Below are 70,570 nucleotides of genomic sequence, written 5' to 3' on the forward strand. Positions count from 1 at the left end.
AGTCTCTCTCTTTATTTCTCTCTCCATCTCTTTCTCTTTATCTTTCTCTCGTTATATCTCTCTCTCTTTATCTCTCTCTCTGACCAGGGGATAAGAGAGCAGGAAGCATCCAGATAATCTGGGATCACACATGCACAGCTGACAAGCTCCAGACCTCCTGCACGCTCCGACAGGCGCATGCACCCAGCCCAGCCCACCTCCAGCACTCCCCTTCCCAGAGGGCCATGCTGGTGGACTACGGCCCGGTTCAGGGAGTTTGCTAATCTGTCAGGGAACGTAGGAGCACTCTGCAGTCACAGATAGGCCCTGACGTACGGGGCTAGCATGCTAACCTGCTGCAGAGAGGAAACCCCGTCACCAGAACTCTGATGTGAAACACGGGTTTGAGGGTTGACACACGTCTAGGGCCACCCTGAGGGAAGCTGAGAGTTTGGGCCTGATTCCAAACGCCTTCCCTCTCTTCTATTCCCATGAGCCCTTAATAACCACCAAGCACTGGCATCCTGGCAACGGTCTTCCGACCTGGAAGAGGTTATGAAAGGGGAGAGGGGCTCCCCAGTTGGCCCAGCAGGGCTGGGAATGGGCCCTGACCTCTGTGAGCAGCACAGCCAGCATGTCTTGTCTCTGGAAGCGGATGGCCAGGTGCACCAGGGTGAAGCCGTCGTCGAACGCAGACGGCCGGTTCAGCAGACGCACCTCGTCTGACTTGAGCTGCCGGGCGATGTCGCCTCCGGACGACTTGTACGCCTCCACCGCTGCCAGGTCGCCCTCCACCACACCTGAGAGGGAGAGAGACATAGAAAAGAGACAGAGAGAGAGAGAGACAGAGACAGAGACAGAGACAGAGAGAGAGAGAGAGAGAGAAAGAGAGGGAGACAAAGAGAGAGAGAGAGAGAGAGACAAAGAGAGAGAGAGAGAAAGAGAGAGACAAAGAGAGAGACAGAGAGAGAGACAGAGAGAGACAGAGAAGAGATAGTGAGATAGAAAAGTGAGATAGAAAAGAGACAGAGAGAAGAGATGGATTGAGAAGAGATAATGAAACACATAAGAAAACACTACACCTGATTTGATCCATTACAGAATTAACCCCTACTCACATACATTTTCACTACATCTAGGCCAAGGTCAATGACAAGGGCACATGGTGTCTCATGTACTATACTGTTGGCTGTTTGCTAGAATCAAACATCAGACTGACTTTTGCCAAAGCTGGTCGTGTTTGGGAAATGAAACAAGTGAAACATTGCAGGGTGATGAACGTGGTGCGGAGAGTGAAGGTGGGACAGCAGAGCAAGAAAACTACTACGGGGTTCACAACATTCTGTTGATATTTCTGGAATTTCCCACGCAGGCATTACACAACATTGCACCCTGCTGAGATACTGTTCTATTAAGGACCGCACACAACGCCTAGTAACAGCCTCTGATCCAGGCACAGGGGGGTTCAGACCTAGGGAGAGGAAGGAGGGAACACCAGGAGAGGGACTGGGAGGACTGGACCGTGCCATGCAGAGCTGTCCAGTGATTGGTGAGGAGAGGAAGGTGGGAGGAGCTACATGGTGGGATCTCCACCATTTGACACAACAGCCAATCAAAGTGGGCGTGCCTTACTCTCAACTCTGTCCTCATGGTCTCCTCCAGAAACTAATGCTATCTAAACATCGCAGCGGAAATATATTTGTGGACATAGGCAGGGTGAAATGGGAGTGGAGGGGTTGTGTGTGTGTGTGTGTATGTGCAAATTACCAAAAGATTTGAATAAGAGACACAGTGCTTCCCCCCCCCCCCAACACAAATCATTCCCTACATACACCTTCAGGCAATGATTAACCATTAGTTATTATGAGGGACACCAAAGGTCAAGTTAAGTGGTCCCTTGCCGTCTCTCTCTCCCTCCTCGATGGACAACATTCACCCAATGGAGAGAGTAAAAGAGCACTATTTTGTGAGGAAGCCAGGTCCCCCCCCCCCACAGCAGCAGTGACTGATCGTCAGCAGGGGAAGCAGGAAGCCACACCCTCCTATCGTCTGTCAGGGATGAACCTGCTGCCGGGACACATATGGAGGCAGCAACCTCGCCAACCTCCCGCCTCGGCCAGGGAGCAGGCACTGTGGAGCAGGCGCTGTGGAGCAGGCGCTGTGGAGCAGGCGCTGTGGAGCAGGCGCTGTGGAGCAGGCGCTGTGGAGCAGGCGCTGTGGAGCAGGCGCTGTGGAGCAGGCGCTGTGGAGCAGGCGCTGTGGAGCAGGCGCTGTGGAGCAGGCGCTGTGGAGCAGGCGCTGTGGAGCAGGCGCTGTGGAGCAGGCGCTGTGGAGCAGGCGCTGTGGAGCAGGCGCTGTGGAGCAGGCGCTGTGGAGCAGGCGCTGTGGAGCAGGCACTGTGGAGCAGGCACTGTGGAGCTGCGTCACAGGAGATCCCAGTGTTTTGACACATTTCCAGCTGGCGATGCCGACTGTTCACAGGCTGCAGCCACACCAGCCCCAATCTGGGACAACAACACAAGCATAAGGAGGACACTACTCCAGAAACGAGAGGGCAAAACGCCAGTCATCAAGTGAACTTGATAACCAACCTGAGATGGCCTCTAAAATATAAATTGGATTGGGAATGAGGCATGCGCTGGAGAACAGAATAACGCAGAGGGGATCAATTGTAGAGGGATGTTAGATAACACTAACACACTGTTCAATGACAGTCATTCCAAGGCTTGAGAGATAACTATTGTGGTGCAAAGCCTACTCTCTCAGGTTTAACATGGGATTGAAAGGGTAGCCGGGTTCAAAAGAAGAGTTTTTGTTAGTAAACATGCACATGAAGCACATGTAACCTGACAACAGCTGAGCGTACATAACAGGACCTGCAGACTGCACCGTGAAGGTCAGATACTCCAGATTCAATCCAAGCACTTGTTTATTTTTGACTTGTGCGGAGCCAGTAGGTTATTTTTAGTGCTTGTGGTCCTTCAAGCAGCCGGGGCAGGCTGAGTCCTGCTGGGCCTACCGTTCACTAGCTCAGGGTCTGTCCTGGCTGTGCTAGCGTGCGAAGGAAAACAAAGACAGCCAAACAAGCTACAATTCCACACAGGAGGAGGTCTTAACCGCTCTAAAAGGAGAGGAGATAATCCAAGTGTGTGTCCTTTGCATTGGCGCTGCAGGAAATAGGTTGAATCAAGTCGCCAGAGGAGGGAGGCAGAACCAGAGGGAACCCTAGAGGGATGGAATCCTACAGGGAACCCTGAATGTCACCCAGACTAGGTCCGGCGTCTAGAGAGACGCTCGCTCTAACCACAGAGAAAGCACGTTCTCTGCTGCTGATGAATCATTTTGAGAGGCACACACACACACACACACACACACACACACACACACACACACACACACACACACACACACACACACACACACACACACACACACACACACACACACACACACACACACACACACACACACACACACACACACACACACACACACACACACACACACACACACACACACACACACACACACACACGAGCGGGGGAGAGCCGGCTCTATTGCTCAGCCTGCTAGACCGTCCGTGACAGGGCTGGTGGGGATTCTGCTCAGCCCAGCACACCAGACTGATCTGTCAGGGGAGGAAGAGCCGGCAGGAGGAGGAGGAAGGGGGGGGACCAGAGGAGGGAGTCCGTAGGAGGGTGAGTGGCGTAGGAGGAAAAGTGTGGAGAGAGAGAGGAGGTGGACAGCAGGGGAGGGAGGCAGGGGAAGTAAACAGACAGATGTAAAAAGAGACCAGAGGCATGAAGCTAGGCAGAAGCTCCCCACTGTTCAACCCACTCCTCTTCCTCCTCCTCTTCCAACCCTGCTGAACTACATAACGCAGTAGGCGGCTGTACCAGCACACTGCTTGATATATTAGGAGGAGGTTTAATGTTTGGATTTGTCTTGGCCACATGCAGTTGTACTATGACAACCATCTCCACAAGCAACCAAATCAGAGGAGCATCCTCACCTGCACAGGCGTTGAGAAACAGCCAGTCAGTCCTCCTCATCCTGTTCTTGATCTGCTTCAGCTTTTTAAAGTCCACCTCCAGGTCTTCCTGGCTCCCGCCCGCCCCCTGCGCCAGCTCGATCCTCTGGAAGTCCATCTTGACCTCCGCGTCCCTCCTCGACGTCAGAGGAGACCTTCTCTGGCCGCCGCTGCAGCCCACCACCACCCCCCCTCCGAGCCCCCCGCTTCCCCCCCCGACCACCCCCCCCCTGCGGTTGTCCCTGTCCTGCTCGTTGAGTATGGAGGGGGGGGGCTGACTCTCGGGGTCCGTGGCCAGTTCGATTGGCTCCGCCAGGCCGTTGGGCGGCCTGGGGTGGTCACACACCACGCACTTGAGTGTTTTGGGCCAGTTCTCGTACGTACAGGCAGCACAGGTCCAGTGCTGGGCGTGAGTGTTGAGCCGGTTGCGGTCATTGTACTCCTCGCAGGGGTCCGTGGGCGAGGAGGGGGCGGCGGGCCGGCACCCTGTGCCTGAGGTCTGGGGTGATTCTGTGGGGCTGCGGGGCTGCAGGGGGCGCCCCTGGTGGAGGTGGTGCTGCTGCTGCCCTGGCTGGCGTTGACACGAGCACTGGGTGCAGCGGATGGCTCGGGGCCAGTTCAGGTAGGTGCACATGTGGCAAGACCACTTGCTGGGTGTCTCCGGGGCGTCTGAGATGCGGACCCGGGGACGGGCGCTAGAGTCTGGGCAGATGAGGAGGCTGGAGCCCCCCTGGGGAGGGCTGTTGCTCTGGCTCAGACTCGGAGGGTCCCACTGCTGGAGCCCGGCGTCCAGGCTGGGGATGTTTTTGAAAGGCTCCTCCGTGATGATGGTGCTCCTGCTGGGCCTCTGGGCACGGCACATGGTACACTTGATAGCTGAGGGCCAGTTCTCGTACGTGCAGTAGTCACAGGCCCACTTGGCGCCCAGCTCAGTCATGGTCGCTCTGCTCCACCGCGGGGGGAGGCAGCTGCTCGGAGGCACTCAGGTCGACAGGCAGGCTCTGGGAGATCACACAGGCAAGCAGGATGCTGGAGGGACACACAGGTCAACACGGTCAGGTGGTGTCTTTCAAACTGCCCACACACAGACAAATATATAGGCCTAGCCTACATGCAACCATTATCTATAGTACACTGACATGTACAGGAGTGAATCATATTTTGTCATGAAAAAGGGGTGACCAAGGCAGGGGAGCGTTTTTTCTTCTAGTTCACATTTAAATTCTAAAAGCAAAAAGACATACCAGGCTGAAGGAAAAACAAGTCTTTCACATGATTACAACTTCAGAGGATCCACATAGCGCTCTAGCATTACACAGCTGGGCAAAGTAGGGCGAGCAGGCCAGAACAAGGCAAATTTGCAAATGCGGGTTGAACTTGATTTGGTAAAATTGAGGATCTCCTCTGCTTCAGAGTGAAACCCTTAAGGTGCAAAGCGCTGCCAGCACATCCGACTTTTTAAAATAGTTTTCATGTCTACATACATGCATGAAGTGTAAACAGTTCCGGAGACGTCCTGCAAAAGTGCCCTCACTTCAAATCTGTCCTGAAGTTCAAGTAGCCAGACACAAAGGTGGACAAAAACAACCATGCCTCGCACAAACTTGACTAAAGAACTAACAGTTCCTGTAAAGTTGCACGCCATTGCAGACTGCAATTAGATACGCCAACGGAAACAGTGTATGGGCGTAATTATTAACAATAACAAAATGCCTGAGAAATGATTTCTAAAAACCAAACCTGTATGTCAGCGGCTTAGCTGCAACTTCATATATGATCACAAGAAAAAGTAGTGACTGCTACATTTTACATCAGCAAAACGCATAGCAGTTCTATTTTACCTGCCATCTTGATCCAGATAAAATGTCTAAACGTCTGTTTTACCAAATGTGTTAAACAAAGGTTAATCAATCAGTCGGTTAAAGTCTTTAGTCGGGCGAAAAATCCAACTAAAAAGCTAGCTTGCTATCTGACTTTCTTTGACGACCCAGGACAATGCGTATACTGTAAACGAGCTTCCTTGCAACGTCGTTTTAATCTAGGTGGAGGTTTTTTGTTGTGTTGCTTACTTTCAATCAGAAAGCTGGATAAGGCCTACGGAATACATACGTATTTCAGCACTTTCAGCTAGTGTGCTAACTCTAGTCAACTATTACCAACTACCACATGCATGCTGAGAGCTAGTTAGTGCCGTGGTTGTCTACCAACTGGGCAAAGGCGTCACTAGCTTGTAGGTAGCTAGGGTGCAACTAGCCAAACCTCCCAGTGTGGAAACCATAGATATGCTGGAAACTAGTGGTGCAGGATAGTCTGAATTAATTTCCCAACCGACTACGCTTACAAATAATAAAGTTTGTCGACCGAGTAATCTTGCAAAATTCAAACATTCCCGTAATACCTGATTTGCGTGGCGGCTATTAACACCTAGCTAGCCAAACAGTTTTATCAAGCCAGGCAACAATGTCAATGAATGCAAGCTAACTACAGTACCCTCCGCCAGCTTGTACATTCGCTACTGTTACGTTAGCTAGCTAATGCACATGAATTAAATCTAAATAACACACAAGTCTCACTACAAGAAAACTCCCCCCCCTTTTTTCAATCTGTAATGTTTGTAGTCTTATGTATGTTTCAGACAATGGAAACCATTTGCAGGGTGGCGTAAGTACAAAAGTGCTGTACCTTTTCCTGTGTTTACACTCCTCTTCAAGGCGATACCACAACAAACCGAGCTTCACAGTCCTAACAAGACTCCGGCTTCCCCAGTCTAATCCCACACCGTGTGTCCCGCGGCCAACAAGTTTATTTACCTAGAAGCCGCATATTTAGGTTTTTGCGCCCCGTTCGTTCGGAGCGTCGATATCCACATACTAAAAAAACGGACTCCCGTCCCTCTGCCGTCTGTTTAGGGCTTTAAATAATTTTAATCCCCATTTCCAACCGCCGATGAGACGGTCTTTAATGGCGACGTAGAGAAAAAAATACAGAGGCAGGACGATTTACCACCTGGATATGCCGAACAGGCTGATTGGTCTAGCGCCTCTGTATTCCTCAAACTGACCTATAAGATTGTACTTCTTTATTTTGCGAATCTTTATAAAGTACGTTGTCAAATGTCTGTCTCAAATTTCTGAATGCTACAATATCCTAATTCATTGAATCGTCTTTATTAAATTGCAGCCACACTATAATTATTAGTATTATATTATCATATTTCGCTCATCTTTCTCGCTCGCTAGTAATGGGAGCTAAAATGGTGATGTCATCGTTTGAGAAATACTGCAGCATGCTGTACTGATAAAAATGATTGTTTTCATGGATCTCTTCATACAATTATGGCAGTTCAGATAAGAGGGCCCCTAAACTAGTGTTGTTAATAACCTGAACCGTGGTATAATAATTTGACCCTCATATTTTAAAGTAAATATATTATGTGGATGCTACTACTGCATATTGTGAGAGGCTGGACTGTTTATTTGTTTACATCGCAGCCCCTCCTACCGCCAAATGACGTATTACTGCACAACCATACTAGGTTACCTCGATTTATCGCCTTTGAAACAAACCCTTTGACGTTGTGGGTAGTGGTTTCAAGCACAGATTGCACATATCGGTATAATATCGTGTATTATTATGTACTATTATTTATATATTTTAAATAATGCGTGATTCTGCACATTTTGCTAAATGTATCACCAGTGTCAATGTTTTGGATAACGGTCTTAAAAATAAAAAAAATCTGTAGGTTAAACAATCGCACAAAGCCTACAGACTATTATTGTGCACAGTTTGGTGTCCTAACATTTACACATTTAATTTTCTCCCAGTTAGGTTGGATTCCTGGGCATGCACACAGCAAGGTGTGTGACACTCAAATGCATCATGTTCAGTCATAAGTATTTTGACTTCTTTATTTGTTCATTACTTAAATAACGGTTTCCCACTAAAACCAGCTATTTAAACATAAGGTTCTTGGTTTACATTGAGTACAAATTACACAGCACCACCACCAGAGCATGTTTCTTTATCATCCCCCAGTTTATAGGATCATAAATCGTAAATTGTCGCCCAACAAGATTGGTTATCTATCATGTCCAACCCATTAGACATATATAGTAAACTGAGGTGGGAAGTGTGATTAAACTGTGCTTCAGGGAGGCAGGATAGGAAGTCAGGTCGCAGGTGTCGCCTGCCAGCTTTCTACTTGTGTCGAGAGGCAGATGAATATTACCAGGTGAGAGTTCTCTCAAGTTACTTCATCCAATAGTCACTGTATCCTCTCTTCTAAAACACCCCACAGGGGGCCCAGTCCACCCCACAGGGGGCCCCAGTCCACCCCTCCTCACCAGCCACATCCTCCCTAACTGAGATGCTCATAAATAAGTGCTATGTTTGCAACCCCCCCCCCACACACACACTCTCTACTGTACATTCAATATTGATTAAGTAACCCTAACACTTATTTCAGTGCTCCAAAAGAAGAGCCTATTGATTTCACACACAACTTTGTCATTATTAACATTTTGTGATGAATAATTTGAATAACATTTTAAGTACCAGTCCTCAAATGATTAAGGGACATGATGCGACCAATAAAGACAATGAAAGCTAAATGATCGCAGGACAGAAACTGTGATTGGCTGTGGGGAAAAGGAAGTACTTAAGAGCTTCCTTCCAAGCTGATAGTCAAATCCAAACAGTAAAATGATCAGACTTCCAAACAAACTGATGAGTATAAAATGCTTAGTGTCTTCTAGTTTCAATATGCACATCTATCCACATAGATGCAACTGTCTCCTGCTATCTGCACCCAGTCACTCTCACAAAGCCTGCACGGGATCACTTCTTACATTTCACTGGCCCCTATCTACACGAATGGTCGCACATCCCCTTCTAAGACAGCGTAGCGGCCAGGCCTTACCATGCAAGAGGCTCCTTCAATAACAACTGCAAATGATGACAGGGTTTAAAGTTTACAACTGTAGAAGAGAGAGAGCCAGGAGATGTGCGGAGGTGTAGAGGGAGGGTGAGCGATCTAGGAACAACCAGAGAAGTAGATGCAAAGAGCTGGGTCACATTGTGGGATGATCATAGATGGTGACTAATCCCAGTCGGCGGCCTAATTACAACCCTAGCAGTCTGTTGTGTTTTGTTTGCAGTCATGGTGGGGCATACACTGTGGCTACGTGAATGGAAGGCACTGGGTACTGAACAGAAGAGCTGTTATCACAACATTTAGGTCCTCACACAAACATTCTAATCAGCTCTGAGTACATTTAGTTTGTAATAGGGTTTGACCACAGAGGAAGGCAGATGGCTCTTTGCAATGTTTCCAGCAAAACACTCACACACACTCACACACACTCACACACACTCACACACACTCACACACACTCACACACACTCACACACACTCACACACACTCACACACACTCACACACACTCACACTCACACACACTCACACACACTCACACAGATACGCACACGCACACGCACACACAGACGCACACACACACACACACTCACACAGACACACACCCTAGACATCACAGGGCCGTGAAAGGACAAAAACTCTACCATCACAATCTGATACCATGTCTGCCATACAATTCTCACCCTCCAGTGTGCCATTTGTGGTTTCCCCTTAAAGCATTTGCAAAGACAAAAGAAACGTGATGTTTATACGTGGAGGGACACACAAACACACACCTCAGGAAGAGAGTGGCACGCAATGCAGAACCCAGTCACCTTAAGACGCTATGACCCTGTTATCCTCTGGTAGTTATCAGTCAGTAGTCATGGAGACAACGTTTACATGCTAAGAAGAGAGGTGGAAAAAGCAGACAAGTGTGCAGACGGATGTACAGTTTCTTATTTAGTGGTAGCTTTCAGAGAGGCAGCAGCAGTTAAGGGATCTTTAGCATCTGGTTAGTAAAACTCCAGTAAGGTTTGTTTGCCCTGTGAACCCTGTTACAACGCAAAACAAGCTGATTAAGCTCTGTTCGGGTGGTCAAGGTAGCACAACATGACAGCATTGGTTAAGCACAACAAAGAAATCTGCTAAAGTTGTTAAGTGCAGCAAAGCGCATACAATTTCAGTGTAATTCAAGAACAATGAGGCATTGACATCTATGTCAATGAAGTGACATTAATTATTGTTACTTTAACAAAAGAGGATTATAGTAAGCACCCATTATAGTGGCCACGTGAAATTTTCGTTTGTAATCTATATTTTTTGTGATCTAAATAGGCAACCGCTCAAGTCATAAAATACAAACTATTGATTGTTTAAGGAAAGGAAAACCTAACATTTGAAAGGCCAAACAGCGAGTCAGAACCTTGCAGACTGAATAAACCATTTTACACATAAATCTATTTTCTTTGTAATAATCAAATTGCAAAACAAAACAAAACAAAAGATTACCATTCCCCTGTCTCACTAAAATGAATAGTTTGAAGGCCACAGAGCATTTTTCCCTTTGCTTTTCTTAAATAAATTGTTTAAAAAAAGGCAAAAATAGTGCAAGAGGTAATGGTATAAGTGGATGCTCAGAGTTGGAGATGCAGTGAGTGTGCAGCGTGATCCAGAGAGAGTTCTGTCTGCAGGGACAAGGGTGGCCCACTAGTCAGTAGAAATTCGGTGACGTCCTCCCTTGCTTGCTGAAACATTCACATCCACTAGGGCAACCCCTCCGTTCCAGGACAAAAAGGTCCCAACTCCCCCCCCCCCCCCCCCCCATCAGACAGACAGTTGGGACTGCACAGGCTGGAAACTTCCCCCTCAAGGTGGCGATCAAACTGGGACAAACAAATGAACCAAACGGAACCCCACCTGTGCATGCCTTTTGTTTTCAGGGCTGGTGCTTCCTTTCATATATATATATATTTATATATATAAAGATGTCTATTGTTGATACCCAGCTCTCCTGTTGAGTCCTGTGTGTCACCCACAGCACCACCCTGTGGCTTTGCATCTATGAGGTCTGTGAGCTGGGGGCGTGGCCGTCCGGGCTGGGGGCGAGGCCGTCCGGGCCGGGGGCGTGGCCGTCCGGGCTGAGGGCAGCGGGGCGACCCTGCACCAACACGCCTGTAGGAACCGGCGCCTCGCTCACCAGGTTCTCGTACTCGCTACTGTCCTCATCCTCTTCGTCCTCATCCTCTTCATCTTCCTGCCCTGCAGCTTGTCTGTCCAGAGAGTCGGAGCTGGAACCGTCTCCGTTGCCCAGGTAAGGGGTGCTGGGGCTGGGACCAGGGCTGGGGCCTACGCTCAGGCCCATGCCCATGGCCAGACCCAGGGGTCCGGGGGTGGGGTGCCCTGGGGAGCCCACAGCCTGGGGCCTGGGCAGCAGCGCAGCACTGGTGGGAGAGGAGGAAGGCAGCAGCAGCGAGTTGACCTGGGAGGAGAGGTCTGTGTAGGCAGGAGGGTTGCTGGAGGTACCAGGTCTCTCTGGGGCAGAGGGCGTGTGGAAGGCCACCCGGGAGAGGAGGGGTGTGTCTGGGGGCTCCGTGTTCTCCTCCGGGCCCGGACGGGCCTCCGCGTTCTGGGCCTCCTGGATTCCTAAAGGGCAAACGGGGAACATTTTAAAACTGGGACTGCATTTATAAAGCGCATTTTAACATCACACCCAAAGCTTTATGCATTTGCGTCTCATTCACACACCAGCAGGGCTGGCACTGGCCTGCCCACCAGGAGCACCTTGAGGCTCAGTGTCCTGCTCAGGGACACTTCAACACATGCCACAGCCGCCCCACGAAACACGGGGTTCCACAGTTCCAAACAGCTGAGGTGAGACTGAACACGGTGTTTGTTACACTTCCTTACTTCTCTCTTCCTCTGCCGTCTTTCTTTTCCTGAGAGCGATTTGTTGTTTGAGTTTGTTCACTTCCTCCTGGCATTTCTCCTTCACACGTTCACTCTGTTCAACCTCTGCACACACAGCCTAGAAACATGAGAACATTCAAATTAAAATAAATTTCTTTTGGGGGGAGCAGCCATCTTTCCCTCAAAAACAACATTCTACAGTATGTAGAGCTATATCTATACTTCCATTATTTTACCTTATGTAAAAAAACACAATGTGAAAGACATACGATCTCACCTGCACTTTATCTTGTAGTGCACTGTAGACCTGGAATATTGTTCTGATATCCTTCATTACACCGTCCTTGTCAAAGAATTCAGCTCTGCAAATCAGATGAAGGTGTGAAGTAAGTTTCAGAGCACATGAACAAAGACAACCACAAGCCGTGACTCACTCATGCTCTTATCCTGCACCATGGCAACAGAGTGGCGGAGAGAGCTGAACTGTTGTCAAGGCAGCATATTCGGTTTCCCCAGCGGGCCTCTGACCACACTGAGCTCCGTCAGTGTCTGCTGTATTAGCAGAGAGCAGTGAGCTCAGCAGGACTTCCTGGAGAGGATGAATCCCTCAGTTTGAGGACTATCCCACAGCACACAGCGCTAAGCCCCGGTGAGAGTGACACCCAATACCTTCAGATAGACACACTTAGAGACTTGCATGCACATGCATAGAGATAGTCTTCTGACCTATCACAGGGAGAGTAGTGACTGTGTGGGATCATTGACAGTATTCATCGATCTCTGAGCATTTGAGGGAGCCCTAAAATGTATATTCATTAGAAGACATACCCCCCACATTTCACCAGAAAACGATGTAAAGGAGCAGGATGATGCTAAAATAACATTTCCTAAAGAAAGTCTCCACCCCTTCACCACCCCCTCTCCTGAAAGAGTCCCTTAACCATGCTCTGTGATGACCCTGTAGGAGCCCCTTACCCATGCTCTGTGATGACCCTGTAGGAGCCCCTTACCCATGCTCTGTGATGACCCTGTAGGAGACCCTTACCCATGCTCTTTGATGACCTTGGCATAGTTGAGTGAGGTGTTGGGCACAGAGGAGACTTTGTACTCCTGCTGGCTGGTGTTGCCCAGGTTGGGGATGCTGAGAGTCACCTTTTGGTTGTACCTGCTGGATGGGAACTCAAGGTTAGCCTAGCCTAGCATCTCATAGACTGAGCACTGGAAGTGCACATTTAGCAGTTAGCGTGTACGTAGCGTTGCCTGTATCCTCTCCTTGGGAGAATCAGCACAAATTATTTGTGTTACTGCATTAAGGTGTCCTCTGTGTGTGAGGCAGGGGTGTGTGAGGCAGGGGTGTGTGAGGCAGGGGTGTGTGAGGCAGGGTGTGTCCCACCCATTTCAGTCTGCAGATTTCAAACAGCAGATCCCCCCACCACCACCCCCAATAACAGCTACATCCCCAGTTATATAAAAAAGAAAAACTGTCACACCCATACTTAAAAACAAACCTACCCCTTATGTACTGCACACGTGAGATTCTACACCTTTATTTATGGAGAAAAAACAAAACAAATGTACCTGCTGTTGGGCCTGAACAGGACGTACTCCAGGGCGTGTGTGGAGCAGTTGGCTGTGGAGATGAAGCTGAAGAGGAGGAAGACGAGGTCCGGCACGCCGAGGAGCCGGGTCAGCTGCTTGTGGAGGATCTGTTCCCTGAACGACATCTGCAGCTGCGTGTTCTTCCTGAACCGGTACCAGCCCATGACATTCTGTTCCAGAACAGGAAGTCGTGGTTAAAAGGTTACCGGGCGAAGAGCGTCGTTAAGGAACCCCCATGTTCTACTTTGGAAGAGAATACTTACTTTTCGTCTACCTTTGAGTATTCTATTGAGACTTTCCTCGTTGACTTTGCCCGCGAAGTCATAAAAGCTGGAGAGAAATGCAATCAAGTGTGTGTGAGAACAAAGCCACATGGCACTCGTGTTTGTGATCTTAACTAGCCTGAGCTAGAGAGATTTAGACCTCATACTTAGTGGTGGGAGAGAGCCATCTACTGTTCAATGACAATACAAACAATCATTTGTTTTAGATGCAAGGCATCTGGTAACAAACCACATATCAATCTCATTTTATAGATGGGGATGTCAATGGACAAATAATTAATGAGTATTTTTACAATATTAAGCCTGTTAGCACTGACTAATGTCTGGGCTGTGTCAAAAAGGTGACAAGAACTAAAACCAACCTAAATAGTTGTGCACAAGGTTCATGATTATGGATTTCTGTGAAGGAAAGAGAACATTTGGTATCAATATCACAGCTTTCCCTGCGGACCAATTATAGCTGCTGTGACATAACGACACCTGTCCGTCTAGTTTGACAGAATTACAAAGACATTTAGTAAGCGAAAATCTACCACAAAAGGCTGATTGATGGAGGTCTTACCTACGACTTGGAGAAGCTCTGCACTGCTGATCTGTGTGTCACTAATATTAACAGTTTCCTCTTGTCTGACTTCACCTAAAAGGAAGCCCTCCTGCAAAAAGATAAAACAGAAACATTCAAATTAATTTAACTAAACAGGCTTGAGTAATGTTGACATGATGCACATAATGTTTGTTGTAAGATCAAGTAACACGTTTCAGGATATAATAAGTCTTGAACTTCTCGACAATGTACTAGAAAAAGATCGGGTCATATGACCAATGTACAAGGACACAGGTGCCTGCTTTGGTATGCAAAGAATGCGGAAAAGCACTGCAAGCCAGCCAACGTTATCAAAAACACCTTCAAATAAATCCGTGCACAACTACTGTACTGTATACCTAACAGCTAGCTTTAGCTGGCTAATAATACACTGGCAGCACCATTCGACTCACTTTTCTGAAAATAATTCGCTAATTGACAAAACTATGTGCTTGTCTACCTAAGTAGCTCGGTAGAAAATGCTAACTAGTTCGCTAACAGAGCCCCAGTTTGACAGGTTTTTAAATCCCTGTTGAGGATAGCTTGCTAGCAGTACTGTACAGTAGCAGCACTGGCAGGGTAATCGAATGCCCAGCCACCAGCCAACTTGGTGGTTAAAATCAACTGACCTCGATGACACAGCGCCGACACTACCTACTAAACAAAAGGCTCAGTATTCATACGAACTATGGGTAGCTAGCTAGCAAATAGTTTTGTTAAAAGATCATACAACAGCGAGCTTGCTTTACCAAAATGTTAGCTATATTATCACGGAAGTCAGTTGACAGCTATTTGAGCTAACTTAGCGCTAGGCTAGCTAATAGCAACAGGAAGACAGTGAGATCCCTCAACTGAATATCTGCCAAAGACACCACTGTAATCACAAGTGTGCTCACTATCTCGTTACTAAGTACACGCATTTTTGGTACTTACGTGATCTGAGTTGCTGTTAGCACTGTGATAACACACAGAGCTAAAAGTATAACCCGAAATGGATGCCGCCATGATGGAAACATCACCATCTACAGTCTCCCAGTACCCCCTGCGGTCGTCAACGTCAAACTACTGAGCGTCATGCACACGCTGAAGTTCCGGTAGGAGCAAGATGAACAGAAACGCATTTTGAAGTGTACAACATTGACTGCATGCGAATACTCTATATTTATCAGAAGTATGGAGTCCGAAGATTTTAAACCCTCAAAGCTGGGAACAAAGGAATAGTGAGTGTGCTAGCCAAATTCTACTTTGATAACAAGTTCGATCTGGACTACTCAAGCAGAATAGCTGGTTGTGTAGCGTAGCCTATACTGAAAATAATGCTGTGCTTGAAGAAAACAGATGGAAAAAAAACATTTATCCAATGTGGTGTCGCGTCCCGTTTTATTCCAGCTGGGATGATGCATATGAAAGAGAGTTGCAGACGTTCAAAGACATTGGAGACGTGGGTGAGATATGGTAAAGATCATAGATAAGGGATTTTATATGGAAGCCAATCAGTGACATCATATTCTGAATTTTAAGACGTTAAATACTTAATATTGATATTTAAACACCACCGAATTTGTTGGTTTTTAGTGCACCTCTTTAAAACTGAAATATTAATTTAAATAACTGTAAAATATATCATCAAAAAATGTAAGGTTCGGAAATTCCGGTTGCTCAAATTGAACAGTAAAATTGGGTTCCAACATTCATATTCAAACTTCACTTTTAAAGAGATGAATTCAAAACCACAAATTCGGTGGTGTTTGAATTTCAATAGTAAGTATTCAATGCCATTTTTTTATTCAAAATATTATATTACTGATTTGCCTCCACAATTTTACTGCACCATTCTTGCCATGATTGACACATTTTGTCCTCTGTCAGGTTTGGTGAAGAAAGCATGACCCGTGTTCTTCGGTGGATAGACAGGGAAAATATACCAGAAAATGCGGCCATTCTTGATATTGGCACAGGGAATGGTATCCTTTTAGTTGAATTGGTAGGAATAATAAATGAAACACTTAATGTAATGTTGTTGTGTAACTAGGCAAAATACGTGCTATTAAAATGTACTTTACTTATAGGTTACAAACGATTACACTTTGTAACACTGAAACTGTAGCGATAGGACTTTTACTAGTTTATTTTTACGAGTACTGATAAAGATGTTGCTTCTACTAATACACCACCAACATGATACATTTGTTTTTCTTTTTTCTAGGCAAAACAGGGATTCACAAATCTCACCGGAATCGATTATTCCACAGCTTCAGTAGAACTTGCCAAGCGAGTACTGCAGACTCAAGATATCAATAATGTGACCATTAAGGTTGGTCTTTGTCACTTGTTAAGTGTTTTTGGTTAGGATGTAGTTTACTGGTATTATAGTAAAATAAATACCATACAGTACAACACTTAGGTCTACATAAGTGCACTGATCAATTATAGTAAAACTGTAAAACCTGCAACTTGGTGATTTGAAAGCGAAGCCGGCCAATGTAGTTTTTGAATCGGGGCAGACTGAGACTGTGGAGGAAGGTAACAGGTGGTGGCACTATTGGGCTGTGCAATGTTGAACGGTCTTCCAAAGAATTATGTTTAAAAGACCATGTTTTACGCATGCTTCATAAAAGCTTTAGTCACGGCCACCAAGTATTTATTCTGAATTGGAAATTATGATTGGAATCATGTATGGTATGACACAATACAAACTACTATAACATTTCATAACTTAACATTGCGTAAAATAGTGTACTGTAATGCTGAACGAATAAATGTAGGCTACATGTGCACAGCTTTAATCAAAACATTTCCACAGTAGTTATATGCATCCACATCAACGCTACCCTGCTCCATCCCAGTGTATATGCTAGTGCTTTCAATTGCTTGGAACCCAAGACCACAGACAAACACTGCCATTCATGGTGAGGTCTACATGAAGTCCCTCAGACAAACTAGCCTTCAGCTAACAAGCAGGTATCGTGTGTAGCTCGGGGCTCTCGCCAGGAGAGGAAACTCCATGTATAGCCGGTAAGGCAGAGGGGAAGCACAGGGGGATTAAAGGGAATGAAAGTCTGCCTGCCATGTGGATATCACCACCTTATGCCCAAGCGAGCTGACAGGATTTAACACATCTGCAGAAAAAGTAGAATATTATACTATTTCTGTGGATGAATTCCAAGGCTTTTCTCTCCCGTCCGCACGAATATTCACACATGTAAACATGCTACCTGTAAAACTTCTTCATAGAGGTGCGCGCTGTTCTCTGGCAGAGTGCTTGCTGTTGAAGTAAATATTGACCCAAGTGTAGATTCAGGGGATGTGTGTGTGTGTGTGTGTATCAGATGTTAAACTGGCATCATGGTTCATACTACCAAAGACACAAGAAAACTGTGTTTAAAGAAGGGAGAGAGAGACTCACAGACAGAGAGAGAGAGAGAGAGAGAGAGAGAGAGAGAGAGAGAGAGAGAGAGAGAGAGAGAGAGAGAGAGAGAGAGAGAGAGAGAGAGAGAGAGAGAGAGAGAGAGAGAGAGAGAGAGAGAGAGAGAGAGAGAGAGAGAGAGAGAGAAAGAGACAGGCTTTTGGTGTGAGAGAGAAGCCTTGGCCACATCTGAATGGTTTCCTACTAACATTCAGTCTGAGGATTCATCTCTGTTCAGAGGGAGCCAATCCCACACTCTTTCATCATTTTGGCAAACCGTTTTCCACTTTCTGACAGCTCACCCTCCAACTGGAGAATGTGACACTGAGTTCAGTGTTATTGCATGGGAAAACTCAATCAGAAATCCTGGATCATACACCATATGCATATGCTGCACATTTTCAGTCGTTTTCTTATCTGATCCCTCATGTCACTCCCCATGACGAACCTGCACTTCATTGGTGGCTGTTTGTTTTGCTCTTCTAGTCAGAAGTGGATAAATTAAGCAATAAGCCCCAAGAGGCCGTGATTTACGCTGATTTTAGAACAGGTAAGGGGAGTTGTTAGGCACGACGCGAAGCGGAGTGCCGAAAACCCCCTTACCTTTTCTAAAATCAGCGTAAACCACGGACTTGTGGGGCTTATTGCTTTTCTAAAACTGTTACTACAAATATTTGATATGGTTTCATCAATAAAAACAATTAGAAACAAAATAGTTTAATAATAAACCGTAATTCTTCCGCTACTGCAAAGTATAGTTCCTACATAAATCGTTGCCACGCAACAGCCAGATGGACATCTTTGCCGTCTTTTTTCAATTTGAAATATTCGATGCGCAGTAATATGGAATGTTAAAGAATGTTATGAGGACAACCTCTGAGGTTATACTGGATTTTACAACGGCATGGAACACGATATAGCCAATCACAATGATGGATGGGAACAACCAGTTTTAGAAAGAGAGTTTTGAATTGCTGCTCCTCCAGCCTCCTTACAGCTCAGTCTGACTTGAGGTGTGACCCTCGTTCTGTCTGTGATGTGGAATTGAAACCTTATTTTGACCCTGTTGTAGATCACGTGATCAGCTGTGAGTGAAATTGGGCTTCCTACATTAGTCGAAGAACATGACTTAGTGGGAGGGAAACTTTAAACCCCCTAGAGGAACACTAATAAACTGTTAATTGTCTGCTCTGTCGATATCCAGGAGGTGGATTTCTTAAGCTGCTCAGGGGAGCTGAGTGGTTTCGACCTATGCATCGATAAAGGCACTTTTGATGCCATCAGTCTGAACCCACAGGACACAGAGGAGGGCAAAGCGGGCTACATCCAGGCCCTGAGAGAAGCACTGAAGAACCAGGGGCTTTTCTCCATCACTTCCTGTAACTGGACAAAGGAGCAGCTTCTACAAATGTTCAGTGAAGGTAAAGGAGTGTAGGTTGTCCGGGTGTAGGTTGGGAGTTTTCTGACGAAAGCGACTTGTCAGTAACGTGATGAAGACGGTCTTGTCAGAGCATTCAAGAAGTAACAATGGCAGCCTTGTAAAGCTGAGAATCAGGGGTTTGGTTTTTAGAGCTGTAGGCGTTGCTGTGGGGAAAGGGTGGCTCATCTGACGCAATGACAACCAGTCATTACTGGCTGCAAATGCTACAAACCTACCAGTCAACTTTGTATTCTTCCTGTCAAACATAATAGGATGAATGGTGTCAGCCAGGATTCGTTAAACAGGATCTTGAGGTTCCACAGCACCCAGTATTTTTACACTAAAAAAACATTTAGTCTAGAAGACATGGTACTGAGATATGACCAGTTGTGCAGAGAGACAACTACACACTTGGCCTTTGCCCCCTGTGTGTAGAATTTGTGTTTTTGTCTTTCATTCTCATTGGCTTGTTCTGCCACTCTGTATACAACTTTCTTATATTTAATGTGCCTTTTCAAAAAAGGTGAGAATTCTAGTGTTTACTTCTGTTTCGTTGGAGCATTATTACGACATATTACAGGGAGAGCTTGTTTTAACCTCTTCCCTTTCTGTCTTTTGTAGGGTTTGAGTTTGTTCAGGAACTACCCACACCCAGCTACCAGTTTGGTGGTAGAACAGGCAACAATGTGACAGCGGTCATCTTCAAACGACTACACTGACGCAAACCTACAGATACTTTTGTAGTAAATTAATTTTCCATTGTTTCTTCGGTAGAGTCATGAATGTTTATGAAATATTCTAATAATTGTCAAAATAGTAGTATTTTTTTTTTTTTTACATTTTCCAGAATTCTCCATTGACTGTGTTTTTATGATGAGATCCTTGAATTCCTTATTATGCAAATACATTTCTCTGGACTTGCCAACACACAACTTAAAGGGTTTTAAAGATCGAGTATACTGCCATTTCCTGTCTCGGCATTCTACCATTTATTTCAAAATCTGCCTTTAATTGGAATCTGGGCCAGGGGCCCAATGGGAGCAGTCCCTGCAGAGTCAGTCATGCTGTTGAGTAAACACATGCAATGTGTTAGGAGAATTACTGCCTGGAAATTTACAAGGCGCTAGATATCCTGCCTGGTCGCGCAGCAGAGGCAGAGCCTACATAAAAACAAGAGGTTTCTCCACTTCAGGATCCTCCATTACAATGTAGACTCTCACAAATTCCACAGTCTTAGACCTCATGCTTGAAACATGCTTCAAACTGCTTAATTTAAATCACTTCTAATTAAGCTTCGTCTCGATAGAATGACATTGTTCTGCATCACACACAGAGTACAGCTTTGGGTTGAATGGATCGAAGGCCCTTGCTTCCTTGGAAGGATCACTCCCTTCCTTTCCACAGGTGCTGTTGCTTAGAGACACCGCCACAAATATGGAGGTTTGGGAGGCACCACGATCCTGTCAGCCTAAGTCATGTCAGGAGTTGTTCCGTCAACTTTTCCGTTTAAAAATATTTTCATTGTCAGGATCCAAAACACAAAACCATCCTGTGAAATACTGAAAACATTGAGCAGTGATGTACAACATGACACAACATAGCAACATAGTCACATCGTTTTTGGTGAGTCGCTGATTACATTTCTCTCGTAGCTTACTAGTTTTCCAGGTCCACGGAGGAATGTGGGAAGTAGGGAAGATTTTTTCAAGCCACATTGCTGCCCACCGATCAGATCCCAGGCAACCTTCCACAGGCCACTCATTCAAAAGTACTGTAGTCTTATAGAAACTGCTAGTAATGTACACGTCTCCATCTCTCATCTATCTCTTCTTCGTTCAACAATTCTCTATGGTTTCCCTGTCTACTCCAGTTAAAAGGATAATTCGACCGCACGAATGTAATCTGATCCGCAGTGGGCTGTGATTATCAGTGCTGTCCAATGTCTTTGGGAAAGTCATGGTCCACAAGGACATAATGATGCCACTGTAAAACAGAATTAGAGGAGGAATATTCATGAGTACGTTATTTTAAATGAACAAAATAAATCCACAAGGCATGTTTTTTAATTACTCAATACCCGGACGTTTAGTAGCCTATACTATAAGTTATTCAAACCAAGGACTGAAGAGATGTGAGACGTTAGGAATATAAAATGTGTAGGCAAAAAGAGAATTTACACAACCGTACATTTAGCCTTTACTACATCATCCACTTAGGTGAATACCTTCTGCAATGTTGATGTGAACGCTGCTAACAGTTGTTTTATTTAGGAAAATGACATGGGCGATACCACTTTGAGAATTGGGGAGTTAAGTGAGTTTTCGATACTTAAGGAGCAACTATATTCCAAGTAAATCATTTTAGATACCGAATTTAACCATTCCAAGAATGGTAAAATACTGTATGATTGTATGTTTTTCTTAGTTCCCGAAGGGAAAATAAAAAAGATTTTTGGACGCACCACCCCCATGAGTGAGTAACCTATGGTTTGGCTGAACGCGGATAATGTTACAATGTTGAAGCTGAATTGCACTGGGAGCAGTAGTTTAGCGCATTGCTCAGAGTTACACTTTCGGAGTCGCATGTGGACGTGGTCTGTATTTGTCATCCTTTGTTGGTGAAATCGAAGATGACTTAACTTCAGAAGATTCTGCTGGCCAGGTAATAGTCCATCAATATAAGTTTGTCAATATCAATGTTTAAGCGAGACTTATATAGCCTAGATAAGGGACACTTAGTCCTTATCTTGGGCAGCTTTGATGGAAATTGAACAAACGAAGCTGAACTGAAGGGTATTTATATTGCTGATTTGTAGTTGATCTTGATACTCGCCAAGGTGTCGTGACAGTCGTACACTGTAAAAGCTTTTCAGGAATAGGCTCACGCGTCTTTAAACTGAAGATACGCTAACTTAAGTTTATAACTCCATGTGGATTGCTTGAAGTTGCTTGGCATACTCACATCATCTACATCAGATCACTACAATGTTCTGTTTGGCAGTGCTGTTACGCAAACCTTCCATTCAAGCTTGCACATTAGCCTACTTTACAATAGCAGCTAATGATAATGAGCCTTAAGGAATATTTAGTTTAACCGAGATATGATTTGCTTTGTCTGCCGCGGTGTGCTTGGCCACTGGGATAAGTCTACAACGCCTCTCTTAACCCTGTTCATTTGCGCGCAGCTGACACGCAATCCATCCTCCACTTAAAGTTCGTTGCCTCTTTTATCTTTTACACTTTTCTCAAAGTAAGTTCAGTTTGTACTGAAAAGGAAAATATGAATTGAGCTTTTGCATATCCTTGTCAGGTTTACTAACGTGTGGCTGACTGTTTCAGGTATTGGTATTAGTGTTTGAGGCCGGTGTGGTTTTATTATCTAACTACACGGTTATGAACTCGAGCTGCATCCCACATAGACACACTCACACGCATCACACACACACACACTCACACGCATCACACACACACACGCATCCCACACACACACACACGTCGATCTTATCTGCAATGTTTAACCTTTCATCTTTATGAGCCCCATCTGTTATTATAATATTTGTCGTAGTTCTGCTGTGAAGGCTCTTCAGTTTCAGGATGTTTCGATATGAGTCACTTAGTTTGTGTTTCTGCAAGACATAGACTTTTGAGAATAGTTCCTAGCTCTGAAGAGCATGGTCTTGCTCTCGTTTAGTTAGAGCAGCCAACATTGTTTGTGCTCTCTAAGCAACAAAAGCAGTGAGTGAGATTAAGCCAATTGGAAAGCTGGCAGGAGAAAGGTGTATTGTTCGAATATTTTGGAGCAAGGTTTAAGGTGGTGGGTAATGTGTTTTGATAGAGATTTAGGAGTTTATACACACACACGCACACACACTAAGCATGATGATTGTACAGTCTGACGACTAGTTTGGCACAAATGTTTTAATGACTTTCACTTTCATTTGAACTTTGTTATTAACACATTGATATATTTATGAAACCTTGTTGTTTCCCCTCTGGCCACGGTTGTAGAGGAGATGGTTTATCTTTTCATGAAATCATTAAGAGAATACCAGAAAAAACTGGTTTTGTACCAGAATATCTTAACTGAAATGCTCTGGAAGTTGTTAGTGTAATTTTCATATCCTCTCTTTCCTAACACAGTTGTACTCATATGGTCATTCACTGAGTCAGAGACAGACATAGAGGTTTGTGAATTAGTAGTTTGTGAATGTAGTTTGCTTCTGTTATAGTTACAGGTTACGAGACAGTTATTAACTTCCTTGGAGACTTGGAAAATCAGTTCAGCAAGCAACAAGGAGAAAGTTAAGCTAAGATTTGATCTGTACCCCAAATATCTAATTACAAGCACTTCGCTATAGCCTACAATATGTTGTAGAGGGTGAGGCCTATTGGACATGTTTTTGAATAGTTAATATAGATTAAAATGATCTAAACTCATGCTCATAAACTCTGTCTGATGACTCTGAGCAAGAGATTTGGTAGGCATTGGATTTCCAAAATGAGCACATAATAAAATGTTGTCTTTTATATATTTTAATTATCTTAATTATATTTTGATTGCTTGCACATGGATAACTTTCATTCATGTTCTTGAGGCATTGTAAAACATTTTGCTGTGCAAGTACATACATGTTTTTTTTTCCTGTTCATGAAAGTACAATTTCACGTTAGAATCAGCAGTCAAGTTATACTGGATTTCCTCAGATAGATAGAACAGACGATATGATGAAAGAGGGACTTGTTTTGGACATGGCATAGCAGTAATTTATGGAGGCCATTAAAGGGAGTTAGTTTTTAAAGGGGGATCACTCTATGCTGCAGTGTGAGCTTAAGACGTCCACATTTGCAAGGCTTTTGTGTGCGAGGCAAAAGGCCCTATTAGAGCTTCATTCTCTGAGCGGGCAGCTGGGTGCCTGTGTGCGGGGCTGTGGCCCATTCTCTTTCTGTCTAAACTCTCTCTCTGTCTCTCTCTCTCTGTCTCTCTCTCTCTCTCTCTGTCTCTCTCTCTCTCTCTCTCTCTCTCTCTCTCTCTCTCTCTCTCTCTCTCTCTCTCTCTCGTGCCCAAGGAGTTATGCAAAGCTTCCAGAAAAAAAAGAGGATTGTTAGCCATGCCTGTCTGTGCCTATGTGCTACTCACAACTCATTTTAACGACGATCATTTCTTGTGTGACCTCTCGTCATAACTGCTCTGCTTCCGCCTCCGCTGCCCTGAGCGTCCGAAGCCTGGCAGCAGAACTCCAAACAAACAGTGCTGATGTTTGTTCCCCGAGGTTTGAGTGTTGCTGTGAGTATTCCACCCTCGTTATGATGATGCGTTTGTAAGACGTCTTTCTTGACACCCACAAACCCAAGACCTACTAGTGAGAAGAAGAAGAAGAAAGGCCTTCTCACAGACACCAGAGCAACCCTTCTCAACCCCAGCCCCTGCTCCTGGCCTGATCTGGACAGGAGATGAAAAGCATTCTGGGAAGGGCTGCCATTTTTGTTTGTACCATTTTTTTTTTCAGAGGACTATGTTGGATTCCTTATGTTTTTAGCCAACAGTCAGGTCATGTTGTGGGGTCAAGTCCTACTTATTTGTTTTAACATGAAAATGTATACGTTTTCCATGGATGTTTATGGTTTCCAGAATTCAACATTAGCTGCCTGACAATGAATATGCAAAAAATATCAATCTTCCAGGATTATACCTGTTCAGGTGACTGAAAGGTCATTATATTATCCTTTTGACTAAATCCAGAGCCTTGGTTGCAAAGATTTGCCAAAATATTTGGTTACAACAAACAAAAAGATGTCAAAGGTTGGAACATCCCCTTGGTGGAGCGAGCGTGTATGATTGACACACTCAGTACAGTTTGAGTGTGTGTTTTCTGGGGACTAGAGGGGGAACAGCTTGTATGAGAGAGGGTGTTGGTGCAGTGATGTCTGAGGGGAAGAACACCCCCCTCACGTTGTGTCAGCGGCGTTCTCCTGGGAGGACCTCTCAGACACTGGGGGTTATCTATTTAAAGGAAAGCACCTGCATTGATTTGTTAGGCAAAAACAAACCACAATCTCTTTCCATAGTCATGGATATGCATGTTTTCGTGTTGAATGCACGAGTGTGGATTTTGTCGGGTGTTGAGGTGGTCTTTAATGACCTCATGTCTTATCGTCATACAATGTCATAAGACTCCTGTTATGAATGACAAAGGAAGTCATTCTCCTTAATTTCTCAATTGCTTCCCCCCCCCCCCGAATCCTTCTCCATAACCACACTGCATATCTCCTCATCTGAATCATACAGGGTTTACGTAGCCTTAGTGTTCATTGTCTAGTGTCTGATCCCCCCCAAAAAAACAAAGCTATGTTTTCGCTAATATGTGTTTGCTTTGTGTGGCATGTCTGCTAAACATGCATAATATCCATAGTATATTTACACATGCGTAATGTCCATCGCAGTACTCAACAGGCAGCTTCTGGGTGGGTTTCTGGGTTTCTCATGTCATCAGTAGATGCCTTCATCTCACCCAGACTACGCTTCGTAGAGACAGCTTAGCGCTACACAAACAATCATCATTGTTTGTCTGGAAAGCTGAATCTCACCTCTCGTCATCAGAAACCGAGAGTCATAATTGCTGTCAGCATCCCTTCTCACATGACACAAGTACATTGTGTTTCTCTCACGCTCTCCCTCCTCTTCCCACCAACCTACTCCCCCCCCAACTCAGACGAAAGGTGTTGTGCTACTTCATCGCAGTGCTATACTTGTGGGGTGTTGGATTGGAAGTGGCCATCTGTATAACGTCACCTACTCCCAAGCCGCAGGGCAGGTCTCCTCCACAGGGCAGGTCTCCTCCACAGAGCAGGTCCCCTCCCCTCCACAGGGCAAGTCCCCTCCACAGGGCAGGTCCCCTCCACAGGGCAGGTCCCCTCCTCAGGGCAGATCCCCTCCCCTCCACAGAGCAGGTCCCCTCCCCTCCACAGGGCAGGTCCCCTCCCCTCCACAGGGCAGGTCCCCTCCACAGGGCAGGTCCCCTCCACAGAGCAGGTCCCCTCCACAGGGCAGGTCTCCTCCACAGGGCAGGTCCCCTCCCCTCCACAGGGCAGGTCCCCTCCACAGGGCAGGTCTCCTCCACAGGGCAGGTCCCCTCCACAGGGCAGGTCCCCTCCACAGGGCAGGTCCCCTCCACAGAGCAGGTCTCCTCATCAGGGCAGGTCCCCTCCACAGGGCAGGTCCCCTCCACAGAGCAGGTCCCCTCCACAGGGCAGGTCCCCTCCCCTCCACAGGGCAGGTCCCCTCCACAGGGCAGGTCCCCTCCACAGAGCAGGTCCCCTCCACAGGGCAGGTCTCCTCCACAGGGCAGGTCCCCTCCCCTCCACAGGGCAGGTCCCCTCCACAGGGCAGGTCCCCTCCACAGGGCAGGTCCCCTCCACAGGGCAGGTCCCCTCCACAGGGCAGGTCTCCTCCACAGGGCAGGTCCCCTCCACAGAGCAGGTCTCCTCATCAGGGCAGGTCCCCTCCACAGGGCAGGTCCCCTCCACAGAGCAGGTCCCCTCCACAGGGCAGGTCCCCTCCCCTCCACAGGGCAGGTCCCCTCCACAGGGCAGGTCCCCTCCACAGAGCAGGTCCCCTCCACAGGGCAGGTCTCCTCCACAGGGCAGGTCCCCTCCCCTCCACAGGGCAGGTCCCCTCCACAGGGCAGGTCCCCTCCACAGGGCAGGTCTCCTCCACAGGGCAGGTCCCCTCCACAGGGCAGGTCCCCTCCCCTCCACAGGGCAGGTCCCCTCCACAGGGCAGGTCCCCTCCACAGAGCAGGTCTCCTCATCAGGGCAGGTCCCCTCCACAGGGCAGGTCCCCTCCACAGAGCAGGTCCCCTCCACAGGGCAGGTCCCCTCCCCTCCACAGGGCAGGTCCCCTCCACAGGGCAGGTCCCCTCCACAGAGCAGGTCCCCTCCACAGGGCAGGTCTCCTCCACAGGGCAGGTCCCCTCCCCTCCACAGGGCAGGTCCCCTCCACAGGGCAGGTCTCCTCCACAGGGCAGGTCCCCTCCACAGAGCAGGTCTCCTCATCAGGGCAGGTCCCCTCCACAGGGCAGGTCCCCTCCACAGAGCAGGTCCCCTCCACAGAGCAGGTCTCCTCCACAGGGCAGGTCCCCTCCGCAGGGCAGGTCCCCTCCACAGGGCAGGTCCCCTCCACAGGGCAGGTCCCCTCCACAGGGCAGGTCTCCTCCACAGGGCAGGTCCCCTCCCCTCCACAGGGCAGGTCCCCTCCACAGGGCAGGTCCCCTCCACAGGGCTGTGCTTGGGGGAGAACCATCACAGACAGGCCTGGAGGCCCTTGTGTAACCTAGCCCTGATGGATGAGGGCCTGGCTAGTGTGTATGGAGCAGGCCAAGCCTTTCCTGAGACATGGGAGACACCACAGCCGGGAGGGAAGGGGGTGGGGGGGAGGTGGGGTGGGGGTGGAGAGGGAAGGAGGTGGGGTGGGGGTGGGGTGGGGTGGGAGGGAGGGAAGAGTAGGGGAGGGAAGGAGGGGAGGTGTGGGGGGGGGAAAGAAGGGGGGGAGGGGTATAATTAGTGTGGTACCTGATGTGGAGAAAAAAATCTCTTGAAATGCAAGGGTCGTTTCAAGGGGCATAGAGCCCTATACGCTGCCTTCTCAACTCTAAAACTCTCTTAACACCTGGTTCTGGTCCAGTTGGACCATGAGACTGCATGGAGAAGATTAGGACTGGAATGACAGAGAACTGATAGCAAATTGGGGGGGGGAGTGATTAAAGCTGCTGTAGGAGGGCCTTGCCGTGTATCAGCGCTGGGTTGATTATTCATGCGTTCAACGTTACCTCTCCGACTTGAGCTTCTATAACCCAGAGATAAGGAAGTGATGAGGTGTCTAGACTTTGTGTAGATCTTTACTACGTCCAGGTCATAGGTTGTGCTTTCCACATCACCAGCTGTTGTGCATGTGTCACAGCCTACCAGGTTGCCATGACTACCCTTTTAGAACATAAGCATGCCTGTTTACGCAAGATTGTGCTAAAAAGCTGTCCGATGATGGACCGGAAGCAGGAACTAAATTGCGATTGACTAATCTTAAAGATTTGTGGAGATCAGGAAACACCAAGTAACCAACTGGTTTTTCCAGATGTTCATAATGCACTATCGACACATCTTTAGCTACTGCTAAATGAAAAATGCGGATGTGAAATTGCTGGGATGTGTCCTCCATGTCCCCACTTCCTCCTGGTTCTGGAGAGGGACTGGCTATGTTTGGTATACAGAGACTGCATATTAACTGTCGCCTCACGGTGACTTATAAAGTGCAGCTGACTTTTGACCGCAGGAAAAGAGGCATGCATAGAAACAGTGAAGGGGGGAAGTGTGTGTGTGTGTGTGTGTGTGTGTGTGTGTGTGTGTGTGTGTGCACGTGCTTGTTATCATGCATGGGACTTGTTTTAGATGCAGTAGATAAGTCTCTGTTCTACCGAGTTTCTATTTTCACATTGTTCTCTAGAAGGGGATGTGTCTTTCGAAACAATCAGTCTTCCTTTTGCCACAGGTCTACAGTAGTTTATGTTAAAGTGACTCTTTGAGTGATACATAAGACCCATATAGCCTGACAGCTTTTGGGGAAATTCACAGTCTCGGTTGTTACAGAAACCTAACTGAGAATCCTCAAACAAGGCCAAAACTTAACCACACCGAAGAAAGACCTCTGTTTGATGGAATATTCAATGAAACCTGTTTCTTTGTTTGTGGTTCTCTTCTGCAGATCTTATTGCATGTTATTGTGTTATTGAACAAAGCGACCAGCCAGTGGGTGCTGGGGTGATGGCCAGAGGCAGTCTTGGTATGTCTTGACCTCTCCAGCCCAATTTTACAATCTTGTCCTCAGATCACGAGAGATGCCTGGCTGACTATTAACCACGGAATGCCCCCGCAAGACTACTGAGACTTGCACCATAGTGGAAGAAAACGACTCAATCTTTCTGTCCGCACAGTAATGGAAACATGTCCCTGGTCATTAGGATGGATGAACGAACGCTATTTCAGTCCATCTGTAGTCCCTTCAACCCAAAGGTTTGACCAGTAATAGTCAGCTGTGAAGTGCCTCTTTCGGGGATGGCTGTAAAACATGCATGTTTATGTCTTCTTAATCTAGAGCTGGCTATTCATTCATTACCCCTGTTCATCTATCAAGCCCAATGCCATACAAAACTGTACACTGTCAAAGGCTTCATGCTGATTAGGTACCAATAAATACATTTATTTGGCAAATTTGTTTGCTAACATTATAATAACCTGGGGGCAAAACCACTCTATCCAATCAAAAGCCACCTATCAAGGCTAGGACAACAGACCTCCGCCCCCCCCCACTTCCTGTATGTCGTAACCAATCACGATGGACAGCCAGCACCCTACCACAGGAACTCAAGGACCTCTAAGGCGTCCAACTGTTTGCCTGTGCAGATTTCATCCTGGGCGTGGAGCCATGTCATCAGCACTGGCCTTTCAAGTGCTCTTCCCTGGAGTCACCCTGCGCTGAGGTCTAGCCAGGCCCTGGCTGCTTAGCATTACTGGGAGAGTAAGGCCCCTATGGACACAGATCACATTACTGGGAGAGTAAGGCCCCTATGGACACAGATCACATTTAGCTTCCTCTCCTCCAGGGGATTGATAAATCAAATTATTATTGCCGTTTAAGAATGTTTCGTTTTTCCCCCTTAACCCAAGCCAGTGGGACGCAGCGCAGTGTAATTTTCTCAGACTGGAAACACGACGGAATGAGTGAGGGATTTACAGGGGATGGAGTTCAAGATGTGCAGCTGAAACGGGTCGATAGCCTTTTGGTCCGTACAACTCTGTGGTCATATTCCTCATAGTTTAGCCCCACCACCCCAACTCCTACACACACACACTCCCACACACACACACACTCCCACACACACACACTCATACACACATGCACACACACACTCCTACACACTACAGTTCACTTCAACTCTGTGTTGTTTTACCCGTACCTCCTTGTCACATTTAATCAGTAATATAATCTGGGAGTCTGATAAAGAGGAGTGTTCCCCCTCCCCTGCCTCCTGCGTCAATTGGCCCTCTAGCACGCGGAGGCCCAGTCCTGCTCCACTGGCTTGCAGGCATAAATGGAGATAATGGGAGTCATATGCTGGCTGTTGGTTAGGACAAGCCCACATGAAACATTAGGAGGCTCCATGAAGACACGAGACCACTGACGAGAGGGCATGTTGGAAGAGAGCAGAGTGAGAGGAACAGAATCTTCAGTGTTTTTATTAGCCTGCTCTGGTTTAGTGGACGTCATAATCTGTCCTAACGAGAAGTGTGTTTGCGCTTGTTTTCGATGTGTCCTATTATGCGTTTTAGGAAGCAAATATTGTATTTGAAGCTTTTGTTTGTAGTCATTTTCCTGTTTTATCTGCTAATTGGTCCAAGTTGTTCGCATGGTAAGGGTTGGGTTAAAAACATATGTGCACCAGTAGACTTATCTGGGTTTTTTTTCTGGAATGCTGCAAAGTCAGACACATAAACCAACAAATATAAATACTTATAAGCATACATGTGTGCACACACAAATGCACTTACACACACACACACCATACTTGTCAACTTACTGTGGCATGAGTACACTTTTCCACTATGAGCTTTTCCTATGTTGGAGCTAACACCACTGTCAACACGATACAGGTGTCAACCATAGGTGTCAACGCTTGCATGCTGCAGGATCAGTCACTCTCATAGTCTTTGTTCCTGCGCAGGGATTGGCTGACAAGTGCGAGACATTCCCAGACCGCCGCAGGGTCCGCTGCAGATGGGAGGCGGAACTTCCGGAGCCCTTTCAGCCCCTCTGCTGACCTTCGTTATGGCAGCACTTCCTCTGCACTGGAAATCACTGGAGCGGAGCTGCGCGTTACCATGGTGATCATCTTCTCAAAAACACTGGAGACGAAGAAGGGGGTCGATGTGAGGTCCGAGGACTCTGAACTGCATCTGGTGAGAGAACCTTCACTTTAGCGACTTTAGTGACTTTAGCTAGGTAGCGAGCTAGCTGAACGTGGGAAAGTACAACTCCCTATACTTATTTGTTGGTTTTTGCTATAAACATTTGTTAGTCTTATTTGACAGTTTGTAAGTGAAGTGTGACAGGAAAGACAGGGATGGAGATAAAGGGGAAGACATGCAGCAGGCCGGATTTGAATTTAAGGCCTTATTTGAACTCTGGCCGTTGCGGTAAGCCCTCAGTTTACGCGAACACGTTAGCGATGACTTGAGTACGTATCCACGTGAAGGCAGTTACTAGTACCTCGCTTTTCCCATGCACCTGCCGTCAAACCACGAGGACATATTCATGGTAAGAGGGTGACGGGAATACATATTTAGGCTGATTTTGTGTTAGAGTTTCAGGAGTTAGCCAGATGCTCATTTGAGGTAATCGGAGGGATGTAGAAATCCATACAGTTGCCTGGCTTGGCAGACATTGGAGCATAATTAGCCAAGGGTCCAGTCTTGGAAACTCCACAATACTACCTATTGTAGTTTTTGGCACAAAACTGGTGGAGGATTTACTTTATTTGGGTGGTTGACTGACCGTTGGTCCTCTTACCTGCTATACAATTTTCCCTGTGCCGTTAATGGCATAAAAGGGCTGAGTTTTGAATCGGGCAGTCAGACGAAAATGTTCCTCACTGAAATTGTGCCAATTAAGAGCAGTTTAAGATTTTATAGCTCCTAGTGTGTACGTTGTGGCGTTACACTTTGTATGGCGATGAACTGGGGATGACTTGCTGTAAAACGTAATGAGTTTGCCCCCTTTTTTTGTTCTTGCTTTCTCTGAAAACAGCAGAGAGATGCCAGGCGTCACAGTTCAAGGGATTAGAACACTAGATGTTTGGGGGTGTGTGTGTGTGTGAACACCAAGCTCTTTGTGAGTCAGGCCAGAGTTATGTATTGACACTTATCTGAGATACAGGCCCTCACGCTCTCTCTCTCTCTCTCTCTCTCTCTCTCTCTCTCTCTCTCTCTCTCTCTCTCTCTCTCTCTCTCTCTGTCTGTCTGTCTCTCTCTGTCTCTGCATCTGTTCCTGCTCAGCACCAGGTCCACAACATGAGTCGAGGGACCACTCTCATCTCCTGTGGGGCTGTGGGTGAGTACCTTCGTCTCCTCCACCCTCCTCCAGGGGCCCCAGGTCCCAGTGATGGGAGATCAGACCCCCACCCTCTCTAACTAGTATTATTTACAGAGGTTATTCCAAACCACCCTGTTCTCTGGCAATGGCCCCTACAGACCATAGTAGTTGTGTTGCCCAGCGTATCTCCTCCATAACTGTCTGTGTTTACCTCATTCTGTCTGTCTCTCTCTCTCCCTCTCACTTCCCTCTCCATGCATCACTCGTTCCTCTCTCATGCACGGCGTGCACCTGCCCCGTTCTGACGTCTGTGCGCTGCCCTGGACGCAGTTTGTGACAGGGTGTTGTGTTGCTATTGGTGTTGTGTTGCCAAGGGTGTTGTGTAAGACAGGATTTAGTCAAATGTTTTTAGTCAGGTATTGTGGAATTACATAGCGATGCCTTTAACAAGATTAACAACTTTGTAGTTACAATTAATAACTAGTCTGTTCGGAAACAGTACAATGTTGACAGCTACTCTGTGTTGTTGTTTTTGTACACTTGTTGACACTTGTGAAGTAATAAACTGTCGAGGGAAAAGTGTGTCCAAGGATCTGAATGTCCAGAGTGAGTCTAGTTCTTCCAGTGGATACCCTGCCCTAAATCCTCCAATAAACATGTCTGACAGACTGAGGAACACATTCTTCCTCAATGGACTATAGCAGCGTAGCTTCACAGTGCGCTTGTCAGAGGAGAGGAGAGGTGGTGTGAATGGACTGGCATCCCTCCAGGGTGTGTCTGGCTCTTACACACAGTAGAGTTCTAGACGCTTAAAAAGCTGTGTTTGATATGGAGCTGTCATCATCTTTTGTCAAACCATACTTCCCTGGAACCACTTCTGGCCCTGGGCTTCTCATAGCTCACCACGTCCAAGCTTCTGTGACGTGTGTGTGTGTGCGCGCGCCTCGCAAGCGGCTAGCGAAGTGTCGATCACTAGTTGTGCTGCACGTTGAACCAGTTATCGTTGAAGTTATCGTTTCCCTCTAAATCATCATGCGACCCCTCTAGAACAGTCTGTGCAGGAGATGGCAGGTCTGAGCCCGTCGTTCTACATCATCCATCCTCCCAGGCAGCAGGGGGCGCTGGGGCCGCAGTCCCGCTCCCGAGTCTGCCTCCCCTGAGTCTGCCTCATCCGAGTCTGACGCTCCTGAGTCTGCCTCTCCTGAGTCTGATGCTCCTGAGTCTGCCTCTCCTGAGTCTGCCTCTCCTGAGTCTGCCTCTCCTGAGTCTGCCTCTCCTGAGTCTGCCTCTCCCGAGTCTGACGCTCCTGAGTCTGCCTCTCCTGAGTCTGACGCTCTGATCTTCCTCTCCTGAGTCTGCCTCTCTCGAGTCTGCCTCTCCTGAGTCTGCCTCTCTCGAGTCTGCCTCTCCCGAGTCTGCCTCTCCCGAGTCTGCCTCTCCCGAGTCTGCCTCTCCTGAGTCTGACGCTCCTGAGTCTGACGCTCCTGAGTCTGACGCTCCTGAGTCTGACGCTCCTGAGTCTGCCTCTCCTGAGTCTGACGCTCTGATCTGCCTCTCCTGTGTTTCAGAGGCGGACGTGTGGCTGGACCTGGGCCGAGGCTGTGCCATCCAGCGGGGGGCACCGTGCCAGGCCAGCGCCAGCCTGGACAGCCTGTGGGACGCACTGCCCGGGTACCAGAGGAGGAGCTGGGGTCGGGAGGGACCGGGCACTGCCTCCGCCATCACCAGCCTTATCCACGAGCTTAACCTGGGCGACGCCAAGCTGGGCGCCCCGCCCTCCCTCCCCCACGCCAGCGCCACTGCGCCCCCCAGCAAGCGCCATTGCCGCTCCCTCTCTCTCTCCGATGAGTTCGGACGGTGCCGGTCGTCGTGGCGACCGCAGGGGTCGCGGGTGTGGATGGCGGTAGAGAAGAGGCGGTGCTACAGCGGGGGCAGCGTTCAGAGATACCCCGGAGGGGGGGGAGGGGTCGCAGGGATCTCTGGCGGCCATTTTCCTGCCATGCAGCGCAGCTCCAGTTTCAGCCTGCCTTCTCACTCCAGCAGCCCCACAGACAGGCCTCTGGAGCTGCCTTGTTTCAGCCCACACCTGCCCCCCCTGTTCACCGCCCTGCCCCGCTCCCCCTCTCACCCCCACCAGCAGCTCTCCCTACGCCCTCTGTCGCAGTCCCACGAGCAGATCAGCCTGCTGGAGCCCCGGGCCGGGGACGCCCCAGGGGCCAGCTCCCCGGACTCAACCCCAGAGATGGTGAGGCGAGGTGGGCAGAGGCCGGCGGGGGCAGGGGGTCTCTCCAGGAGCATGTCACATCCCTGTGTCCTCAACGAGAAGAAGATTGGGATGAAGCGCAGGAGAGCAGAAGACCCTCAGGAACCAAGACCCTCCCTGGACCTGGCCAAGATGACGCAGGTTAGTAGAGGAGATGACACACACACACACACAGGCATACACACTCACACACAGGAGAGGAGATCACATTTTGAGAACTCCAATCTGACTCCAGCAATTTCAAAGAGCTTAGGCTTGATTTTCCTGTGATTACAGTTTTTCTCAATTGCTATGGCTCAATTCTTGAAACAGAAATGACATTCTCAAAGCTCCACGTGCATTTAGCAAAATATCCTATATGGTTCAGCACAACTACATAGATCACCTTCAAAAGGTCATATCTCACCCAAAACAGTTAACTCATGCTTCAAAACCAAATCATTTTCCCATATAAATAGTCAGTGCCCTCAAAATGAAAATTTCCTTCTCGATTGCTTTGGCTCATCTCTCGAAAAAAAATAGAACATTCTCAAACCTTTAAATACATTTGCCAAAATAACCCAGATGGTTCAGCAAAACACCATGGAACACCTGCAAAGGGTCATCTCTTTCCTAAAACAGACAACTTATCAGTCAAAACTAAATCCTTCTCTCATACAAATAGTCAGTGCCCCCAAAATGAAAAGTCAGTTTGGCATTGTGTAAACACTGCAGGTCAAAATGTTTAGATGTTTTGTCAGTATGGCAGTGGACCTTAGAAATATCCCTCATGTGCACTGTGCTACAGTTACTGTAGTAGATGTTTTCTTTCCAGAATACAATGTGTCTCAATCTACATTTAAATTTATTCATTTAGCAGATGCTTTCATCCAAAGCGACTTCCAAGAGAGCTTTACAAGAGTGCATAGGTCACTGATCATACAGTAACAACGCGATAGCCCCAAACATTTCGGGTAGCCAAAACATGAAGCATACATTGTGAAAAACCCAAATACAGAAAGTGCCAAAGAGAAGAACCATAAGAGCATGTAGCCAAACAAGTTACAACTAAACAAAATGAACCTCAAAAGTGCAAGAGTGCACCTGTAGAAAAGCAAGCAACAATACTGTAATGTATGCTTCATGTTTTGGCTAACCACAATGTTTTTGTGGCTATCTCATTGTTTAGGATCATTGACCTATGCACTTTTGTAAAGCAGACAGCTTGGAAGTCGCTTTGGATAAAAGCGTCTGCTAAATGAATACATGTAAAATGTAAATGTGTATCAAACAGAAAAAAGATTACAGTAATTCAAGAGTAGCCTACAATGTTTCACATCACATATTGCACTTACACTGCCATGGAAATTGTTACTGTAATTGCCATACATCATGGTTACTGTAACAGGAAATGTGTGCAGCACAATATACTTTCATACAATAAGCACATCAAAACTAACATTATGTATAACCTACACTAGTAGTATGAGTAACCACAGTAAGTTTCAGGCAAGTGACCCCCTCCTAGTCAGAGTTGCAGAGGGTGCATTTCATGGCAAGAAGGAAACAAATACAGTAAGAAAGTAAAGCAAAGCTGGAGTTTAACTAGTTGTCGTCCTCACTGTCTGTCTGGCCACAGATTTCATTGACATCACATCTGATGTTCTCCCTTAGGATGCAACAGGGGAAGAATTGTTGTTCATGCCGCAACAATCCCCTACACTGATCTGCTGTGACATCATCACAAGCAGCATCCATTGCCTGGAGCAGGGACCTCTGGTTTTGAGCCCGATGCTCATAAACCCTCCACCTCCATGCAGAAAAAACCTCCTGGATAGGTTTAAGGAATGGGGAGTTAGGTGATATGAGCACCATTAGCATTCTTTGATGGGCAGTGAATCCTGATGAGCGGGTGACGGTGGAAGCTTACATTGTCCCACACAATGACAAATGTAAGAAAGTGGTCTCATGTAGAGGGATAAGATCGGAGTGCAGGCAGTCCAAGGACACCAGGAGTGTCTGGGTATTGAAATGCACCTCCTCTGTTGTCTGTTCTGTATATCCCAGCATCAAATGATTCCTATTGTACACTGAAGGGACTAGTATGAGTAACCACGGTACTTTTCAGGTCTGGGTATTGTATGGGCCAAGATTGGGAATGTGGGTGACTACACCATTCTCTGAAATGGCAGCACAATCAGTGATGTTTCCCCCGAGCTGGCCTGGGACAAGCTCTAAATATTTGATGGAAGGATTTATACTCCTGGATAGCTCCTGTCAGCTAACTAAACTTACTGTGTGATTGGTGATCGGATGTGTCCCCTTGTTTAGTAAAGTTCTAGTTGCACCTGACAATGACTGTAAGCAGATGATCCAAGAGATCCATATTACAGTATATACCATTATGTTTTTCATGGTATTATGTGCCTGAAAGATTTTGACAGTGGAGTGAACTATTGTGCAGGTGATGATGTACACAAAGAAATTATGCCAATAGGTTTTGCAGAGAACAACCACTTGACTGAGAAATAACAGTCAGTTTAGACCAGCAAGATATTTTCAATTGATAGTTGGCCTAATTTAAGGCAATTATACCTAACCATTTCAAAGATGTGCAAAATCATTTGAAATGTGTGCAAACTGTAGGCAATTGCACTTGTCATTTACAAGGATGTGCTAATACAATTGCAATTTGATTAAAGGAATGAACAATTCCAATCTGTTGTGAACAAGTGCCCAGCGGTTTGGAGGTTTGCACATGTTGTTTTGAGAATGTCATTTCTGTTTCGTGAAATGAGCCAAACCAATTGAGAAAAACTGTAAAGAAATAATCTGCCATGAGTTTGTCCCAGAACAGCCTGATTCCTTGGTGCCTACCCTAGCATATTGGGTTAAGCCAGGGCCAAAACAAAATCACCCTGACAATTAGCTCTCTGTTCTTCCATGAGCAGAGTTCAATAGCTCTTCGAACTCAACCTCGCTCCTACAGTTTGATCTGGCACCAGGTTCAATCAAGCACAATTTGGTTTTCTGGGTTGCTGGTTAGGAGTACACGACTAAGTGTTTTTTTTTTTTGCAGGCCGTGCGTGCATGTGTGTGTGTGTGTGTGTGTGTGTGTGCGAGCGAGCGTGCGAGAGCATTCCTGCTGCTCGGTCACTGTGCACACCATCACACTCTGGCTGCCTCCAGTTATCATTTCATTGACTGTTGGGTAAACAGCTGATCCAAAGGTTGAACCCTCATCGCTGGTTCCTCTCCCCACCCTTCCTCTCTGGCAGAGGTCCGGCCAACAGGGCAGGGGTCACTGACCACAGGACGCTGAGGTGGAGGGAGCAGGTTAGGACCTGTATGCTGTCCAGGGAGGGTTGAAGGATTCGAAAGACTCTTAGTCCTATTAAGATCTTGTTTATGCTGACATGTATAGCTGTGAGATCTGGATGTTCAGCTCTGTGTGGAGACTCACTGGAGAGCTATTGAGTGAACAACCAAAGAGATTCTGGCCACTCTTAGGAGAGGCCCTCAAGCTTTTATCCTCTCTCTTTCCCTCCCTCCCTCCCTCCCTCCCTCCCTGCCTGCCTCTCACTCTCTCTCTCTCTCTCTCTCTCTCTCTCTCTCTCTCTCTCTCTCTCTCTCTCTCTCTCTCTCTCTCTCTCTCTCTCTCTCTCTCTCTCTCTCTTGCTCTCTCCCTCCCTCGCTCTCTCCCTCCCTCTCTCTCCCTCTTGCTCTCTCTCCCCCCCCCCCCCCTCTCTCTCTTTCTCCTTTTCTCCACCCCCACAGATTTGTGTTCCTGGTCAGGTCCTCAAGGTCTTGCCAGGGCTGGATCAACAAGTGTTGTGGTAATGAGGCCTAGCTTGTTTCCTCTGCCCCTGCCAGACGCTAAGAGAGAGGGGAAAACTGAACACATGTTCATTATACTGGATTATACCCCCCCCCCCCCCCCCCCCCCCCCACACACACACACACACACTCACACACATGGCTTACCTGACCTATAGAGTCAGGAATGCAGCACACCTCCATAGTTCACAGGCTGGTTCTTTGAAATGGAGAACAGCCAGGTTTGAATAGGGAGGGAGCAGGCTTTTGTTGTCCTGTCTTCTCTTTACAACCGTTTTCTTCCTCCCTCAGCTTTGTTTGTGTTTAAGGTTGGCATTGCTCGAGTGCCTTTGGCAGTAAGTGTGTGTGTGTGCGAGGCGGCGTGGGTCAAACCAGGGGTATCTGTCTCTCCGTCTCACACACACACACACACACACTAACCACCTGTCTGCGTTTGCCCCACACACTCCTGCACTCAGCCTTGACACGGAAGCTGCCACATGCGCTTAGTCGCACACACACGCACACACACGCACACACGCACACAACACTTTCTCACAGAGCTACATTGCACAGCACACAATGTCAGCTATGCTTAATGAAAGTTGCGTATAGACTTTGAGTGGTTTCATCTCTGCTGTTGGTCTGTAGAAGGTACAGAGCAGGATACGGTGATGAGTAACAAGACCCGAGGTGTAGTCACACTTACACAGCCTGTACGATGCACAGCACTGCATTCTGGGTATTGCTGTCGTGCAGAGCGATGTGTGGGGTCGAAGAGAGATACGACTGCTGTTCCACCCCGTCACCTGTGTCAGGAGGGATTAGGAACTTGGAGAATCTCAAAAAACAAAATATCAATTCCTACCCACCTCTGTCTAATTTTGGTCAAGACAATCAAGAACTCTCGGGTCATTAAAAGCTTAATTGCCTGAGAATGTGGTTCCCTCATTATTTCTGCGGCTGTCTCATGTGGAGCAGGCAACCAGAAAGATCATTCTAGAATGCCAGGTGCCACTGGCAGGGAACTTGTGTCTTGTTCTGAGAAAGCAGATTGAACCCTTCTCCACTAGCGAGTGGGAACACTGGGCCTCGCCCACACATGATGAATGCAGAGATGGAGGTGACTCGTACCCACACAGGTTCACACCCAGACATGTCTGGGCATGAATGGTCAGGCACACTGCTCACATCAGGCCTGCTGCTTCCTGGAGTGGAGTGCACTAAGTTCTTCACGTACTTGATCATGCAGAAACATTCCTTTTGCCCCGGGGGAAGTTCTGTGTAATTGGAGCATGTTGCTGAACATGCTAGTGATGTGGCTTAGGTTTACCCTTTAGGAGTCATTCCAGAGCTGGGCAGGACAGGAGCTCTTCAGGGGAGTTGCAGTCTGGGACTGGTGGTTATGTAGCAATGAAGGCTGGGAGCTCCATGAAAGTATGTCATGCTAATGGGCTAGAGGATCAGCCACAGTGGGGGATTTTGGTGTGTGTGTGCGTGTGCGCACATTCGAAGTCCAATGTGCCGTGTGATTTATCTGAGCATCCTTCATATTCCCTTCCTGCCTGGACATCTTTTACAGGACAACATGTTTGTCTGATAAGTTTGTTTATGTTTGCATGTTTGTTTGAGGAGGCTAGCTCTGGGCAGGAAGTGGTGTGTTGGAGCGCTGTGGCTTGCTGTGTCACACGAGCGGAGCTAGTCCAGTACGGGATCTGCTGTCCTCTTCCCTGGAAGTGTTCCTCTCCAGGTCGCTGACCTTGTCAGGCCAGGAATACATTTTTGACTTGAGATTTGAGTAGCGGGCTAAAAAACTAAGTGGGGGACCGTTTAGCCTCAGTAATGACTGTGTGTGTGTGTGTGTGTGTGTGTGTGTGTGAGAGAGAAATGGCAGGGTGTAAGAGGGGGTATGTGTTTCTCCCTACTCCACTGCGTCGAGGGCTGGCAGACACACAGATTCTGCTCTGGTGTATTAATATCTTCTTCCTGGCTGCTTCAGTCTCGTAAAGTTGTGGGGGGAGGTGTGTGTGGGGGACTCTCCACCTCTTTCCGTCCTCCTGTCCCCCTCCTGTCCTCCTCCTGTCCCCTCCTGTCCTCCTGCCCCCCCCTGTCCTCCTCCTGTCCTCCTGTGTCCTGTCCCCCTGTCCTCCTCTTCCACCCTGTCATCCTGCCCCTCCTGTCCTTCTCCTGTGTCCTCCTGTCCTCCTCTTCCCCCCTGTCCTCCTGTCCCCTGTCCTCCTCTCGTTCTCCTCTCGTCCTCCTGTCCTATCCATTTCTCTCCTGCGTTCCATTCTGAAGATGGCTGATGAGCATAGCTGAGCTGCTGGCTGAGCATGCATGTGGGTGGGTGAAGGGAGAGAGGGAGAGAGGGGGAGGAGGGAGAGAAGGGGGGGAAGGGAAGGGAGAGAGAGGGAGGGAGAGAGAGAAAGAGAGGGGGGAGGGAGGGGGGGAGAGAGAGAGAGAGAGGGGGGGGGCAGGGTGGGACTGTGGAAGGGAGGGGTGAATAAAATAAAAGTTGAGCCTCTATTTATGCCGTGACTGTCTCCCTGCACAACACCACATAAGCATAGACACTGTGTACACTAATTGATGGATGGATAGATTGATGTATGTAGTGCTGGAATATACTGTATACTATACTGTATAATAATTTCCACGTTCCCTGTACTGCTGCACGGTGAATGTTCAAATAGCAAAACAAGTTTTGCATAGATGACAGGAAGACGTACATTCAGTCACAAACACACACACACACAATGAAGAGAAGCTGTTGTTTTGTGGTCTCCCTACCAGGAAGGGGTTAACATGTACTTCCTCTCTGTTCCCTTCCCTCTCTCACACATACAGTCAACTGCTTCCAGCCAGCCTCCTTGTTATGTGACCATACTTCGACATGGATCTGGTCAAAGGAAACACAGACCTCAGGCAGACTGGCTGCCATTTTTGCCAATCCTTCTCAAGGGTTGTGTACTCAAACTAAAAGCCTACTAAACCTACAAGAGTGTTATTTTTTCACCTCAACCCCGATCTTAACCTCCTGAGGATTTAATAGGAAGCATATTGTAAACTAGCCTCTCCCTTTCCCCAATCTCTTCATCCACCATCCCCCCCTTCTCTCTCGTCTCCCCTGGGGTGATAATTGGGTGTGGGGTGGGGGGGGGGGTAGAGGGGGGTCACTGCCTGCAGATGGGGGGGTGGTGGGGGAGGCCTTGGGCCTCAGAAACCCCCTCACTGCCCTCTCACTACCCCCTCACTGCCTCCTCACTGCCTCCTCACTGCCCCCTCACTGTCCCCTCACGGCCCCCTCATGGCCCCCTCACGGCCCCCTCACTGTCCCCTCACTGTCCCCTCACGGCCCCCTCACGGCCCCCTCACTGCCCCCTCACTGCCCCCTCACTGCCACCACTGCCCCCTCACTGCCACGGTGGTCCCTGGTCAGTCACATCTTATTTCTTCAGGGAAGGAAGACCACGAGGACGTTAATTAAAATGAAGCAGCTTAGGATGGAAAACACACAAGCTGGAAACACACACACTGAGTATTAGTAGAGTAGCAGTCTGACAAGGACACACTGGAGTATGTTTTTGATTGGATTTCATTTTTAAGAGCAACCAGCTCCTTAAACGTGTTTTTATTAGAAGCTTAGTTGAAACTGGATGCTGGTCCTCCTGAAAGTGTTACAGGAGGGCATGTGTTAGATAGCTAAAGGTTGTTGGTTAACAACCAAGCACATTTACACCCTGTTCTCTCTCTTTCTTTATGTCTGCGTCTCTCTCTCACTTCCCTCTCACTCGCATCACGTGGAGAGAGAGTCAGACAGTTAGTCAGACAGTTGTTGCCAAGCGGTCCTCTGTAGCAGGGGTTGTCAGTTGGTGGTAGGCACAGCACAGCACAGCAGAGCAGATCCCTGGTCACTGTGGGGAGGTCAGACCTGGGTCAACTGGGAGCTGCCTCAAGAGTCATCTGTCCATCTGGCTTGTGACGTCTGCCTGCTGTGTGGCTACTCCCACACACATTCTCTCTCTCTGTCGCTCTCTCTTTCTGTCTCTCCTCTGTCCTTTCTCTGTCTCTATGCCAGTCTCTCTCTCTGTCACTCTCACTGTCTGTCTCTCCTCTCTCTCTCTGTCTCTATGCCAGTCTCTCTCTCTGTCGCTCTCTCTTTCTGTCTCTCCTTTCTCTGTCTCTATGCCAGTCTCTCTCTCTGTCACTCTATCTGTCTCTCTCTCTGTCTCTATGTCAGTCTCTCTCTATCGCTCTCTCTTTCTGTCTCTCTCTCTGTCTCTATGCCAGTCTCTCTCTCTGTCACTCTCTCTGTCACTCTATCTGTCTCTCTGTCTCACCCACACACCCACATACACAGTCCTATAATGTAAAAGGTAGAGTGACTGTTGTCTGCATGACAGTACTTTCACAGCTTGATTACAGGTCCTCTGATTTAGAAACAGAATCAAAGTGAGGAGTCAGTGTGACCAGCTAAACCCTCAGTGCACGACGCACATGCAGAAATATGAATTTGAATAAACATGACCAGTGATCCTGGGAGGGGGGGGGGGGGGGGGTCGTCCTAACTTCTTTCTGGTGTGGGAGGACAGGCAAAAGGAGATGGGAAGGTAAAAGGGACATCCTGTAGTTTACAACTAATCTTATAATTGGTGTGTCCTTACACGTTTTTCATGTCATCCAGTTCACATAGGAATTTGTGTGTGTGTGCGTGTGTGTTTGTGGGCGAAGGCAAGATTAACTTAGCCTTTTCCAGAGAAACATGAGTCACATTCCCACATGCTGTTCTGCAGTTTCCCTCAAAAAGCCTTGCACATCATTTTATGGCTTCATTACGTCTATTAGATTTAGATCTTAGGAATATCAACATGATGGAAGTCATGCTGACCGGCATTCTTTTTCTTCCTCTGTTCAAACAGAAACTCCCGACGTTCCACAGTCTGAGCTGCCCTTGGATCTCCCCCAGGTCTGACAGCTATCAATCAAGCCTTTCCCCGCCCTCCTCCTGGAGCTTCAGCCAATCAGACGCCGACTTCGCCCCTGTGTCCAACCTGGGCGGGGAAACAGAACAGGAAGCCTGTAGGCAGGAGGAGGAGGAGGACTCCTCGTACGAGGAGTTAGATAGCGACTCCCTGTGCAGTGGGGACTCCCGGCCTGGTTCTCCAGGGGGTGTCGGGGGGAGGCCAGGGGGGGACAGGAGCCCCCTGTGGAGAGGGGACTCTGGGACAGGGAAAGACATTTACCAGCTGGGAGGAGAGCTGGACATTGACCAGATCGAGAAGAACTGAACTGAACCCCACAGTTATTTAGAGGCGTTTCGCATCGCGGGAAATATTCTAGAACTTTATGAAGGGCAGAATATTCTAGAACTTTATGAAATAGAGGAGCGAGGAGAAGGACACCTGACTTGAATATGACTACGGTAAAAACGCGTGCATCAGAAGAGAGAGGAAGGAACACTTCAATATTTCTGATTGAAATCGGCGCGGAACTGAGTGGATATTTCTAATTATGTTGGATAGACATACCTGAGAGTGTGTGTGTGTGTGTGTGTGTGCGCGTGCCAGCATGGGAGGGTATTGAAGGACAAGCCTTGTCCTTCAAGCCTTGGGGATGAGGTAGTCCTCTTGAAAGATACTGAAGGAGTGATTCAACCTCTCTTGATACACTGTTGCCTTTTATCAAAGTGCTTAAGTGCGTGTCTGACAGCGCCTCGATGCCACACAAGTACAACCTCACTCAGGAGCGGAGGAGGTGAGGACTCGTCTTAATCAAACCTCTACAACCCCTATTCCTCCTTCTCCACACATCATCGTCTTCGTGGACGGGAGGAAAGGAACTCAGCGGAAGGTTTTAGTACTGTAACTGTAGCCTTAGTAGCAGGACCCTCATCCAGCTCCTGGAAGTCTTTACCGGACAGGGAGAACGTGGGAGAGACAGACAGACACAGACAGACACAGACATACACAGACAGACACAGACAGACATAGACACAGACAGACACACACAGACAGACACACAGACAGACACACAGACACACACAGACACAGACAGACACACAGACACAGACAGACACACACAGACACACACAGACACAGAGACATACACAGACAGACACAGACAGACACAGAGACAGACAGATAGACAGCAGAACGAGAGGATCGCATATCATTCAGTTGTCCTCAAAACTCCTTTATTTCTTCTCCTGCTCTCAGTAGACACAAAGTAGAACCAGTCAAGTGTTTCATTCACACAGTCAGCCACCCTGAATGTAAATAAGCTTTAACAGGGGTCAGAAAGTAACACACCATCTTGTATCCATGGGATTCTTGTTTCACCTCAGTCTGGTTCGAAGCAACAACTCTCTGAACTCCTTAATAGTTTTTAATAAGCAAAGTATATATTTGGATAAACACTGAATTTCAAGTTTTCAGTTCTAATATCAATGTATATTTTTCTAAGTGTTCGTTTTTTTATGATCTGTTTGTGAAGGATCAGAAATGGGGCCTTGTCGTAACAGAATAGACAAATAAATACGCAAAACTACATCCTGTGGTCTTTTGATTGGAACAATACAATTAAATGTGAACTCTGTTTGAAAATGCTCAACCTCTAACTAGTGTTTATACCATCATGGGAATAGGTGGGACGTTTCCTGGTAGCATTGAGTGCTTTGCAGTTACACTCAACCACACTTTTCCATCCATAAACCACTACATCGCTAGCAAACTCTGATTCATCCCACCCTTATTGTGTGGCTAATATAGATGTGCTTCTGATGTTCTGTAACTGTTTGTTTATCGAGTCATTTAATCTCCATCGGGTTTGTACCCTGTCAGCTGTTTATGCCTCCTGATGGCTTCGGCCTCTAAAGTAAACATCCGTGCGTCCTGAGATGTCGTCACATCGCCCTGGGACACCAAACAGGAAGTCTAGACACAGAATATCCTGCTGGGTCTGCAGCCGGCGGCTATGGTGACCTCGCCTCGAGGGGAGGGGGGTGGGGGAGAGGAAGTGACATCAGGATGAAGAACTCTTCTTCTGGGTTGGAAGACACATCAACCGGGAAGGGCGGGGCTGTTGGCCTGGCCTGGGGATATCCTGCCATGTGGCCCGTGTCTGTGCAAGCTTGACGAAGCCGCAGACCCATAATGGCACCGCCGTAGTTCAGCTATGAAGTCCTGCAACTGGATGATGTTGTTTTAGCATGTTGAGGTGGCCCTGGGGTGTGCAGTCAGATGAAGGAATCGTGTGGTCGTTTGGTTTATTCATGTTGGGGATATGGTGGTGGCATGTGCATGTATCTCATAGTATTGGTCAGGGTTCGAACCCGACCTGGGCCAGTCCATGCATGTGTTTCTCTCTCTCTCTCCTGCCCTTTCATGTCTACCTCATACCTTCACTGGCCAATAAAGCATGAACAAAAAAATCTATACAAAATGTAGGGGCTGGATTACTTGATTTTTGTTGTTGTTGTTGAACTATTTAATGTCACATCACATCTGTGTATGAAATGTCCCTTCTGTCCAAGCATCAGCAGTGTGGAAGGATAAGCCCAGGGTGGGGCTCAGCTCAGGGACGGATGAAAGAGTAAGGGAGAAATTAAGGAAAGGGAAGCCAGGCAGCCCTGACTGCTGAAAACAACAAACCAGTTCACAGAAGCACTTCACTCCCACACAATAGACTGGAAACACAACATCACGTCGCATATCAACATGTCGCACTGACCCAAAGGTCAGCTGATTACACGCACACACACGCACAATTCCTGTCTTGAGCAGCGGTAAGCCAAGTGGAAAGGGGGATTGAAAAACTCGAGGTTAACCAAGCTTGGGCTCTCTCTCTCTCTTACCAAGGTCTGGCTCTCTCGCGTGTCCTGAATCTATAAATAGTTGGGTATTGTAGCTGAGGTTGTGGATGTGGAGAGGGGAAGGGCCAGGCTACCTAATCTTCACGGCATCTCAGACTAAAGGCCCCTCAACTGTGTGTGAGAGAAAACACTAGCTGTTTACAGAGAAAGCAGAGCTTTCACAGGCTGAAACACCGTGGACCTCAGAGGAGTCCTACTTATAGCACCTCGCTGATCACTGACTTGTTTCTCTTTTAAAATACGACTCATGTCAATGACAGCTTTTTTATTCATTTCCAGACATCATAACAGTGTGTTATAAAGAATCAGAGTTGAAACGAGACTGGGCTCTATGATCTATGAGGCTTGAGGGCAGGCTGGCCCTCTAACTGAGCGAGACAAACCTACCTTGGAAAACACTGTGACATCACAAAGGTTTCCAGTTCACTGAATCTTCTGAATCATACCGGCTGATTTCACAGGCTGGTCACAGACATCTTGTATGTGTGTGTGTGTGTGTGTGTGTGTGTGCGTGTATGTGTGCGTGTGCGTGTGTGTGTGCGTGTGTGTGTGTGTGTGTGAGCCCTACGGCCCTCCTTAGATGCCTCGTACAGGTGACCAGGTGTTCAGTGTCACATGCTGCTGATCGACTACCACTCCACTCAAAGGTCGATGGGATCTACCATGCTGTCGCCATGGTTACTGCCAACTCCAAACTTCCCTGGGTCTCTCAGGCTGGCTCTGTTTCCCTGCTAGGCAGCACCAGAGGACTAAAACACTGTTTGCTGTTGGCTCATGCTGCTATTTATAGATTGTACAAAGCCAATGTCTACATGTCGACTTGTAATAAAGTCCCTTCCTAAACCTATATAGATCATAGGACCAGCTCATCATCTTCAGTCTTGGGCGAGGAGAGGCATTCTTCATGCAGGAGGTTGTGGGTCTCACGGAGGGTGTGGACAGAGGTTTGACGTCTCCGACGACGGTTGCTATGGCAGCATGACATGCCTGTCTAAGTATGTCTTGTCGAACATTCTTAATGTCAACTGTACGTGTGTCTTTAGGGAGGTAGAGTCACACGTTCAAAGTTGACATTTTGGATCTGACCCAACGAAACAAGAAAAGAGTGTGTGTGTGTGTGAGAGAGAGAGAGAGAGCGAAAGAGAGAGAGAGAGAAAAAAGAGAGAGAAAGAGAGAGAAAGAGAGAGAAAGAGAAAGCCAGAGAGATTGAAGAAGTGAGACCGGTTGCTCATAACAGAATGTTGATATTATCAAGATAATCATCAAGGAATCCAGACCAGCTTTACCTGTAACTGTCTTTCAGAAGAAGCAACGTTTTGTCTGTCAATGAAACGTATATCTCCGTCTCACCTTCCTCTCAGACACCACTAACGCCCTGAGTTTTCACTTTCAAACAAGAACATCTTGGTTCTGACTGTAGAACGCGAAATCCGTTCCCCCGGATTGTGCAGAGATGTGTGTGTGTGAGAGAGTGCAGAGATGTGTGCGTGTGTGTTGGTGTGTGTGTGTGAGTGAGTGTCCAGAGATGTGTGGTTTACCCTGGAAGGCTGGGTGCTGAGAGAGAGAGGAAACATATGCGCTGTGTTTTTTACCCATAAATCCCACTCTTTTGTGAGTGGACTGGGGGGGGGGGGGGTCAACAGTCTCACTGTTGACTCTCCGCTAGTGATGACTGAACTCTGAACAATGGAGGACTGAAATAGACATGTTCTGGCAACCCTGCTCCTCCTCTATCTATCATGCGTGTCACATGTAGGTTGAGCAGTGCTGTCTGAAGGGTCCTACTGTCCCCAGGACACCACCTGTATCTGTCTACCACCACCTGTATCTGTCTACCACCTGTATCTGTCTACCACCACCTGTATCTGTCTATCACCACCTGTATCTGTCTACCACCACCTGTATCTGTCTACCACCACCTGTATCTGTCTACCACCTGTATCTGTCTACCACCTGTATCTGTCTACCACCACCTGTATCTGTCTACCACCACCTGTATCTGTCTACCACCACCTGTATCTGTCTACCACCTGTATCTGTCTACCACCTGTATCTGTCTACCACCTGTATCTGTCTACCACCACCTGTATCTGTCTACCACCACCTGTATCTGTCTACCACCTGTATCTGTCTACCACCACCTGTATCTGTCTACCACCACCTGTATCTGTCTACCACCTGTATCTGTCTACCACCACCTGTATCTGTCTACCACCTGTATCTGTCTACCCCCACCTGTATCTGTCTACCACCACCTGTATCTGTCTACCACCACCTGTATCTGTCTACCACCTGTATCTGTCTACCACCTGTATCTGTCTACCACCACCTGTATCTGTCTACCACCACCTGTATCTGTCTACCACCTGTATCTGTCTACCACCTGTATCTGTCTACCACCACCTGTATCTGTCTACCACCACCTGTATCTGTCTACCACCTGTATCTGTCTACCCCCACCTGTATCTGTCTACCACCACCTGTATCTGTCTACCACCACCTGTATCTGTCTACATGTCTAATAAATCCATACGCACAGATAAGATAAAACAGATATTTGTTGTTTTGTATCGCATGACGTGACAACCGGGCAACTGGAGATAGAAATAGAAAAATCCATAGTTCTGTACATGTGAAACAATAAACTGTCGAGCAGTTAGACAACTTTACTTTTCCAACTTAAAAATCAGACACGTGTAAAATCGATGCCAGATTAGAATGAGAGTCTTAGGAAGCAGATGAGATAGGGACATTTTAAAGAAAGAACACCCTTTCCTACTAGTTCACATGCAGGAGCAGCACTATCCAGTTTGTATTGAGAACACATCCATGACAACAGCAGTACAATACTGTCTCTACAAACAGACTTACGCAACCATTTTAGAGAATACTGTTGTATCCATATGACCACACTATGGTGGCGTCAACAGTATGATCCCTGGCAAAGTAAAGCACACAGAATCTGCAGTATATCACAGGGTTGGGTGGGGCAAACTAAGACTCACATTCAGTGCATAGGCAGCACCTGTGACATAAGACTTGTGAGGCCTCGACTTGGCCTGCCTGTTCAGGATACCACTGTTTGTTTAAGGTGCATGTCTGAAAACTGAGAAAGAGGGAGAAAGAGAGAGAGAGGTAGGAGGGTTAAACAGGGACGCCTGTAACTGCGATCAATATGAAGCGATGAGTGAGAGAGGGGGGGGAGGGATTGCCAGAGCAAGAGAAAGAGAGAGAGAGAAAGTGTTAGAGCGAGAGAGAGAGCTAAAGAAAAAAAGAGAGATAGAGAGAGAAGGAGAGAAAGAGAGAGAGAGAGAGAGAGAGAGAGACAGAGAGAGAGAGAGAGTGAGAGAGAGCAGACGCAAGACAGATAAACAGAGAAGGAGAAAAAAGTCTCCATCAGGAACAACTTCAAACTGGTGAAAACAGCCATCTGCCAGGTGACCTTGACCCCTCGCCTTGGGGTCAGCTTGGAGCCGGGCTGCCTGGCAGGATGATGGAGGTCTGGTGAACATGGAAAGCACCTGGAGCCCTGACAGCCAATTTGCACAAGTTACCAGCAGCTATTCTGATGCGAACACAGTGAATGAGCATCATAAACACATCAGGAGTGGGTGTAGCTCAGTGACAGAGCCTTTGACTGCAAGCCAAGAGGTGGCAGGTTCAAACTAACCCCCGCCCCACCCCGCCCCCCCCCCCCCCCCCCCCCCTCCCACTGTACCAGGAGTTGCTTTAAGGTAAACATCTGCTTAGTAAATGCATTATTTTTTATCAGAGGTAGGGAATACTACCAAACTAAACCAGAGCTGCGGTAACTTGATGGACAGAGAAGTACACACAGTCTTCAGCACTGTGCCAAACTGGTGAGTTACTAAGCAACAGAGCACAGTGTCAAGTTGGGGTCACGCAACTGTCTCTGCTGTACGTGTTTCAGTCGGTGTGTGTCCGATCTCTGTCCACTGTCAGTGCCTCTGCGTCCACACTAACTCCTGATCGGAGGGTGATCAGAGTGCTAATTATACAATGATAATCAGGGGGGGTCATCTTCTTGTCCAGGGAGTAAAGTAATATTTACAATTAGACGTAAGAACGATAAAAAAAAAATCGTCCCCCCCTCAACCTTTTGTTTTTACCTCTTTTGGGGAGGTTCAAGTCTTAATTATGGGGGGTCAAACCCCCCCAAGCCCCCCCCGTAATTCAAACCCTGAGTGTGAGAGTGCTTGCGTGTCTGTAACACAGTGACAGTTTTCACACAGGTCCTGATAGCCCAGCCCATACATCTCCCCGCCGTTCAAAGAATACCGTCAGCCATAACATGAACATTTTTCACGTGTGTTTATACGCAGTGTCATGTCAAGCATGTCATGTCAAGCATATCGTGTCACTGTGTGCACTCAGTCAAGCATACACAGCATACACAGCCATGCAGAGCGATGGCAGATGAATCAGGGCTATTACGTGTGTGTCAGCACCAGGAAGAGTCAGACAGAACGCCACAGCCAATAGGAAGCCTAGATAGACAGGCTGGCAGGATACTTCAGCCAATAGGAAGCCTAGATAAACAGACAGGACGCCACAGCCAATAGGAAGCCTAGATAAACAGACAGGCAGGACGCCCCAGCCAATAGGAAGCCTAGATAGACAGACAGGTAGGATGCCCCAGCCAATAGGAAGCCTAGATTAACAGACAGGACGCCACAGCCAATAGGAAGCCTAGATAGACAGGCTGGCAGGATACCTCAGCCAATAGGAAGCCTAGATAAACAGACAGGACGCCACAGCCAATAGGAAGCCTAGATAGACAGACAGGCAGGACGCCCCAGCCAATAGGAAGCCTAGATAGACAGGCTGGCTGGATACCTCAGCCAATAGCCCATGGAAGAATGGATTCATCCACAGTAGGCCTCTTCACATGCATTCTTTCTTACATTCTCTCTTTACTCCTTTTTCAGGGGAAAGCTTGTATGGGGTCTGATCACCCTGCAGAGAAAAGAGTTTGACTCCAGCCTGCTAAGATGCATGAATGACGTGTGGTGAAATGGAAATGAACAGAGTTTGGAAATGTTTTCACTTCAAGTCAAACACAGGACATGATAGCCAGTCAGAGAAGATTCACCCAGTTGTTCCCACAGAAACTCAATCTGTAAACATTCCAGCGGTGGTTTCAGGTTTGTGTTAGAGAAAGGAACTAATATGGTCGGGCTGCTCCTACTAACAGGAAGTTCAATGTTTACGAGACCACTGTGTAGGCCTGTGTTCTGCCTATTATACCAGACCAGACTACCAGGACCCCTTTCACACCAGCCGTGGGTGTCAGACTGACCTGTGTTTACTGCCTGCTGTGTCCAGAACAGCAGTGGATGTTTACCAGACTGGAACAGTCCAAAGACCCCTGAAAAACTCAAATAAATCCCATTCACACACACACTCAAATACATCGCAGATAATACTGCACACAGACTTCTTAAAAAACGAAATGAGTGAATGGATTCTTCTAGACACGGTTTCATCCCAGGCACTTCTGAGATATGTGTGTCAGAATTCATAGGGTGTCAACGTTGGATATCTGTAGATATCCGATCACAGATGCCTGTGCCATCACAGAGATGTGAGCCCTTTTTAAAATACCTCTGTCACTCGTCCAGAACGAGAGATAGGCCACTACCTGGCGAGGAAAGGACACCGTTGGACGTGTATGTGAAAGCACAGAAGGAGAAAGATCCAAAGAGGAGCCAAATGCGAGGATGAGAATGATGACAATGTGCTGTCATGTTCTCCATGTTGTGTCTACAGCGTTCCTATGCTTCAGAACTCTGCTGTTCTGCACGTGCTCAGATGCCGTGTCCCGGCCAGTCAATGTTTTGTTGAGTCAACGGACGCACTTCACGCTTGTCTGCCATTCGGTCATCCCCTCTCTCTCTCTCTCTCTCTCTCTCTCTCTCTCTCTCTCTCTCTCTCTCTCTCTCTCTCTCTCTCTCTCTCCATCTCTCTCTCTATCTCTCTCTCTCTCTCTCCTTCCTTCCTTCCTTCCTTCCTTCCCTCCCTCCCTCCCTCCCTCCCTCCCTCCCTCCCTCCCTCCCTCCCTCCCTCCCTCCCTCCCTCCCCTCCCTCCCTCCCTCCCTCCCTCCCCTCCCTCCCTCCCTCCCTCCCTCCGTCCTTGCCTCCCTCCCTCCCTCCCTCCTTGCCTCCCTCCCTCCCTCCTCCGCCTCTCCTTTGATATACACGCTCAATCAGCCGACAGGGGCTGGTCAGGGGAGCATGACAGGGGGGTCTTCATCACCAGGATCATATCTGACCTCCACTGTGAGAACGTGTGGCAGCATCTCCTTTCCAAGGTCAGGGAGTCAGTTTGGCTCTGAGGGGAGGAAGTCCAACTGTCGCTGCCGCTCCCAGATTTATCAGTTTCCCTTTGTAATTTACCGCCCTATCTGTCTCTCCTCCCATGCACTGGAATCTGCAGGGTGCTGTCAGCAAGATTTACTGAGGCGCACATACTCTCGCACACACACACACATGTTTGTTTCTAGAAAAGGGTAAATAGGGAAACACAGATGGCAAATCAAGGGAACACATTATAGTACAAGACAAACTTCAAAGACGCAAACAACAACAATCTTACTAGATCGGCCGAAAACACACTCAAAACGACCCAGACTTTTCCTCTAATGTGCCTTTATCACATGCAGAGGGCATGTCGGTTTCCCAGTCTGGGATACATGGATTTATTTCGGCAACGACCAGCTCAGTGAAGCCTTGTTCAGAGGGCTTGGGAAAGTCCCATGTCAACTTTACATGACATGTAAGGTCGGCCTCCCGGGACCCTTGCTACAGACAGACGTTGTTTGGGAAACCCCAGTCCGCCCAAACGGGTCTCTGAAAAGAAAAGAGAAGGAAAGAAAGAAAGGAAGAAGAGTTGGACAACAGAGCCGGTTCCTGGACGCATCCCGGCGCTTTTCTCATCCCCCCCCAACGAATGTAAACAAATCCAAACCGAAGAGGGCAAAACAGAGATAAGAAACCAAACAAGGAGGAGAGGAGAAAAGACGAGGTCAGCAGCGTGTCATGTTCAGCAGGCATGAGACAGAAGCTGCCCTCCGCATCCTGGGTGTGCGTGCCAAAACGCACAGATGAAAACACACTCCACTGTTGTAGGAAACATCCCAGACTGGCACACACTGGTGTGTTTTGAGTGTAGACACTGATGTCAGGGTTGGGCTAAAAGCTGCAGTTAGGACACGGTCGGATAAAGCTAGGGGTTGAGGCTCCTTTATAGGGTTGTAGTTTGGGGTAAGGGTTGGGACTGGAGTTGTGGTTGTCAACCTAACAATTTGTTAGAGGAAGCCTGGTTGGAAATATACATCCATGTACTGTAGCTGCAATCATACCAGCTTGACAGGTCATGACAGTTTATAACACCCAGCCATAGCTCCGTAATAACTTACATTTCCAGAGCAGGACAAATCGTCTCCATCTGAACTGGGCTGTGTTCTCAAAGTCAGCAGAGAGAGAGAGAGGCAGGACGTGGGGCGTGATTGATCTGGTGTCTGGAGAGTACGAGAAAGTAGCTCAATGAGTTAAAGATGTGGTTTCTGTTTTTAACATCAGTCAGAGTCCCTCCACCTCTCTCTCTCTCAACTTCTCTCTTTTTTCTCTCTCTCTCACTTCTCTCCATCTCTCACCTACCCTCACTCCTCTCCCTGTTTCTCATGAGGGTGCTATTAATAAAAACAAGGAAGTTCTCTCTATTTAGAGAAGATTGTGATTGTACGACAGCCACACCTAGACAAACATCGTTTAGTAAACCCCTCAGAGGGACCTCGGTTCATTTCTCCACCAGATCCACTTCACACGTTAAACTTGTGGTAATGGAGGTTATCCTAACCAGCTCGTGTTTCTCTCTTGTGTACTCTTCAGTTTCCAGACTCCACTCCCTACTCTGTAATATCCTGTCCTGTAGTAACACATAATATACTATACTGTATCTCCCAGAAGTCTAAGCCTACTGAAACGGTTTTAGACTTATGTGCTCAAGGGTTCGTGGCTCCCAGTTTGAATAGAAAAAAATACTAGTTCTCATGGGGGGGCCCAACTAGCCTTCCTAATAGCAGGGGAACCATCCCTCTAAATGAATTTCCTCACTTTTTTTCCTGCTTCTCCTTCCATTTTATCTCCCCTTGAAGCATTTTATGGGAGCTGTGAGAGTTTTCTACAGCTGCCTAAACCACTGTCAAATCTCCTCCAGATTCTCACGGGCTGTCTCTCTCTCTCTGATCGGTGGTGACTGTTGACATGAATTGTAAGACAAATAAACACACTAATAGACAAACAGAAGTGAGGAACCAAATGTGCCCTGGGTGACAAAACAGCCCACTTCACAGTCTGAAAGTCAACATGTGTGATTAACCTTCGGAAATATAAATATCCTTAATTGTAAATTACTCTAAATGTTTACCTCAGGTTTCACGTTTTTTTTCCGGTGATACAGGATTTCAGATTCAGGATGTAAGACAAGACTCTGGCATGTTACAGCTCTTGGAAATGGTCCAGTCATTGAGTCGATTGTTTTGGCAGGTGAACAGTAAAACAGCAGGCCGCTAGACTGGGTCAGTCTGCCAGCTATTAGGCCTAGGCTTTGTCCGATGAGTTTGCAAAACAAACCGCCCCAAGTTATTAGGTAAGACAGCATGCCACTATTACCACTCTCTCTCTCTCTCCATCTCTGTCTCTGTTTCTGTCTGTCTGTCTCTCTCTCTCTCTCTCTCTCTCTCTCTCTCTGTCTCTCTCTCCATATCTCTGATCCTTGGTAGAGAACATGCCTTATTTTGCCTCTGTCAGCAGAAAACCACCAGCCTGTTTTCCAACGGGGCTGTCCTGAGGCGTATGTGGTGTGTTTGTTTGTATTCACCTGAACGCCACCTCTGCCCCCTGCATGGGGGCCCCAAAACGCTGAGTGTGTGTGTGTGTCACAAAACAAACAGAGTAGAAGAAGGATCCGGAAATTGAGACAAGAGATACCAACTGTGGCTTTTATTCTGAGGCAAGTTTCTCTTCCCTTAGTTTGTCCAGCTGCTCCTCTCAGATCAAAGAGAGAGAGAGAGGCAGAAGAGAAAGAGAGAGAGAGAGAGAGAGAGAGAGAGAGAGAGAGAGAGGATCAGAGTGTCTCTGTGCAGCCCCCTTCTTGTGGGATGGTGGAGTTCAGTTGTAGAAGGTTGAGAGTAGAGAACTTGACGACTGATCACATCGGGCCGTCAGTGTGGTGAACATGGAGAGCCTCATGCACTCAGACACATGGGTATCGAGTTACAGCTGACCATCTGGGAACCAGTAAGACTCCCTCATCCTCATCCTCTCTCCAAAACTCACCCCTGGAGCACGGCCGACTTACACTGTAGTCTACACTAAGGGGCTGTTCTGATTAGGGTTGGGTCAGGTTTACCATTTGAAAAGGACATGATAATGATACATAACCAGGCGCAAATTTGCAATGGCAGCAACCACGTGTTCGCATGCAATGTTTGTGGACCGACCGACAGAGCTAGCTATACATCTGCTCGTAGCACTTAAAAACACACGTGTCTGTGTGTGTGTGTGTATCAGTGTGTATATGGCCTTCCCGGCCCCAGTGCTAGGGGTGCTGGGAGTCAGATGGCTGAGCGGTGAGGGAGTCGGGCTAGTTATCAGAAGGTTGCCGGATCGATTCCCTGTTGTGCCAAATGACGTTGTGTCCTTGAGAAAGGCCACTTCAACCTACTTGCCTCGGGGGGGAATGTCCCTGTACTTACTGTAAGTCGCTCTGGATAAGAGCGTCTGCTAAATAACTAAATGTCCATGTGCTCGTGGACCCCGGTGAGAGACAACCCAATGCTGGGTGTCTGACCCTCCCCCAGACCTCTGGAACCCTTCCTGTCTGGTGTTCAGGGCCTTCCAGAACAGCACAGGGCGATGACAGCTGCCCGCAAGGAGCTATTAACCAGTGCACTGCTTTTACACTTAAGAGACTGTTAACCTTTAAGACACACACACATGCAGACACACTCTTGTACGCAGACACACGTGTGGCTGTTTGGGACACAAGGCCTGCCTTTCAAGATCCTGGAGAGAGAAAAAAGGCCCTTTTTTGGGCACAACTGACTTTTTCCCGCACAAAGCTTTCGAAACACACTGTCTTACAGCATACAATGAGCTGCAGGTTGGCTGTTCAATACGTCGGAGACGTTGTGTTTGCACAGAGCTCTTTCAAGGGAGCAGCAAATCCAAAGGAAGCTGCCCCCTCTGGTCTTAACCCTCCATTATCTGCTATCCAGACGGAGGCATCAGAGTAAACAGACCACGCCTCGAGAGCTTGTCTTGATGCTGTTCATCTGCTGCCAGTACAGTACAGGGATGGGCCAGGACGACCCAGTACAGTACAGGGATGGGCCAGGCAGACAGGACCAGGGCCTGCATGGTAAATACTGGTGTTTCTCAGTCACCTCAGCGGATCGAACAAGGGGTTGAAGAGAGATGTCTGTGTAACTTGAGCAAACATGCGGTTTCGGGTTGTTGAAATAAACTTTAAACGACTTACCAATTAAACACACGAACACACACACGAACACACACACATGTACACACGAACACACACACCCACAGACTCCCTGGATGCGCCCAACACCAACAGCCCTCTAGGACACCTCCTACTATGACCCCAACAACCTTTCCCCCCTGGTCACAGTCCCCCCCCTCACCCCCCCCCCCCACCCCACCCCTGTGTTTCACTGGATCGGCACGTCGCCGTGGGAACCACAGGTGGGAAAGCCTGTTTAGCCACACAGCCCTCCGGTGGGTTATTTCTGGTGCTGCGGCACTCGAGAGGGACAAGGGACTGGCAACAAAGGCAGGAATGCGGTTCCTGTTGTGGTGCCGGGAGGTCAGGGAGAAAGCAGGGCGATGGAGGAGTAACCGGCCTGCCTGTTGGGTGGCCCCTGGGTGACTGAGTCACGGGCTTAACTGATGTTTCTTTAGGTGTGTGTGTGTGTGTGTGTGAAGGTGTGAGAGGTTAGATGGTGATATCCAACATGAATGAAACCTCAGGTAGTTGGGACAGGCTCAGAGGCCTTCCGGGGTAGCTCTCCAACAGAATGGCCTTGGATGACGTCTTCTGATAGGGTGCTCCAGACGGAATATTCAGATGAGGTAAAGTGACACCAAATAGATTGGGGCCGTTCAAGCTGGCTTTTTCCATGGCCACTCTGAAGATTCATTTCCAGGGATTGTCCCCCGAGCAAAGACCAGTCTTCCTTGACGTGTATGAGTTGAAGGATAGTGACCTGGCTGGAGAGAGCAAGCCCTCAGAGAAGGGGGCGGGCGATCGTCTGGCAGAGGTCTACATACACAGGAGTAGCTCAGTGGTTTGAGCATTTGAACCTCCTGTAAATCAAGTGGTCACAGGTTGAAATCCCTTCCTGTACATCGCTTTGAATTAAAGAGTCTAACTGATCACATTACTTGTTACTTTCTTCCCAGGATATAGAAAAAGAAATGAACACTTGGATCACTTAAAAACATTGGCTGTGTACGGGGGTGTTATGGGTGTGTGTGTGTGGGTGAGAGAGTTTATATGTGTGTGTGTGTGTGAGAGTGTATGTGTGTGTCTGGATTTGAAAACAGTGTTTATAATTTGGGCTCTGCCTTTGGCAATCTATCATAGAGAACCTCCCAGAGCTGTTGGAACAGGATCTCGTTCTCATATCTGTGGCTGTGTGTTTGAGTCTGCTAATTCACTGTGTGTTTGTGTTTGTGTCTGCTGTTGTGTGTCCTCCAGGTACACTGTGTCTGCAGCTCTGTGTGTGTGCGTGTGCGTGTGTGTGTGTGTGTGAAGTTACGCTGTATACCTTTCAGAAATGTCTGCATATCTTGAAGGACATACTGTCATGTCATAATACACCATTGAAGCTATTCAGTTGGTGGTTAGAGACGGTTTATTGACTCGGGAAGAGAACTGGGGCCAAGGCTGCACATCGAAGAATGGTGCCAGACTGCTTTACAAACTTTTAGTTTGCTCTGAAATAAAATCTGCTGCTGTTCACCCAGTGAGAGAATCAATGTATCTACCATGGAACTCTTATTGTGAAGCTTTAATGTCTTCTGCACACCCACACAAATATTCATCAGTCCATGTCTGTCTGCAAACTGCAATCAGCGTCCAAACAGGAAGTAAATGGCCTTTTACCCCCGACATGGGTCAGAGAAGACCTCATCTCCACACAGATTCACATGTGGCCTTACCTTCTCCATTCCTCTTCTCCTTCTGCTTCCTATTCCTCTTCTTTCCCAGACTCTCTGGAATGTTGCACGATGTCGGCACATAACAGCAAAGTTTAGTTCATGCAAATACCATAGAGATTGGCAGTTGAGTCAAGTTGCTGTTCTTTATAGTGGCAAAACCGAAAACATAACATTGCCTCACCAGTTGTAAACGGTGTGGTGAACAAACACTGTTGAGGTGTAATTTTGAGACCTGTCAAATCCAATCAATCACTAAAAAAAATGTTATTAACTTGGCACAGAGTGCGTATAACTGATTTCAGAACAAAACACAGGTCTCACTGTGTCATCTCTCACGGTGCATGTCTGGTTTACTGGAATCATCTGGATCTCCTACTGTAATCAATTCTGGGTTCATCTACACACACAACATTGAGTTGTCTGTAAATAACAGTGACTGATAATAGTGCAGATGACACAGAAGAACATTTTAAATCCCCTTTTATTGACCAGTCTGTCTCTGACCCTGTCTCTGAGTGAGTTCTCTAGGCTGTGGTCTTACTGGGTGCATATTAAAATGCCTTTAGCAATAATTTAAAAAAGAGACCTTGGCCACCGACTGCCTCCTCTTAAAATTAATCTTCAACCAATCATTATCTAATAATCATATGGGATGTTTCATACCGACACTAGTGAAGAAATCTTCCTCCCAGGGAGTTGTCTGATTTATGTTTTATGATTTATTGCCCAGTAAAGTTACATGATGATGACATAATTGCACCAATCACTCCACAGAATGCAGAGGCCTCTCCCTAACCCATTACAGTGAGAACAGTCTTTCACTATGCTTATTATCCAAATCTCTCCTTAAGTTCATCAAGGAGAGTTTGACCCCAGTGACTCGAGACTGGGCGACCAAACTGCTAGTTATCCCAGAGAGCTCATCGAGGAACTGTGACTGGTCCCATTCTTGATGAGCACAGTCACTGGTCTCTTGACAATGATTAGCAAATCGTGAACAAACTCAAACTGATTACTGATAGTGTTGGGGAAGTCCACGATGAAGAGAACACATTCTGTTCCCTGCCAGACCATGTGACACATTCAGACAGCCCGGGCTGTAGGCCCGCCCTCCCAATCCCTGGGTCTGTGTGGTGACATCAGCACTGTGATTCACGGTCACACAGGAAGTGTGGTCAGCACTAGTGGTTTGTTTCCTTTCCACCTCAGGCATCATTAGTGTTGAACTCAGCTCAGGACCTGCTCCCGTATTCTATTAAAAAAAACCTGGCGTGTTTCAGAAAGGTAATTACCCATGAGCCCTCGGGAGGTTCACAGTCTGGCCACATTATTTAGGAAATGCTACACCAATTAGCCCCACCTAGACAGAGCCACAAAAGAAAGACTTGTTAAGTGGACTTTTTAATTGACAGCTTTGGCTGCTGTGTGTCTCTCTTTCTTTCTCTCTTTCTCTCTCTCTCTCTCTCTCTCTCTCTCTCTCTCTCTCTCTCTCTCTCTCTCTTTCTCTCTCTCTCTCACGATCTGTGTGCTTGTGTGTTCAGTGTACCTGCACATTTCCATGTGTTTAGGAGTGACTAAGAACGAGAGACACACAAACCCCTACATCTCCTATAGAAACATCACACAACTCAATTCAAACCATGACCCTCAACTCAAACAGTGCTGTGGCTGTCCTGAACCACAACAGGAAATCTCTGACATACACAGACAAAAAAGTAATGAGAGTTGTGATGAGTTTCCAACACAATGGAACCCCCCCCCCTCCACCCCCCAGCAGCTGCTTGGAACTAACTCTTACTCAAATATTCCCCTCTCTGAACACAAGCAGAGCTGAAGGAGAAGGTGTAGATTAGCTTGTAGATTAGTCTGGATGGTCAGAACAGCAGCTGGTTGGTGGGGAAACAAAGTTCGGTGTGTTGAAGTCGGTGTTGAGTGTGTCTGTCACCTGGAAAGGTCCTGGCAGTTAGTTTGACCTTCCATAAACTGTGTAACGCCTCTTCAGATGGACTATGGATCCCTGAGAATGGTTAACAGAACAGCAGGTTAGAAGGTGAGAAAGACAGTGTTACTGTAAAAGATAGAGGCAAGAAAACAAGGGAGAGAGATAGAGAGAGGTAGAGATTTTTTATTTTTTATTTAGCAACTTCAGTGATTTATCTTGCATTCTTTAGAGTAATTTATCAAGACTTATGTCTCTTTTTTGAAAGGCCTTTTGGCCACCCTCGTTATAACCTTTATTAAGCAGTAGTCCTGCTGTGTTTTCATAACCAGTAATTATTTCACAATGTTGCACAATGTCTATATTGGCTCACAGGAACACACTGTGCTGGGAAAGACATCCAAACTAGCACCATCACAACACATGCAAATGCACACACACACGGACGCACACAAATACTCATGTGTTCACGCAAACTACCACTTGTATTTGCCATTCTGATTGAGTGTGTAGCGCTGCATGGAAAAGATTGGTGTACTGAAAATAAACCAAAGTTACATGAAGCAGACGAAGGTTGTGTTTTAGTAGTTTGGATGTGCCGGAAATAGACCTCGGTTATCATGCTTCCTGACCACACGATGGCGCAATTTCTTCAGTTTCTTATGTGAACCTAAGTGGTTATGGGTAAAAAACGAATAAAAACTGATTAACGTTTTCTGTAATAGGTTTATTCACTTCCCATCTGTAATCTGAGTACGTGCTCTACGCATACCAAGTGTGTTATGATTATTTACCATTGACGCTCCCCCTATATAGGGATGGAACCATTTAAACTACAACTTAAACAGATGTATGGAAGATATGTCACTGTTTGATTATTTTAAAACAAGTCGGTGGTCGATCCTAAACACACCCTATATGAATCATATCATATTTTCAAGAGAAAACAGTGAAGTAGTGTAGTAAGTAGTTTGTTTGTTGTCAGCCACACAGATAGATGGCTATGTAATCAAGAGTCATGTGCTTAAGTGTTGACTGAGTTTAAAAGACAAATGGATCACAACTGGTTTGTCCACTGATGTTATCACTCAATTGGTTTTGTCTGATCATCACAGTTATCAGCAGACAGTCTGCAATGTCAGAGAGTTCATACCAAAGTATGTATTTCAATGTGCGCGTCTGTGTGTTGATTACTGTAATAAGAAAGAACGAGAGAAAACGAGTGAAAATGCAGGAAAACACATCTATGTTCTGTAAAATGATCTGAGTTAATTACACGTAAATAATAGTGACGCAAAAAGTGTTTGTGTGCAACGAATAGAGAGAGGGTGAGACAGAGGAAAGGTGGAACACCGAGAGCGCTGAACCGTCAAACGGCACTCCGAAGATGATTTCTTCGTCCTCCGTACCTCCATCATCCTGGGCCGAGGATTGGATTCGGTGTGTATTTATGGATGTAGTCGTAAATGTGAAGACTTTGGTAATGGGATCTGTCGATAAATTCCTCCTCACTGCGATGAATGGGAGTTTACTGAGGAGATGAGTGGCCAGGCTCTTAAACAACTGGAATCTAATTTTCTCAATACGTGGCTCTAACTCAGCGAGCTAAAAGTCTCATAAGTCACCAGCCCGTGGAAGACATGCTGAACCAGGCCAGGATAGACAGATTCATCAAGGCTGTATTTATTGTAATGACATTGTGCCAGGCGTACATTAATGATAAGCCTATAACATCTTGTTCTCCCAATGGTAAAATGACTCCTGTGCTTGTCAGTGTCGTGATTGGTGGATTGACAACTTTGCCATTGGGAGACAGATCTAGAGGGGGGGACGTCACAGAGAGGGAGAGATTTAGAGAGGTGACTTGACAACCCTGTTCACCTTGGTGCAGGGTGTCGTTGAATGGTCAGAGTTAGGGAAGTGTTAATACAGGTGGAGTCTGAAGACTGCATTACTGACTCTCAACTCAGGTAACACAAACACACTTACAAAATTACATATAAATAAATCCAGGCTGCTCAAATTCGGATTTGTAAAATGCAGATTCCCAAAAATGTGAGCCGAAAAAAAGGGAATTGTACGATGTCTGTTGCAGTTGAGGCAGAAAACAAAGTTTCTAAAGGTTGAAAAAATATTTTCAAAAAAAAGGTTGAAAGGTTGACAAAATAGTTTCTAATAAAAGGTTAAACAAAAAAAGTTTCAAAAAGTTGAACGTTTTTTTGAGCGCTTAAAAAAAATAACTTTTCTAATGGTTGAAAAAATGTTTTCAAAAATACAATAAAAATATTTGAATCATTGATGAGGACTTTATTATGACCATTTTACTTAGATCTGATTAAATCTATTCTGTTTTAGGCTTCTCTGTTCTCTATGGAAGCAAATCAGTGACATAATGTTTTTAATGGAAAATTCAGGCTGCTCAATTCGAATGGTGAAATTCAGATCCCAAAAATTAGAGCCAAAAAGATTCGAGCCCAAAAAAATCTGCATCATCCAGGATGAATTTTGAATCACCGTTCGAATTCAAGCAACTTGAACGGTGGTGTTTAAATTCCAATATTAAGTATTCAATGCCTTTGAAATTTTTTAAACAGCATTATGTCAGTAATTGGCTTCCATAAGGGACACTCCACAGGGCACTTGGAGACCCCAGTCCTGCAGGGTTTGGGGAGGCATATGGAGCTAGTCAGCCCATCCCCCCCAGGGACCAGAGAAGGGGGGGGGGGAGATTTACAAGCAGTGAAGGGCAATAATGGCTAAAGGAGGAGTAATTACACCCCAATCATTTCCAGGGGGTTTTGAGGGAGTCATGGGCCAGGAAGCAGAAAGTGAAGGTTAGGGTGGAGGTTAGAGGGTGGAGGTTAGAGGGTGGAGGAGGTTAGAGGGTGGAGGAGGTTAGAGGGTGGAGGTTAGAGGGTGGAGGAGGTTAGAGGGTGGAGGAGGTTAGAGGGTGGGGTGGTTAGAGGGTGGGGTGGTTAGAGGGTGGAGGGGGTTAGAGGGTGGAGGTTAGAGGGTGGAGGAGGTTAGAGGGTGGAGGAGGTTAAAGGGTGGGGTGGTTAGATGGTGGGGTGGTTAGAGGGTGGAGGGGGTTAGAGGGTGGAGGTTAGAGGGTGGAGGAGGTTAGAGGGTGGAGGAGGTTAGAGGGTGGAGGAGGTTAGAGGGTGGGGTGGTTAGAGGGTGGAGGTTACAGGGTGGAGGAGGTTAGAGGGTGGAGGAGGTTAGAGGGTGGAGGGGGTTAGAGGGTGGAGGAGGTTAGAGGGTGGGGTGGTTAGAGGGTGGAGGAGGTTAGAGGGTGGGGTGGTTAGAGGGTGGAGGAGGTTAGAGGGTGGAGGAGGTTAGAGGGTGGAGGTTAGAGGGTGGAGGAGGTTAGAGGGTGGGGTGGTTAGAGGGTGGAGGTTAGAGGGTGGGGGAGGTTAGAGGGTGGAGGTTAGAGGGTGGAGGAGGTTAGAGGATGGGGGAGGTTAGAGGGTGGAGGAGGTTAGAGGGTGGAGGTTAGAGGGTGAACCTGGAACTCTGGTTTCAGGGGGCGAAGGGTGTTTCCCTCTCAGGACTGTGAATGTTTAGGATAAACAACTTCTTCATGAATGTGTGGCTGTGATGTTATTCATTGACAAAACATGCAGGCACTCAAGAATTACCACGACAACGTTCAGAGGGTTCCAGGCATGTCTGGATGAAGTGGATGAAGAGCGCCCCCTTGTTCATCCGTGAGGGATGAATCCCCTGTCCGTGTATCATCCTCAGCTCAATGTCTCATGTTGAGTGGAAGGCCCCAGTAATCCACTGGACCGCTGAGGTCACAGGCTAGCTCGGAGGCTAAACGTTCTCTTAGATGGTTGCTAGCAAAGTTCCATGAGCAACCTTCTGCAGTCTTTTGAGAGAGACACACACACATACATATCAACACACACACACACCTTTTTTGATGAAAAAGAACAATTAGGGGAGAAATGAGGGCGAATCATCAGGGGAAATGGCTGATGAAGACTGTATTGATTAGATCAGCTTCACTGATCCAGCGCTCAGTGTAGCAATTACAGCAGTGGGGGCTGGCCAGCACAGGGTCCCGCTGTGGGCCAGAGAGAAGAACAAGCTGATACAGAACCAAACGGTACACTGTCCTTCAGATCTGACGTAGCGTTTACCTTAATGATGCATGAAATACGACACACTGCAAGATAAATATTTGATACTGTTTATTTGTGCTACTTGCACGCAATAAGAGAGGGAGAGGTAGAGAAGAGAAAGAGAGATAAAGAGAGGAATAGAAGAAAGAGAGGAAGAGAAGAGAGAGAGGGAGAGAGAAGAGAGGGAGAGAAAGAAGAGGGAAAGAAAGAAAGAGGGATTTGAGTAAGGGAAAGGTAGAGTGAGTGGGAAAGAGAAACGTGAAAGAGAAGAGGGAGAAAGAAAGAGAAAGACACCCACCAAGACGCATGACAGAGAGAATTAAGCATTCAGAGGCCGTGTTCCCTGCAAAGGCCCACACAAACACACGCGCACCACCTTAAGAACAACAATGACTCATTCAAACCCCTTCTGAATGAAGCAATAAACCTTCCCAGGCTTCTCCTGTGTGTGTACTAACCAGTGGGACATGGCTGGTCGTCTCAATGCCTCTGTCTGCACAGCCACCCTGACATGGGATTTATATTTAAATTCGACTTCTGTCCCGCCTGACAACAAAGAGAGAACAGGGCTATCGATACTGTTTGTCTGTGTCTTCTGTAAGACATGCGGGTGGTATAAATGAGCTTCCTGCTTCTGAGGCAAAGGCCCCTTCATGTTGTGTTAGAGGCACGTGCATCTGTAAGGCAGACGCCAAGTGTAAAGGTCAAATACATTGACCTCTAGAGAACACCTGGGTCAGGGGCAGAGAACTCATTAGAACTTTGACCCCCGGCCCCAAATGACTGATGACATAGATGACACTTGGTGAGTAAGCTGTGGGAGCACATCTCCGCGGCAACTAATCTGGGCCAACAGTCAATCACAGGAGTCCACTGAGCAGGCCAGTGTGTGGATGCAATCCCAGCAAGACCACACATGGAACTGGAACTGGCTCCATGATACAGCAACCAGGACAGAGAATTCCACAGTCCACACCATCTCCCAAAACACACTGTAGATCAAAACACACCTTCTACCAAAACACCACTTACATCAAACACAGAGACACCCTTAACACTGTACATCTTAGTTATTCAGTAGTTGCATCACGTGACGTGAACAGCTTTGAGTAGACAGTCTGGAGCTGAATGTTGTAGCTAACTGGGCAGAGCTTGCTGTGGTCTGTTGTCTACAAGGACACAGAAACCAGGCAGAGATAATGGTCAATGCTGAAATATAAAGGGACAAACACAATCTGTTTCCACACTAGATGGAGATGAATAACACATCATTCACCTCTTTGCTTCACTCACCACTCTCCCTCAACCCCCCAGCCCCCCAGCCCCCCCCACCCCCGCCCCCCCCCACACCAAAACGATGATTAATCCCACCCACACTATTTATATTTCCTAATCGTAATTAGTACGAATTATCAATTATGGTTAGTGCCTAATTGCCCTTCATAAAGACAGCTCCCCAGGTTTAAACGGGTCCATTTAAATAATGTAACTAATAGCTCTTGCTTTTACGCGGTGGATGCGTCTTCATAGTGGGGCGTGCCGGTGTGATGGTTGCTCGTAATTTAACGGGGCAATCGTTTGAAAGAGTGCAGGTGGCGCCGCGGGGATAGTTATTGTTAATGAATTATGATGTGACCTTCTCAGAACAATGGCTAATCAATGCTAGCGTTGAGTGACAGTACGCCAGGCACAGATGCCTCAGAGTGTAATTACAGGCCTTCGTCAGGAGAAACCGGAGCGGTGGCTCTCCCAGTGTGCGACTGCGGAGGCCTGCTGGCGAACGCACGGCTTCGACGCAACCCTGGAACCTTCGTGACGGTTGTAGCTTGGTGGGCGCGCTGACCTGATGAGAGGAGTTGAGAGCTGGGGTTATCACACACCGAAGCTGGGGGTTTTCTATCGATCGTCAGAGGAGCTGGATGTCCTCTGGGTGGATGTCCTCTGGGTGGATGTCCCGCGATGAGGGGCGGGAGAAGCCTGGGAACGGTATGCATGCGTCTGCTTTCTGAGATGGACGGGAGGCTAATCCTTATGGGGGTCTTCTGCCCCGCTTCACGACTCTCCTCAGGGCGAATGTAAACCCAGATGGGGACTGAATGACGCCGGCCCCTTTCCTACATCTCTCTTGGAGAATGTGTGGAAACGACTTGTTACTTATTAAGATGTTTGACCCACTTTATCAGTGTCTCCCTGAGGGCTGAAGATTCACCCTGCTGGATGTGGTTCCATCTTCCCCACCCTGCTGGATGTGGTTCCATCTTCCCCACCCTGCTGGATGTGGTTCCATCTTCCCCACCCTGCTGGATGTGGTTCCATCTTCCCCACCCTGCTGGATGTGGTTCCATCTTTTCCACCCTGCTGGATGTGGTTCCATCTTCTCCTTTTCCCCTCGGTGCCCCTGACGATGGGTGCTACTTTCAGTGTTGGTGTCCTGCACTGTGTGTGTGTGTGTGCCTGAGACTACAAGGTCAGTGGCGGTGCCCAGTAATTGTCCTAACGGCCTGCCTGCCCGCTCGCGTACCTGTTGGGTTCTGGGTAATGAGAGTTTTCATTACCGCGGCGACGGGTGAGTGCCTCTGGCAGATGCTGACACGCAGCAGATGTGTAAAGTTGGGGGTGATTTGTAAAGAGGGGTGACTGGATGGTGAAGGGGTTGGGAGATAGGAATGGTAGGTGGGGGGGTGGGGGGTGGGGAAATGAAACTGAGAGACGCTGTCAGTCACGATCCCGTACCCGACACGGTGAGGTCGAGGTCAGTTCAGAGCGATGCGGTTCCAGCCCTCCAGACCGCGCGGTCACACCCAGGTAGAGAGGACAGCCGTCCCCTGCTGGAGGTGTCACACCTGGGAACATGGATCATGTGAGAGGCAGCTAAATCTTTTTTTGCGTTTTGGACGTCCATATGGACGTCCATAGACTGACGGCGATGGCTGCTGATCTTTGCATGGATGGACGGACGGCGATGCTGTTCAGAGTGCCGTCCATAGAGGGAGCATATATTTTGGACGGCGTCATAGCCGTCCATATGGACGGCGATGCTGTTCAGAGTGCCGTCCATAGAGGAAGCAGATATTTTGGACGGCGATGGATTAGCAGGGACGTCCCTCGTGCCGTCCATAGAGGGAGCAGATATTTTGGACGGCGTCATAGCCGTCCATATGGACGGCGATGCTGTTCAGAGTGCCGTCCATAGAGGGAGCATATATTTTGGACGGCGATGGATTGAATGTTTAGCAGGCTGTTGAGCTAACAGAACTTCCGAAGGCTACCATAGCATGTAGCTAGCTACATTAACTTTGGATGACTCAATCTTTTGTCAAGTTAATTTGTATGAATTGCATGTTAGTGCAATATTTACGCCTTCTGTTTTTTTACATAATCAGCAGTATGATCTCATGACAATATAGACTTGAAAAACAATATGTTATGGTTTGGGTTTGCCTATAGGCTACATATATTTTAATTATTTCGAGAATTGTTAATAAAGACTCATTTAAAATTTTAAAATTTGGAGTGTTAGGCCCATAGGCTATTACGTTTTGCATTTGTCTCCGCTCAAAGTGGTTCGTGCGCAACATTGGAGCTACTGACTGGTGGCTCCAAATCCACCCATAAAACACTTAAAACTGACGGTTTAAAAGACCTAAATGGCAATGTATTTCATAGGGTCATAACACAATGTTAACATTTTAAATGAGTCTTTATTAACAATTCTCGAAATAATTAAAACACATGCAGGCCTAGCCTATATCTCGGCAAACCCAAACCATAACATAGGCATATTGTTTTTCAAGTCTATATTGTCATGAGATTATACTGATGATTATGTAAAGCCCTAAAAGGCATTGTATTTCATAGGGTCATAACACAATGTTAAAATTTTAAATGAGTCTTTATTAACAATTCTCGAAATAATTAAAATATATGTAGCCTATAGGCAAACCCAAACCATAACATATTGTTTTTCAAGTCTATATTGTCATGAGATCATACTGCTGATTATGTAAAAAAACAGAAGGCGTAAATATTGCACTAACATGCAATTCATACAAATTAACTTGACAAAAGATTGAGTCATCCAAAGTTAATGTAGCTAGCTACATGCTATGGTAGCCTTCGGCAGTTCTGTTAGCTCAACAGCCTGCTAAACATTCAATCCATCGCCGTCCAAAATATATGCTCCCTCTATGGACGGCACTCTGAACAGCATCGCCGTCCATATGGACGGCTATGACGCCGTCCAAAATATCTGCTCCCTCTATGGACGGCACGAGGGACGTCCCTGCTAATCCATCGCCGTCCAAAATATCTGCTCCCTCTATGGACGGCACTCTGAACAGCATCGCCGTCCGTATGGACGGCTATGACGCCGTCCAAAATATATGCTCCCTCTATGGACGGCACTCTGAACAGCATCGCCGTCCGTCCATCCATGCAAAGATCAGCAGCCATCGCCGTCAGTCTATGGACGTCCATATGGACGTCCAAAACGCAAAAAAAGATTTAGCTCCTACTGGATCATGTTCACCCTCAGGGTGATGTCCAGCTTTAGGACGCTTCGAGACAGAGACTCTGGGAACATCTGAGTAGAACGTCTCAAGTCAGGCAGCACGGAAAGTTCCCCTGCACTGACTCTACCTGCGCCTGCTATACAGGAACCAAATACCCGTCTGACAACAGAAGTGCTCTTGGTTTCCGTATCTAACCAATCCTTAGTTTGACCTCCTGTGTAGAGAGGCAGGACTGCCTCAGACAGACATGGTGCCCACTGAATGGAAGCCCACCTCACAACGAGACTCTAGCCATTAGACAAATTATCCGACATTTAGCAGACATGGGGGCAGCCTCCCTGGAGATGGAATTACTTTATTATCTCTGGGGCCCCAGGAGGGGGTCCTGGAGGGAAGTGTGCCCCCTGGACCCCCCCCCCCAGGAGCTCTGGCCATGCACCCCCCTCTGATCTCTGGTTCTGCCCTGCGAGGACCCAGAGAGGCCTGCTCCCCCTATCCTCTGATGTCTACCTGGGGTCTCTTTGTCCCCGGGGCGGCCTATTGTCCTCCAGACAAGGCTCAAGCAGATGTACGGCCACAAGGCTCTCTCGCAGGAAGTGGTAAACCCTCCACCGTGCAGCGTTTCATTCATATGGAGGCTACAGAGTAACAGCCATGAGAGGAGTGCCTTACACATGCTAATGTAGACCAACAAGGTCCCCTGTAGGGAAGGCTTCTACAAATGTTTGACCATGCAGCCATACTGGATCATGCTAGTCCACCGGACTGGGGCAGACAGCAATGAAACAGCCTTGAAGAGACTAAATCGCCCTCAGTTGTAAAGTAACTTAGAAGTAGGGAGGAAATGGAGGATGTGGCAGGATTTGGGAGACTGTTTTAACAGTGTGTAAACTTGATACTAGCACCCCTCTCTTCAGGAGCCACTGTGAAGGAGGGCTATGGGCCTTCTGTCTACCTCACATCCACAATGGAAGACCTTGGGACACACACACGCACATTATGCAAGTGCACACATGCACACATACACACTCATACATATATTTAAGAAATATTTTCCATATAACTGATTGTGTTTGTAAACAACTGAAGAGATATATTCTAGTGTATATTTTTTATCACAAATACCGTATTTCCAAATAAAAAGTTTGGAAGTTAAATTTTTATTCTGTGCATTTTTTTAATATACTACGTGAGCACGAGTAAATCAATCAAACTAGAGACATTGAAAGGAAACGTGATTAGCTTCTTTCAACCTGACAGTCTGTAACTTACAGCTGGCCACTTTTATCAGTGTTGGACACCTGCTGGAAATATTGATCCGGCACTGCTTTCACCGGCTCAACTCTGCTTAACCATCATGGTTTTAAACAATCCTATGTCGTCTCACGTTGACTTCTAATCCCATAGACTGAAGAATTGATCGACTGATTCGAACATAAATTTACGTGTGAGAAAATAACAGCCTAAATCATGTCGGTGTTCGTATCACAAAGTGGTGTAACTATGATAGAATGCGTTTTAACAAACTGAAAAGGACGA

The 70,570-nt window shown here is 47.3% G+C and overlaps 4 protein-coding genes across 9 annotated transcripts in view; 2 read left to right on the plus strand and 2 right to left on the minus strand.

Moving 5' to 3' along the window:
• LOC124473710 (ubiquitin thioesterase Zranb1-like) overlaps positions 1 to 7,018 on the minus strand; it is a 12,246-nt gene extending 5,228 nt beyond the window's left edge. The window contains exons 1-3 of one of the 2 annotated variants that reach the window (XM_047029344.1): positions 6,820 to 7,018; positions 3,992 to 5,038; positions 592 to 779 (exon numbers count right to left, since the gene is read on the minus strand). In XM_047029344.1, coding sequence (XP_046885300.1) covers positions 592 to 779; positions 3,992 to 4,946 — 1,143 coding nt within the window. In that variant the 5' untranslated portion in view covers positions 4,947 to 5,038; positions 6,820 to 7,018. Of the gene's footprint in view, positions 1 to 591; positions 780 to 3,991; positions 5,039 to 6,691 lie in introns of both variants that reach the window. The other variant, XM_047029343.1, reaches the window with a different exon arrangement.
• A 2,843-nt stretch (positions 7,019 to 9,861) lies between these two features.
• On the minus strand, positions 9,862 to 15,393 carry abraxas2 (abraxas 2, BRISC complex subunit). The gene is made up of 9 exons (XM_047030260.1): positions 15,233 to 15,393; positions 14,279 to 14,369; positions 14,079 to 14,115; positions 13,696 to 13,762; positions 13,412 to 13,602; positions 12,879 to 13,001; positions 12,111 to 12,195; positions 11,834 to 11,951; positions 9,862 to 11,569 (listed from the first exon to the last, which is right to left on the minus strand). Exons 1-9 carry the CDS (start codon positions 15,302 to 15,304, stop codon positions 10,986 to 10,988), a joined length of 1,368 nt encoding a protein of 455 aa, XP_046886216.1. The 5' UTR covers positions 15,305 to 15,393; the 3' UTR covers positions 9,862 to 10,985.
• Positions 15,374 to 20,090, plus strand: eef1akmt2 (EEF1A lysine methyltransferase 2). 4 transcript variants are annotated; one of them, XM_047030262.1, is made up of 6 exons: positions 15,374 to 15,519; positions 15,689 to 15,754; positions 16,169 to 16,283; positions 16,506 to 16,613; positions 19,003 to 19,126; positions 19,747 to 20,090. In XM_047030262.1, exons 1-6 carry the CDS (start codon positions 15,473 to 15,475, stop codon positions 19,842 to 19,844), a joined length of 558 nt encoding a protein of 185 aa, XP_046886218.1. In that variant the 5' UTR covers positions 15,374 to 15,472; the 3' UTR covers positions 19,845 to 20,090. The 4 variants fall into 4 exon arrangements, with proteins under 4 accessions (XP_046886218.1, XP_046886219.1, XP_046886220.1 ...); XM_047030263.1 differs by having other exon boundaries at positions 15,386 to 15,519; positions 15,689 to 15,744; positions 18,910 to 19,126; XM_047030261.1 differs by having other exon boundaries at positions 15,434 to 15,519; positions 18,910 to 19,126.
• A 1,547-nt stretch (positions 20,091 to 21,637) lies between these two features.
• Positions 21,638 to 44,924, plus strand: LOC124474286 (protein FAM53B-like). Of its 2 annotated transcripts, none has more exons than XM_047030266.1 (5): positions 21,638 to 21,786; positions 30,896 to 31,130; positions 32,226 to 32,280; positions 33,831 to 34,666; positions 41,168 to 41,458. In XM_047030266.1, the coding sequence occupies exons 2-5, from the start codon at positions 31,053 to 31,055 to the stop codon at positions 41,309 to 41,311; spliced, it is 1,113 nt and encodes a 370-aa protein (XP_046886222.1). In that variant the 5' UTR covers positions 21,638 to 21,786; positions 30,896 to 31,052; the 3' UTR covers positions 41,312 to 41,458. The 2 variants fall into 2 exon arrangements, with proteins under 2 accessions (XP_046886222.1, XP_046886221.1); XM_047030265.1 differs by lacking the exon at positions 41,168 to 41,458 and adding an exon at positions 43,240 to 44,924 and having other exon boundaries at positions 21,641 to 21,786.
• The last annotated feature ends 25,646 nt before the right edge of the window (positions 44,925 to 70,570 follow it).

This window comes from Hypomesus transpacificus, chromosome 11, assembly GCF_021917145.1.
Source record: "Hypomesus transpacificus isolate Combined female chromosome 11, fHypTra1, whole genome shotgun sequence".
Lineage (NCBI taxonomy): Eukaryota > Metazoa > Chordata > Actinopteri > Osmeriformes > Osmeridae > Hypomesus > Hypomesus transpacificus.

Bases quoted from the DNA above. Each gene is read 5' to 3' on its own strand.
- abraxas2 (XM_047030260.1), bottom strand. From the start codon at position 15,304: ATGGCGGCATCCATTTCGGGTTATACTTTTAGCTCTGTGTGTTATCAC. The intron at 13,763-14,078 runs GTTGGTTTTAGT...ATTTCTCTCCAG, and splicing joins CCTTGTGCACAACTATTTAG to CTTTTATGACTTCGCGGGCA. The intron at 11,570-11,833 runs GTAAGGAAGTGT...TTTGCCCTTTAG, and splicing joins GACGGCAGAGGAAGAGAGAA to GAATCCAGGAGGCCCAGAAC.
- eef1akmt2 (XM_047030261.1), top strand. From the start codon at position 15,473: ATGGAGTCCGAAGATTTTAAACCCTCAAAGCTGGGAACAAAGGAATA. The intron at 15,520-15,688 runs GTGAGTGTGCTA...GTTTTATTCCAG, and splicing joins AAGCTGGGAACAAAGGAATA to CTGGGATGATGCATATGAAA. The intron at 15,755-16,168 runs GTAAAGATCATA...GTCCTCTGTCAG, and splicing joins GGAGACGTGGGTGAGATATG to GTTTGGTGAAGAAAGCATGA.
- LOC124474286 (XM_047030265.1), top strand. From the start codon at position 31,053: ATGGTGATCATCTTCTCAAAAACACTGGAGACGAAGAAGGGGGTCGAT. The intron at 31,131-32,225 runs GTGAGAGAACCT...GTTCCTGCTCAG, and splicing joins AGGACTCTGAACTGCATCTG to CACCAGGTCCACAACATGAG. The intron at 34,667-43,239 runs GTTAGTAGAGGA...CTGTTCAAACAG, and splicing joins ACCTGGCCAAGATGACGCAG to AAACTCCCGACGTTCCACAG.